This window comes from Thermobia domestica, chromosome 11 (assembly GCF_964235325.1).
Source record: "Thermobia domestica chromosome 11, izTheDome1.hap1.1, whole genome shotgun sequence".
NCBI classification, from domain to species: domain Eukaryota; kingdom Metazoa; phylum Arthropoda; class Insecta; order Zygentoma; family Lepismatidae; genus Thermobia; species Thermobia domestica.
The window spans coordinates 94568411-94620598 of NC_137464.1; the positions used below are offsets into that span (position 1 = coordinate 94568411).

A 52188-nucleotide genomic window follows, 5' to 3' on the forward strand; every position below is an offset into this window, starting at 1 on the left:
ATCATTTTAAGGGTTAAGAGGCAGGAGAGGATGCTTGTTCAAATGTAAGAGTCCAGATTGGCCTCGCACTGTGTAAAGTTTATTACGAATTTAGCTATCGTCTAGATGGTTCGTGCTGCTAGTGGTGGACACATCGAGCATTTGTAATAACATAGCAAAAATTTGAAGATTTTTGTATTTTGCGATTTATCCCATTTTTGTAGTGTTTTTATCAATACATATGGACTTTTAAAATCAGGTCATTCTTTTTGAAATACCCTGTAATGCTTTGAGTACTAGGGTTCCTCAAGTTGACCTTGAAGGGCGGTATCGATGTGATATTCTTTGTTTTATTAAAGTCCATTATTGATTGTAGTCTGTTTTGCCCTTACCTTTTTCCCGTTTACCGTATCTTAAATCATGACCCTCAAGAAACACAAAAGTCCTTTCACAGTCAATGTTCTTTTCATCTTTACAATTCCATCTAATATTGTTCTTTATATCCTTAGTATTCCAAATACTTCATGATTTGTGTCCGTCCGACCATGTTTTTTTTTTCTTTGTTCTTCTCCACGATCATGTTTCGAAAGTTTCCAGTCTATTTTTTCCATTATTTTGTGGTATTTTTACGTTCTGTCCCCTAGAGTACAATACTCCACAGAAAGTTAATTAAAAGATATTTTTTTTCTTACCAGTTTCTTCAAGGTTGTTTGCATAACGTTATTTAAAAATGTAAAAAGACTGACAATATTGCTTTCCGTTTGTGTTAGCGTTCGCTTGTTTCAAAAGCAAAAATTGATTACAAGTAAATGTTAAAATTAAGCATTACATTTAAACATGAACTATAAATAATGTATGGCGAAACTGTCAAGAGGCGATTATAAACATGAGAAGGACATAGAAATTGTTTGTTTGAACCACTATCAAACGTGCAATGCCAAAAGTAGTCTGTAAAACGAGCAGTTCTGATGTTGTACGTAGTAATGACATGATTTTCTCTTTGATTTTGTTTTGATCGAGTGATTGTCGCTTCGTAGTTGATACCCTCGTTACTACGAGAATGCATAGTGCGACTTATTATATTCAAAAAATATCGGATGCCAAATTCTTACTTGATTTGCCCTTAGAACTGAATTTTTAAGCCCCGATGCCTAGGCTAAAAGAAACATATGTATCTTCAGTTCCGTTCTTAAATTTCCACAAATTTAACATGCTTTAAATAGAAATTTAATTTACCGGTATGTAATTGCAAACAACAGACCAGATTTTCTTCAAATATAGTCAAATCCAACGAAGATTGCGGCACCAGTGGATGTCGAAATTATAGATTAAGGGGGAAATAATCATAAAGGGTAACAGAACATTTTTATTTATTTAGTACTTATTTGCTATTAGTTTAAATAAAATACCTTTACTAGTAACAGGGTAATTTAGTTTAGCCATAGCTAATAAGGAACCTCTGACATTATGTAGTTGGAATAAGTGTAATGGTGAAAGAGGAAACTTCTGTCATTAGCCTAAAATCCATGATAAGGCGCTCGTTCTTCGCTTCGGAAATTGATTTCCTGTGAGCATTTTGGCTGCAACTGACTTTACTTTACTGGTCTCAATATTACCATACAGAAGTTAGATAATCGATGTTGGTTATAATCACCGGGGTGACGTCAAGTGTTCCTCTACCTTTTCAGATCCAGTTTTACACCAGGTCTTGAATGAAAACACAAAGCCGGTGTTATTTTAACACGTACTTTTGAGTTAATTGAACACATGCTGTATTTCGTTTCTTTTTTAATATGAAGAATTATGAAAAAAAATAGAGAGATGCACAAAAGTGGAAAAGGAGAAGCTTAGCAGGATAATAAATGAAAGTAAATAACACATGCAGGATTACTCAGTAAAGGAAGTGCATAATTACAGAGCCCCATGAAATAATGTCCTTTTTTTTTTTTTTTTGGTTAGTAATAGGTTATGCTTTTATAGGTCTACTCTCTGACGTTAGGTTAGATATGTAACATTTTATACATAAAATAGGTTATTTTTTAAAAACGTGTTTATATCAATGTGACTAACTAAAAAGTTGTTAAGACATGTGGCATACAATTTGCAGAAATGACTATCTCATTTTATAGGCTTTCAACAAATGTACAAATGTTGTCTAGTTTCCAAACAGTTAAGACAAGAAAAAAATAACTTGAATTTCATAAGTAAATTCACTTGAGTATGAGAAATGGTGTCGGATTAGAGCGATAAATCGAAAATAGATTTACAAATTAGAGAATTTGTTCAAATTGCCTCTCTTGGCTGAGTATTCAAACACGCAATCTACGTCGTACTTCAGTCACAGTCACTCGCGTTCCGAGTGTTTCTTTTATGCGCTGGGCGACTGCTAAGATCATATCTTTGAACTATTATACGAATACTACCCGTGTGTGGTACGCGACATCATGTAACCCCAAAATGTAGGAGTCACATAAATAATCCATAAATCCGGGCTGCCTCGATTGACCCATGTGGGTGGATAATTCTTGTCTAGTCATTGTTGTACGCCTCGGTAAAAATGGACTAGCTTAGGGATAGCCAAAATTTTGCGGAATTCGGATTCCTGAAAGAGTCAGATATTTCACTTTCCGGATTTCGGAAAAATCTGGATTTTTCCGAATTCCGGAATGTTTCCGACATTGGAATTTTTCCAATTTTACTTTCTGGATTCCCGAAAGTAAAAATTCCGGAATTGGACATACCTAGCCTATACAGGAACCTACTGTATATCCTTCTGTACATTTAACACATAGTATAATAGATTAATTGTTTGGTTAACGTTTCTTTTCAATTCAAGTTACATTAGACATGAAATTACAGTTTAACGTAATACCTGAATGGTGTCAGTTTCAACAGAAAACCAATCAACATTTTTCTCAGCAGGTGCAAATTGCTAACTACTTAAGCTTCAGAAAATTAATTTTAGGATTTCAGAATTAGTGAACAGTTGCAGTTGTTCGGAAGGACTGCAACGAAAGGTCAAAGATAATTATTTCTGTTTTGCTAAAGTGATCTGTCACTGTAGCTTTAGAATACGTTTTACATTTCCTGTCTTTCAGTTTCTCGCAAGATAATTTACAGCATAAATTTCTTTTAGTGTCACGAAACACAGTATATATTGCATTTTTATCGAGTGTCTGCTGATTGGTTAATTGATTCTTGGAAGTCGTGTGACGTTTGTCTTTTTCCATTGTGGATGCACTAGAATAATCTTCTGAAGACAAAACTGGTTCAAGTCGTCTTGTTCTTAGCAACCTAGTAAGTATTTAAAAATAATAGAAGGAATAGATCTTCAGAAAACGGTGAGATTTCAATTTCATTTTTATTTATTTATTGTTTGTTTGTTTGTTCAGCAATAAGTTGCGAAATCACTTAGCGATATGAAGAATACAAATGCAATTGAGGAAAATAGCATACCAAACTTTATAAAGAATGCCAAAAAAAAGAAAGAAAGAAATAGGTTAAATTGTGACGTACAAACCTTGATACATGTGTGATCATATCCCATGCCGTAAGCGTCGGTGGACCACCGATGGGCAATTAGCGACATCTCGCCAAAAATTGGCGGCCCCGCAGCGACGATCCCTCGTGGCCTCACTTCCGTTTAGAAAATTATACCACCAGTGGCCCACCAGCGGCAGAGACTTAACGAAACGCCAATCCACCACAAAATTATTCTCCCAAAATATGTTAAATTGCCTATATGCGTAATTTGTTTACCTTAAGGTGAGTCTTAGAAAAAATTTTAAAAAAGTAACAAAAAGTATCGCGGAATGTTCGCAAATCACCAAACTTACGATTACTAGGCGCGTGTTCTCCCGACTTGGCCACTGTGACGATGAAGAAATTCGCTTGTAGAGCGATTGAGGTCTTTTTAATTTGGCTAATCAGAGTGCTCCTTTAACCATGTACTATATATTCGACGATAATCGTTTGGAATCAGATAAAAAGCGCTCGACATGTAATTTTATAACAAAATATCGCGCGTCTATTTACTTTATTTCATACTTCTTCCACATTCAATTTTAAATGATCGGCGACAATTGCCATCTAAATTCATACAAGTATACACACTAATCTCAAGATTTTTCACTTCACGGTGTAGAGGCAGGGGTTACTCTTAACCTCTGGAGCTTATTTTAGGAACAATTCATCAGGAAAAAATAATATATAATTAATAACCGCATGCACATGACTGGCGATAGTTCGTGTTGGTCCCTTCGCGATTCTCCGCGACAAATCGAAGGAGCACGAACCAAAATGAGGTCCTCGCTGCTACGTTGTGGTAACTTCAACACCCCAACTCTAAACATCTGTTTCGACTCAACGAAACCCTGCCGCTAGTGGCACACTAGTGGCAATCCTTCGACTCGTCGCTATATTGAAGATCGACATTTACCGGCAAGTGGGCTACTAGGCGTTGGCAACGTTTATGGCATGGGTAATAGCTTACTCCTAAAACGACAATTATTTATCCACTCTTGAATAACTTTATAACTACAGTAAATATGCTATAGCACTACAGTAATAATATAATATTTAAAATAGTATATTGTTTGAGTAAGTAAATCTGTTTTCATATATATTTCGAAGAAATCAGTCCCCTTCAAAAATTCAGGAGGAAGCAATTCCTTTGTATGGGAGGTCATACACGTGACCGTTTTGGTTTGTAAAAGTACTAAATCTTTTGATGGTCCTACCACACATATTGGAACACTATTACCATTTGAAAAATAGAAGTAGACTATAGTATTCTCTGCTATTGTAGCAGCGTAACTAGCATTTCTTTTTCTCTTTAACAGGATCATGACACACGTTCAGGATAAACTGTAATATTTTTTAAAAAAAAGACCTTTTGAGATGTCTTTCCAAACACAGCCTCTTTCTAAACCGAATCTAATTCTTAAATAAACTCTGTAAGACGGGTAAGACCTCTAAGCAAGCCAGGTTCGAATTTCGAAAACATTTGTGTTTCGTCGTTGCCTCCAAGCGCTGGCTCAAAGGCTCTTTAAAATTTGAAACGTTTACTTTCACTGACTTGTATTAAGTCTATAATCGGCTTCGGTCAGGCACGTAGCCAAGGGGTGGGTCCGGAGGGTCCGGACCCCCACTTCGAAACCAGAAATAAAAGAAATAAGGAAGGATGAAACAAAAGGAAACGAGAAAAAGAAGAATCAGCGTTAAAAATATAAAGCTACAGCAAGCGTTTGGTTACTCTTTCTTATGAAGAGCTCTGTGGAGGAAACGAGAGGATCAAGTTAATAATGTATATTATTGTAACGGAGCATTCCAAATTCCATCTAACTCCATGCTAATCCTATGGACTACTAATGACGATCGATAAACCGGAATCACTAATAATATGAGCCTGGTAACATAGATTCCAGTTACACTTGTTAAAGAAATTTTCAAATTCGCCGCAACACTAATCCGTTTTATAGGATATCTTTACTGGCGAAAGAGGTCTCGTTGCTATTCTTGACGGCATTAAATGAAGATAAAAAAAAAAGAAGAAGAAAGAAGACAAGAAGAACCAAATTCGAATGACCTCGGAGGATATATCTTTTCCAATACTCTTTTTTATATTCTTTTACTCGAGATTTCTTCACAGTTTGTTATTAAAATACTTACTAACATATCCTCGTTTTATTGTTCTAACAAACCAATATGGATATATTGCCAAAATTGATCGAGCCACTGATATGTGACCACAGTATTTCATGTCACGCTCCTCCCACCCCATTACGAAATCCTGGCTAAACGAGTTGAGTTGAGTTGAATTTCAGTTTAGCGTCCCTTTCAGCAACGAGGCTATGTGAGACGTGGACCTACTGATTCAAGTGGAATCCAAACCACATGAGCTCCCTCCGGGAATCGAACCCGGGTCTTCCGCGCCAAGGGTGCATTTGTATGCGCTAACCGCTTAGCCACGTAGGAGCGCTCCTGGCTAAACGAATCAATATATGTTGCCAGTAGAATAGTTTAGAATGATCAAGCCCCTGGAGTGATAATCACTGTATTTCGTCACAGCCCCCCCCCCCCCCACGTTTACGAAATCCTGGCTACGGTCATATTGTTATAAATTATCACTTTCTTTTTGAGAATTAAATGACAAAAAATAAGTTTTTAACAGCGACGTAATTTCAGATTTTTCTTGGAGGGAGGAGGCAGGCTCGTAGCCAGCCCAGAAATATAGAGGACCGTTAGAAGTTAGGGGGGCCCGATCCAATTATATCATAGTTCATTGCCATATTATAGTTCATTTACAAGCCAACCGTGAAAATTTTAGGTAGGGTAGTAAATATTTAGGGGGCCTGGCCACTTAGATCCCATGGATATGGGCCTGGGGGAGAGGTAGGGATCTTGCATGTAAGTAGCTGTTCATTGGTATATTATTATCTTGTTGATTAAAATATATATAAATCTCAAATTCAGGGGGAAAGTAATTACAGCCTTGAAGTCACAAATGTCTCCTGTTCTTGACTTCCGTTGGAAGCTCATGTGATTCAGATTCCAAGCTAAGATGTATTTAAAAAGGTCCACGTCTCATACAGCCTTAGTGCTGAAAGAGATATTAAATTTCAATCCGAGCAACCAACTACGGAAGCTTTTAAATAAACGCACAACAGATGTACAAGGAATAAGACTTTTTACAGCGTGGTCCGGAAGTGGGCCTACCCCTAATTGGTGTTTTCTGTCGGTTTTAGGTTTTACCCACCTTTGTTTGGTAACATTGCTTGGCATTTTCTGGTAACATTGCTTGGCATTGTCTGGTTGCATTACTTGGCATTGTCTGGCAAGATTGCTATCCATGTTCATTTGTTTTCTGCTGTTTCACGTGTGCAATTACCTGAATCAGACGTTTCCTGGTCTCTGGATTGGAAGAGGTTGTGCATCTTCACCAGCTCCCTTTGCCTGGCCTCCAAGAAGTCCCGATCTGACGACACCAGACAATGCTCTCTGGGGTTTCATAAAGCAACAAATAAGAAACACTCGATATCACACAACGCAGGAATTACAAGCAGCTGTGGAACACACCTTCACCCTCGTGACTCCGGAGTATCTCCGCAAAACATCTGCGAGAACTTGGCGCAGAATTCAGCTGTGTTACGACATGGATGGTGATCATACCGATGTTTATGACTCTTAAGACTTCAAGGTAACTGTGTACAGACATTCTATCATAACTAGCACTATACTGTTGAAACTAAAGGGGGGTACGCCCACTTCCGGACCACCCTATAGGGGAGATCGTTGTACCTTGAGCCACTTTTCAAAATAATTGAAATGACGTCGTTCCTAATATCATATATGCAAGTTTTTCGAGGTCAATTAAATCTCCAATCTTTCTTGAATCTATTTACCTTGGAAGTAATCGCAAATCACACCTTACAAAATTTTCATAGCAAAATATAAATTACTCTGCATAATGGATCATGGTACAATATGCTCATGTACCTTGGGACAGCCGTCCTGTACCTTGGGCCACACTAGAAAGAAGGTTAAATGAAGAGAAAATAATGCATTTAACACAATAAGTTACTTATTATATTTTTCAAACAAAGTTTTCTGTGAACTTAATTTACCTTAGTTTGATGTACAAAAGTCACAAACATAAGTTTTCCACTCTTGATCTGCTGCCCCAACACATAAATAGTGAGTCCACCGTCCACAATTAATGCACCTACACCACTTTTCTCCACTACAATCAGCCTCTTTCGAACTGCAACAATATAGGCATTCTTCCTCTGCACTATCTTCATCATCTGTAGGCACAAGAGAAAATGTAGATTCATCTTCACTCTCAGACGATGTTGATGATGACGATGATGATGATTGTGTCTCCATTGCTTTTCTTCTCTTCATCACTCCTTCCGCACTATGGTGTGTCTTATGACTAGAGCCCTTCTTGCTAAGTTTGTCAGACTTCGTTTTGAAAATATCCTCTAAATTTCTGGCCTCTTTGATAGAGTTTTGATTTTTTTCATATGTTGCACTTTTCTTCACACGTTTCTTCTCTTTTTGCTCGTTTATAGCGTTTCTCGGGCGTGTCGGTTGCTATCATAGTTTTTCTTCTCTTCCTTGTAACAATGGCGTTTCTTTCTGGAGCCTTTGAAAACGACTGGATTTCTTCTGGAGTGACAGTTTTCCTAAGTTCTTTTCTCTTGTTGGCCTCAGGTATGCCCGATTCAATATGGTAGTCTTGTGCATGTGATGTTCCAGCAGTTGATTCATCCAAATGTTTCAAATTGAAAGCTTTGTGCACAATTTTCTCATTCTCATTCTCCAGACCAACTGTAACCTCTTCTGATTGCTGCGTTTCTGTAACTTGATCTGTGACAAATGAACTCAGGAAATCGTCGTCACTGAAAACATCTGTGTCTAGTGGATATATCCCTGACTTACGAAAACCGGATAATATGTTGATTGGTGTAAATGCCCTAGGAAATGCTATTCCCAGCGCCTCTGCAACTATTTTATATATATATAATGTTTTCCCTTTATTGTTATACATTCACTCCTCAACATCCTGATTATAAAATGTCTTCAGTGGCCCATAAACAGAAAAATCTAAAGGTTGTAACTTATGAGAAGTGTGTGGTGGGAATGTTACAATCACTACACCAACAGCTGAAGACTTATCTAAACATTCTGGAGAAAGATGAGTTTCATGATTGTCTAAAATCAACAAAATCCTGTTTTCCTTTGAACAGTTGACGAAGGTAAGAAAATGATCAAAAAACTTCAGAAAGGTTTCTTCACTGGACCATCCTGATACACTGGCGGCTCCAATATTTCCTGGGGGATTGCCAAATATCATTTTGTCCTTGAAGTGTACCCGGGGGGAAATCAACATTTTGGAATTGAATTTCCAACTGCGTTGACGCCCGTGATCATAGTGACCAGGTTACCTCTTTCTCCTGATGTTGCACAACCGACCTGCTTGACACCTTTAGGGGCAACTATTTTGGACTGTCCTTGGATAGTGCTGAGCACAGTTTCATCCAAGTTCCAGATCTTCTCGGGAGGAATGGGACCAAATCTATTGTGAACGTCTTTGATGTTGGTAACAAAGCATTGAACATTATGGCGATTAAAGTTGGTAGCCCGACTTAGGCTAGTTGCTTCGGGTTTCCTTATCGAAAGTTTTGTTGGATGTCTTTTAAGAAACGCACGCATCCATTCTACTCCGGCTATATTATTTTCTTCCCATGCTGCTGGATACTTCTTCTCATTCGTTTTAGCAAAATTTATATGCAAGTACTCTAACACGTTTCTTAGTTAGCCCGTATTGCATTTTCGCAATAGTTTGAATATAATTTACAAGACTTTCTTCTTCGGCTTCTGTAAAAACTTTCTTCACTGCATAATTCACTTTATATTTGAATTCTTTCTCTTTAATGTTTTTAAATTTATGTAAATGTCGGGTAAGAGTAGAACGGCTTACATTAAACACTTTCGATGCTTCTCTATAGGATATCTTTTTATTTGGATCATTGGAATGAATAGCTTCGAGCGCATTTCGTAAGGCAGTTGGATCCACAGGATCTCTCTTCTTTCCAGATTTGCTACGGGGCATCTTTGTAGCAACAAGTCCTGAAATTAAAAAAGAAAGTATCTTGTAACCTCTTGTACCATGAACCACGATCAATTTGGTCCATGGTACACGACGTAGCTTTGGCCCAAGGTACATGAGTACCTACATTTCAACAAAGATGGCTACCTAAACGCTACAATACAGCTAAGACTCAGAACTTCACCAATATTTTACTTACCAATGGATGAGGCATCCGATGACAATATTCAAATTAATCCTAGTCTATTTATTTACAGTCGACACTCATTCAACTTAACACTGAAAATTTTATTTGACCGTAGAAAATTGTTTTTCTCTCCTCACATAAACAATACTTTCTGAAATACATCCAGAATTGCACATCGAAGAAGACTGTACTTCGGTGTTGGATCATCAGAAAGCAGCACCTTCCAAGATATTGGAAATGGCTCTAGGTACACTATGCTCTTGGTACAACGATCTCCCCTACTTTATTATGATCCAATTTTCTATATCAAATAATATAAAATTTAGTTTTAAATTTCCCTATACCCACCCGAGGTTTCCCCACCAGTACAAAAATGAAAGAGGACCACACTCCGTAACGTTTTCTGCAAACTTTGCGGATTGCAACGCGACGCAAATAATGCAACGCGTAATTATAATTGTTATGCCATGTACTGAATTCTAAATTCCGAATTCCTTTACAGAATGTAGCTCTGGGATTTATGAATACGATAATTCTCTGTGACACATAGTGCAAACAATTTGAACAATAATATCACAACACTCTGCAACGTGATAGTAAATTCATTACTGAAACCGTTATCACAAATCTAATATAAAATAATTACACAACACAAATATCTGATGTAAATGATTTATAATTAATACATAATTTTAAATTTCACGCGAATACAGTTTTCCGCCCGAGCATACTTGGCAGCACTAACTGCAGAAGGTCTACTGAAAGTAATAAGATTGAAACGTGCATGTTCTGGAGGTTACGGCTTCCTCCGTGCTATTGCTTGCTTGCCTTGAAATGCATAAGCTCCTGACCTGTCTCTGTTTCCCTCAAATAATTACGTTTTCAATGCTAACAGAAGAGAGCAACTCAGAGTAAAAAATGCCTAACAGTATTTGCAATACACTCGCTATTCGTGGAAACGTGTTGTAATCCATTTGCAGAAAAAAAATCACATTTTATTGAAATTATTTTAAAATTTATTCAACATTCACTAAATACTTTTTAAAAAATAGATTCATTAAATTACGTAATATGGGTGTGCATATGCAAATTTACTTATAGACAGAAGCCGCTGCTGCTATATGATATGATAGAATACCAACCTAATTTTTATGCGTGAAATTTGTATTCAGATGACTTCTCAATTTAAACACTAAATGCTTCTGTAAAATAGGATTCTTCCGTGGTGCTCCAAGAATAAGATTAAGGTAGGCGTTAATAATCACTAATGGTTGGTATAATTTCCGTTTAGTTTGATACAATATTCGTTTGGTAGTTCTAACGGTTCTTTTGGAAACAGTGTTTATACAAGTAAGTGTTAGAAGTAACGGTGAAAATAAACGTGATTTTTTTTTTTTTTTTAATCTTCAGCTTCAAATTGTGACGATAATTACATAAATTCTATTAGTCTTCGAGCTGGCCTCCAGTTCAATCTGACTACCCCAGTTTCAATTCGTAAAGAAAAATCATTCTCAAGTCCACTTTCATACGACCCTGGTCAACAACGCATTTCTGCCTGTTTGCTGGACGCGTACAAAGTTCGTAACGTTAGATCCGTGACCTTAGTACATCTCTGTGCTGTACTGCTGAGCTGAGTTTTCCCACCGGACGTCAAAGCTGATATGACATTCCCCACTAACCTAATAATACGAACGTAGCAGAGATGTCCACGATAACAAGATGGGCATTTACCAATTTTAGGCGCAACATGTTTTCTCCGAATTATGTTAGCTTTAATTTTTGATTAGATTATTCTTTTTAGTATATTTAAACAAATATTTGGCAGAATTAATTTAATTCATTTATACACTTGAGTACACTTGCATGTTTGTATGAAAGCGGTATTTATCCAATAATGTGCTTTAAAATTTATCATGATATCTAATCGTTTATATTGTATTTTCTAGATGAATGATTCGTTTTCAAATTTTAGAGAATCCACTCGCATACATCATTCTTATTTTCTTGGGAAGCGTCACATTATCATTGGAAGCAAGTAAGTTCATATAACTAGTACTGTGTGTTATGTAAGTTTAAAGTGTGTTTCTTAAATGTAGTTCGAACGTAAACGAATGAAAGAGCAATAAGAAATCAAAATTCTAGTTATACGTCCCATTATACCGTGTAGGCTAAACAAGACTGGTTACTAATGAAAGTGAATATCTGAAATAATTGGTGGCAGTGTTCGATTTGTAGGTGGGGATACCTGGGATTCCTCCCTCTGAAAAAATCATCCCGGCTTCTGGTTTAGCTAATGTCGTCCCAACCAGGGATAGTGGTTTCTCCCTCTCTGTACATAGTTCCTTTATCATGGAAAATATTTAAAATTACACTCTGAGAGTATTATGTTTTCTAAGTTCGGATGACGCTTCTTCTGTCTCATTTCCCTTTTCCTCGTTCCCGTACATGAGGCTGTATTTGTTTGTGCTAGCTACTCGCATAAAAATACCATTTTGGGGAGTTTTAATCGAATCTTGCAAGAAAACAAAACCAAAGATGCGTGTTGTTTCAAGGTCTGTAGTATATTTGCAAGGTCTCCTTCCTCTTTGTCAGCAAAGATGAAGGGGAAGATTTGATGTTTAGGCTTACCATTGAAACTCGGAGCTCCGGACATCAATATAACAATAATGCGTTTCTTCTTCCGCCGACAAGAAAAGAAATAATTGAGGTACTAGCAAAAGCACAAGTAGACAAGAGTTTTCCCTCTTTCCCTGTGCATCACATTACAGAAGGAAGAAATGTTTATTGCTCTTGCGGTCAACATATGTTTGAAATTTTGGATCTTACAGCCTCCCCAATCAAAGGCAAGAATGAATACAAGTCTGTGTTACGTCCGTGAACTTGGCCCCCCCACTTTGAGCACTAACGATAAAATTAGTGTCAATCGTTAGTGCATCGTTAGTGCTTCTTAGTGCACCAACCCCTAACGTTAGTGCTTAATTAGTGTAGGAGCTACAAGCAAAAAACCTTTGGGGGGGCCAAGTTCACGCTGCCCCCCACTTCAAGCACTAACGAAATAACTAGTGCCATTCGTTAGTGCATCGTTAGTGCTTCCTAGTGCACCAACCCGTGACGTTAGTGCTTCATTAGTGTAGGCTCTAGAGCCAAAACAATGGTACACGCTGGCCCCCCCACTTCAAGCAATAAGGAAAGGAATAGTGCCGTTCGTTAGTGCATCGTTAGTGCTTCAAGAAAATACTAAAGGTTTCGTTAGTGCTTCACTATTAGTATAGATATAGCCAATTATAAGTCACGAAACTCCCATAAGAAATGCATGGGGAATTTTTCATTGCGTCAAATTACCGCCAAATTCCAAAGCACTATTGACCTCTTCTAGTGCAATCGTTAGTGCATCGTTAGCGCTTCTTACTGCAAAAACCGCTAACGTTAGTGCTTCATTAGTGTAGGAGTTATAAAGAAAAAACATTTGGGGGGGCCAAGTTCACGCGGCCCCCCCACTTCAAGCATTAACGATAAAATTAGTACCATTCGTTAGTGCATCGTTAGTGCTTCTAGAAAACACTTATAGTTTCGTTAGTGCTTAAATATTAGTGTGGTTATGACTTATTACATGTCACGAAACTCCCATAAGAAATGCATGGGGAATTTTTCATTGCGTCGAATTACCGCCGAATACAAAAGCACTAATGAATTCTTGTAGTGCAATCCTTAGTGCATCGTTAGTGCTTCTTAGTGCACCAACCCTAACCTTCATTAGTACAGGAACTACAAGTAAAAAACACTTTGGGCTTAGCGTGAACTTGGCCCCCCCACTTTGAGAACTAACGAAAAGATTAGTGCCATTCGTTAGCATATCGTTAGTGCTTCAAGAAAATACTAATAGTTTCGTTAGTGCTTCATTATTAGTGTAGATATAGCCAATTGTAAGTCACGAAACTCCCATAAGAAATGCATGGGGAATTTTTCATTGCGTTAAATTACCGCCAAATTCAAAAGCACTAATGATCTCTTTTAGTGCAATCGTTAGTGAATCGTTAGTACTTCTTAGTGCACCAACCCTAACGTTAGTGCTTCAATAGTGTAGGAACTACAAGTGAAAAACCCTTTGGGCCTAGCGTGAACTTGCCCCCCCCACTTTGAGCACTAACGAAAAGATTAGTGCCATTCGTTAGTATATCGTTAGTGCTTCCAGAAAATACTAATAGTTTCGTTAGTGCTTCATTATTAGTGTAGATATAGCCAATTATAAGTCACGAAACTCCCATAAGAAATGCATGGGGAATTTTTCATTGCGTTAAATTACCGCCAAATTCAAAAGCACTAATGAATTCTTTTAGTGCAATCGTTAGTGCATCGTTAGTACTTCGTAGTGCACCAACCCTAACGTTAGTGCTTAATTAGTGTAGGAACTACCAGTGAAAAACCCTTTGGGCCTAGCGTGAACTTGGCCCCCCCCACTTTGAGCACTAACGAAAAGATTAGTGCCATTAGTTAGTATATCGTTAGTGCTTCCAGAAAATACTAATAGTTTCGTTAGTGCTTCATTATTAGTGTAGATATAGCCAATTGTAAGTCACGAAACTCCCATAAGAAATGCATGGGGAATTTTTCATTGCGTTAAATTACCGCCGAATACAAAAGCACTAATGATCTCTTTTAGTGTAATCCTTAGTGCATCGTTAGTGCTTCTTAGTGCACCGACCATAACATTAGTGCTTCATTAGTACAGGGACTACAAGTAAAAAACACTTTGGGCCTAGCGTGAACTTGGCCCCCCCACTTTGAGCACTAACGAAAATTTTAGTGCCATTCGTTATTATATCGTTAGTGCTTCCAGAAAATACTAATAGTTTCGTTAGTGCTTCATTATTAGTGTAGATATAGCCAATTGTAAGTCACGAAACTCCCATAAGAAATGCATGGGGAATTTTTCATTGCGTTAAATTACCGCCAAATTCAAAAGCACTAATGATCTCTTTTAGTGCAATCGTTAGTTCATCGTTAGTACTTCTTAGTGCACCAACCCTAACGTTAGTGCTTCATTAGTGTAGGAACTACAAGTGAAAAACCCCGTGAGCCTAGCGTGAACTTGGCCCCCAGCTTGAGCACTAACGAAAATATTAGTGCTATTCGTTATTACATTGTTATTGCTTATGGAAAATAATAATAGTTTCGTTAGTGCTTCACTATTAGTGTAGATATAGGCAATTATAAGTCACGAAACTCTCATAAGAAGAACATGGGGATTTTTTCATTAGGTCAAATTCTCACGAAATTCAAATGCAGTAGTTGTCTCTTCTAGTGGCATCGTTAGTGTTTCGTTATTGCTTGCTAGTGATCTCTGTGCACCATTAGTCAGTGTAACATTAGTGCACCAAGACCGAACATTAATGCTTCTCATCGTGAATGCTTTTATTGGCTAGCGTATAGTTAGCTCCCCTTAAGTTTTATTTTCTACCGTCCATACTGTTGATGCACTAATGTTTGGAGTTCTGCAATAAGAGGTACTAACAATACACTATACTATAACCATTACACTATATGTGGTTATTAGTGCTTTTAAATATGTGGGAAATTTACAAAATGAAAAATGCTGTGTCTAAATTTAGCCCCGCACGATTCTCAAGTGCTAGTAAAACTATTTACATGGTTAGTGCTAAGTAATTTCACATTAGTGCTCTAAACAGTAACGATAGCACTATCATACTTTAGTAGTTATTAATGAATTACTCGTTCAGGGCTAACTTTAGATTTTTCAACTTTTACACATTTTTTTAGTAATTGTGCCACAAAAGTGGGACTAACACCAGTGGGTAGTGCATTAATAGAGCCTTATTAAACACTGATTGCTGTCATAGTTTAGGAGTTATAAGTGAATAACACATTCCGGGCTAAATTTAAATTTATCGAAGTTTACAATAATTGTCTCACAAAGGTGGAATAATGGTCAAAGGTTAGTACAGCGTTAATACTCCAAAAATCTCTAAGGGGCCGCAGTGGCTCAGTGGTAGAGCGTTCACCTCTGGTGCTAGGGGTCCCGGGTTCGATCCCAGCCCCCGCCAAGTGAACTTTGTGGTGGACAAACACCGTGTGCGTGGGTTTTCTCGGGGTTCCCCGTTTCCTCCCACTTTCTTTATTCCACCATTTCATTCATTACTCATCTTCACCGTCTCCTTTAGCCTTACCGGCATAATCGTGGGACGTAAAACTTAAAGATTTCATTTTCCAAAAATCTCTAACGTTAGTGAAATTGTAGTTTGGGAATTATTAATGAATAACTCGGACGAGACTGAGTTTAAAAGTATCGAAAAATACTAATTTTCTCACAAAGGTAGGACAAACTTTAAAGGATAGCATCCTTAACGCTTCAAAGAATAATAAGTACTAACGTTAGTGCTATCATATTTTTGGACTTATTAATGAAAACTCAACCCGGTCTAACTTTAGGTTTTTCAACTTAAACTGTTTTACACTAATTGTAACAAAAAAGTAGGACAAACACAAGCGCTTATTGCATTGCTAGAGCTATAAAACATTAAGAATTCTCGTTAGTACTTTCATGAATAGTCCGGATAGGATTGAATTTAAATTTTCGAACTTCACACTAATTGTCCCACAAAGGTAAGATAACCGCCGATGGTTAGTGAATGTTAGTGCTTCATGAAACACTAATCACTTAACGGCAGTGCCGTCACAGTTTAGGAGTTTTACCAAATAACTCGAGCGGGGCTAACTTCAGGTTTTTCAATTTTTACACAATTATTGTAAAATTCGATAAATTTTAATTGAGTTCCGTCCGAGTGATTCACTGATAACTCCTAAACTGTGATGGCACTATCGTCAATGCTTAGTATTTTTGAAGCACTAAAAAAGCACGATCCTTTAGCGATTATCCTACCTTTGGATTGACAATTATTGTAAAATTCGACAAATTTGAATTTAGGCTCGTGCGTGTTATTCGTTAATAACACTTAAATTATGATAACACTAGCATTAGTGCTTATTCAGCGGAGGACTAAACGCTGGTTTGGTCCATTTTTGTCAGACAATTAGCGTAAAATTGTACAAAATTTAAAGATCTGAAGTAGCCCTCCACCCCCCGAGTTATTCATTTTTAACCCCTAAACTAAGATAACAGTAACATTAATGCTTAGTGTCTTTCGGAGCACTAACGATGTACTCATTTTTGACGTTTATTCAACCTTTGTAAGGAAATTATTGTAAAATTTGCTAAAATTAAATTTAGCACAGAGTGAGTTATTCACTTATAACTCTTAAACTATAATCGCGCTAACACTAATGCTTCGTGTTTCGAGAAGCAATAAGGATGCACTAACTTTTGACGTCTATCTCACCTTTGTAGGACAATAATTGTAGAATTAGAAAAATTTCAATTTAGTCTTGCAAATAATGTTTACTAATATAGAGTTGAATCAAAGCACTAACGTTAGAGTTTAGTGTACTAATGGGTACTAACGATGCACTAAACATGTCAAACGTTTCTTTAGTATTTGAGATGCGTGCGGGGCTAAATTTAGACACGTAGCATTTTCCACTCTCTAAAATTCTTCCACCAAATTTAAAAGCACTAATAACAATATATTAGTGTAATGACTACTATTAGAAAAAATACGTTCGGGAATTTAATACAATGAAAAATACCCCATGTATTTCTCATGGGAGCTTCGTGACTTATAATTGGCTATATCTACACTAATAGTGAAGCACTAACGAAACTATTAGTATTTTCTGGAAGCACTAACGATGCACTATCGAATGGTAATAATCTTTTCGTTAGTGCTCAAAGTGGGGGGGGGGGGCAAGTTCACGCTAGGCCCAAAGGGTTTTTCACTGGTAGTTCCTACACTAATGAAGCACTAACGTTAGCGATTTTTGCAGTAAGAAGCGCTAACGATGCACTAACGATTGCACTAGAAGAGGTCAATAGTGCTTTTGAATTTGGCGGTAATTTAACGCAATGAAAAATTCCCCATGCATTTCTTATGGGAGTTTCGTGACTTATAATTGGCTATATCTACACTAATAATGAAGCACTAACGAAACTATTAGTATTTTCTGGAAGCACTAACGATATAATAACGAATGGTACTAATCTTTTCGTTAGTGCTCAAAGTGGGGGGGCCAAGTTCACGCTAGGCCCAAAGGGTTTTTCACTTGTAGTTCCTGCACTAATGAAGCACTAACGTTAGGGTTAGTGCACTAAGAAGTACTAACGATGCACTAACGATTGCACTAAAAGAGATCATTAGTGCTTTTGAATTTGGCGGTAATTTAACGCAATGAAAAATTCCCCATGCATTTCTTATGGGAGTTTCGTGACTTACAATTGGCTATATCTACACTAATAATGAAGCACTAACGAAACTATTAGTATTTTCTGGAAGCACTAACGATATACTAACGAATGACACTAATCTTTTCGTTAGTGCTCGAAGTGGGGGGGCCAAGTTCACGCTCGGCCCAAAGTGGTTTTTACTTGTAGTTCCTGTACTAATGAAGCACTAATGTTAGGGTTGATGCACTAAGAAGCACTAACGATGCACTAAGGATTACACTAAAAGAGATCATTAGTGCTTTTGTATTCGGCGGTAATTCGACGCAATGCAAAATTCCCCATGCATTTCTTATGGGAGTTTCGTGACTTACAATTGGCTATATCTACACTAATAATGAAGCACTAACGAAACTATTAGTATTTTCTGGAAGCACTAACGATATACTAACGAATGACACTAATCTTTTCGTTAGTGCTCGAAGTGGGGGGGCCAAGTTCACGCTCGGCCCAAAGTGGTTTTTACTTGTAGTTCCTGTACTAATGAAGCACTAATGTTAGGGTTGATGCACTAAGAAGCACTAACGATGCACTAAGGATTGCACTACAAGAATTCATTAGTGCTTTTGTATTCGGCGGTAATTCGACGCAATGCAAAATTCCCCATGCATTTCTTATGGGAGTTTCGTGACATGTAATAAGTCATAACCTCACTAATATTTAAGCACTAACGAAACTATAAGTGTTTTCTAGAAGCACTAACGATGCACTAACGAATGGTACTAATTTTATCGTTAATGCTTGAAGTGGGGGGCAGCGTGAACTTGGCCCCCCCAAATGTTTTTTCTTTATAACTCCTACACTAATGAAGCACTAACGTTAGCGGTTTTTGCAGTAAGAAGCGCTAACGATGCACTAACGATTGCACTAGAAGAGGTCAATAGTGCTTTGGAATTTGGCGGTAATTTGACGCAATGAAAAATTCCCCATGCATTTCTTATGGGAGTTTCGTGACTTATAATTGGCTATATCTATACTAATAGTGAAGCACTAACGAAACTTTTAGTATTTTCTTGAAGCACTAACGATGCACTAACGAACGGCACTATTCCTTTCCTTATTGCTTAAAGTGGGGGGGCCAGCGTGTACCATTGTTTTGGCTCTAGAGCCTACACTAATGAAGCACTAACGTCACGGGTTGGTGCACTAGGAAGCACTAACGATGCACTAACGAATGGCACTAGTTATTTCGTTAGTGCTTGAAGTGGGGGGGCAGCGTGAACTTGGCCCCCCCAAAGGTTTTTTGCTTGTAGCTCCTACACTAATTAAGCACTAACGTTAGGGGTTGGTGCACTAAGAAGCACTAACGATGCACTAACGATTGACACTAATTTTATCGTTAGTGCTCAAAGTGGGGGGGCCAAGTTCACGGACCTGTCTGTGTTGTCATCTACAGTAGTCTTTTCTTAAATAGCTAATAAAGGAATAGAACTGGAAAATTTGATCTTAGGAGAAAACTGGAACAGCCCCGCAGCCAACGCCCCTAGCCCCCCGTGGATACGGGCCTGCACTGGAAACCTACACTATCACTAGAATAGAATGGTTGTTGAGAAGGAATAAAGGCAATGGGAAAAATTACAAGTATAGAGGAAATTCAAGTTACTATACATTCGCGCTAGTGGGGTCAATGCCATATTTGTCCCCGTGACAAATCCTTTTGCGACATCAAGTTTTATTGCTCGTTGGGCGTACGAAAACATAGATGCTTTCCTCTATCGGTCGTAGCCACATAGGGGCCAGTGTTAAATTGACAACAATACACCACTTCGGTTAATCTGGATTTTCAAACAATCGAAGAGTTATATAGGTTCCATTTGGCTTTAAAGAAATAGGCAGGGCTAGGACTTTAGAGAGGGTGGAACGTTTTGCACTTTTGTTGGAAATTCGATGACTGCTAGTGCAGAAAAAGTGCCATTAGTGGCACCGACCTTACTGATTTTTTTTGGACAGCCCCTTACCCTGCCCCAACGGATTTAAAGTTTTTTTAAGTGTTTGGTTAGCCAACACGCACAATCCCAATGACAGAAAAGCTACTTGTGGTCGTTTTTAGAGTTACCTGATGGCTATAATACAATTATTTTATTAAAAGAAACTTGTAGCAATGACAGTAAATAATTTTAAAATGTTTATGAGTCAAAGTACAGCCACATTAGCTCAGATGTTGGAATTAATGCCCAGATTTTGTTTGGAATGCCATGGTAACGATGATTATTATTGTTTTTGCCAATTCTTTTGGCAATTCTTCGCTTGTTATGTACACCGACAGCAACTTCCATCTATCGGCAGGCTACCCAACTTCGTGGTTGCTTACTTTGGCGACGCTCTTCGAGCGTCGTCGCAATGTCCGGCTCCGTCCAGAAGATTCGTGCACCTCTCGCTCGCCTCGTTGGCTCCATAACCTAAGACGACGTTTCTAGAATATTCTCGCTCGAAGTTCGGCGGTGGTATAAATATTGCGTACTTTGGCCAACCAATCCAATAGGCCAGTTTATTGCAGCTTAAGCTTCGCTACTGTTTCTGTTAAGACAAAGAGTTTGTGCATTGTACCTAAAGTTATAGTCTTCTTAGTGCGATACGATTCAGAGATATTTTGTATACTTTTGTTTCCAAGTTCGGAAGCAATGGAAAGCAAGATAAAGGAAAAGCCTCATAGCAGACCAACGCGGGAAAATGTGAAACGAGGCTTATTTGGCACTCCAAGTGAAATGAGTGAAATACAGTTACCCACGTACGCTGACGTTATGTGACATTATCATTGGTTTCGAAGTGGTTTAAGTGGTGACGAAAGCGTAACTAAATTACCAGTGACTGACATTTGTAAACTAGTTGGACAAAGAGATGTACATATTTGGCGCAAAGCAAACATTCCTGTGGTTTCAGAAAAGAGAGTTTTTGACATGCTGAAAACATTTTATAATAAGTGTCGCACCAAGGAAAAACATTTCAGTCGACAAGGACAAGAAGCAACACTTCGTGCAGGTTTTGTTGCACACGCGGGAAAGTCTCTTTTTGATATTGCGTCTTGCAAATGTAAAACCGCCGAAGATTGCAACTGTGAGAGGACACGCAAGATTCCAAAACGAGAATTCAAGTTTCTTTTGGACCAGAGAACATCACATAAAATAAGCATTGGTAACACTGACGTCCGAACAAGCAAATCTCTGTCAAAGATGTTTTCCCGTAAAGTGAGCAGATTTAAGGGGCAGACAACCAAGAAAGACGCTGGAAGTGTTGAAGCAAGTCCATAACTAGTGGGATTAGGCATAGGCACAGGTCAAAGATACTGGCGTCGTCAGGGGAATCCAGCGAAGCTGTTGAATCAGGAAGCACGTCGGAATCTGACTTCGAGGCGCAATCAAGAAGGAAACATAGCCTAAAACGAATCTGTCTTCAAAATACAGCGGACGCGGCGTTTAGAACTGGAGCTTCAGACAGACAGGTTGCTTTGATCGCTTCTGCCGTACTTCAGGAAGCGAGACTCATAACGTCAGAGGACAAAAATCTTGTTGTTGACAGATCTAAGGTACGAAAAGGAAAATATAAACTGGGTGAGGAGGTCCATAAAGAAAAGGCTCACATAGGCAGGGCGATTACAAGTATCTACTTCGACGGAAAAAATGATGCAACTCTTGTGCAAGGAAAAAATAACGGCAAACTACGAAGACGAGAGGTTACAGAAAAGCATATCACAGTTCTATCGGAGCCCGGTTCAGAATACTTGGGTCATGCCACACCTAAGTTAGACACTGGCAAGGATATTGCCGACTCTATATTGGAGCTTTTAGAGAAGAACCAGTAAGACGTGTCAAGTCTTGAGGCAGTCGGCAGCGATGGTGAAGCCACGAACACAGGATGGGATAATGCCGTGATAAGTCAGATACAAAGATCACAAGGAAAGGAACTGCAGCATCTCATTTGCCTTCTTCATACCAACGAGTTGCCATTGTAAAAACCCGCAAACTTAAATATATCTTCACTGAGTATGTTTTGTAACCTCTGTAGATATTAATGTAACCACCCTGTTTGTCAAAATAATAAATTATCATTTTTCAAAAAAAAAAAAAATTCTTGACCTCATCCACTGTAATGCTTGTATTTGTTTAGCCCTTAGGTATGTAAAAAACAAATTATAGGCTACATTATTCCTCCGATTTTTAATTTTAAGATTTTTCCAATGCCAAAATTCCCCTTAATTTCAGAATCAGCCTTATATGCCTCCAGCTATTCAGGAACTTAAGAAACTGTGAAAGTAATACCGATATCAACTGCAGAATGTGAACGTGGGTTTAGTGCTATGAATCAAACACTGAATGATCTGAGGAATCGTATGCAGATTGTAACACTTAGCAAGCTCCTTTTTGTATCTATAAACGGTCTACCTTTGCGTTTATTTAATGCCGAAAAATATGCAACAATGTGGATAAAATTGAAGCGTCACAGTGCTACAGACAATCCTACCGGGAAAGCAAGAAATGTCGAAGAATATCCACATGCATCTCGCCTTTTCAACTAAAACGTAAGTAACGTTTTTCTTTTAAAAAAGACAATTTTAGTTTGTTGTATGTACGTACTTTTTGTATTACTCTACCTTTACTACATTTTTTGTTATTGTTTTGTTTAGCTAGATTTTGAATTTGAACATAAAATATTACTCTTATTAGAGGAGGCTCCAGGAAATATTTTTGGCCATCTCACAACTTTGAAGCCCCACTGCCCCTAATGTATATGCAAATGCACTACACATTGTGATCCACCTATTCCCCCCACTGGGAAATTAATAAATCGATCCCTGATTGGTGGAATTATAAAATGTGGGAGGGAACGGAAGAATCCCGAGAAAACCCTCGAACACGGCGTTCCCTACACAAACTCACATGGCTTGAGATCGATCTAGAAACCCATCATACCAGTAGAACCGTAGTTACGGGGGGGGGGAAACCCTGATGCAAGAGAGCGCCGAACAGGCAAGCAGTAAGAAAAGGTGTTGCAAAAGAGTAAACGATGCGATGCCCCGTAAAAGTATTGGCGCCCTATTAAATCAATATTGTTGTCGCTTGCTTGCTTCGTTCACAACGTAAATATTTCAATAAGAGTTACAAGTTTTTAATTATTACTTAAAAGAAGTTATTATACAGGGTGACTGGAAATTAGATGCATTCCTTCCAAGAAGGGGATACTGTACAAGTACTTTGGAACATTTTCACTTATGAAGCAGGGGTCACAAATCGATAGTTTATTTGTAATTTGCACGTGTGATTTCTTTTTGACGGCTAACGAGAGGTGCGCGAGAAAGTTTTACCCTGACCCACTTCCACATATTGTAGAGCGATGAAATTTTACTTGTGTAATCCTGCATACATATGTAGGTCAGTTTTTAATGTACAGCTCGTAACTCTACACCGTTGTTGTGTTATAGGTACGAAACTGAATAAGGTGTAGTGGTCCAAAATCCATTACTACACCTCAGAAAGCAGCATGGCAACATCGCAGAAGTACTTGCTGCTAGGAAACGACTGCATGGTTGGGAAGAAGTGGAATGAAGATTGTACGTGGTCAGTAGAAAACGCAAACTATAACACACCGAGGATCCTGCATCTGTTTGGCCAACATTTGAGCAGGAACGGGTGTACTGTTTTCTAGGAGGTGGACAACTTTTGCCAGCATGTCACGCTCTGGAATTTCATAGAACCCCGCAATGCACGAAGCACTGAAGCATTACATATCCTGGTAATTGTGGTACTCTTTGCCTGGAAAGCAAGTAGTGATACTCCATGCTGATCTCCAATTAATGTGATCATCACTTTGGGCGCTCAGAGTTGAATACGGACTTCCTTTGGTGGTAGTAGGTGATGATAATAAAATTATATTAACGAAGAGAAGCTAATGAATTCTGTGTGCGTGATTCCCTGTTCTATTCCCGCCGAGAGCACTGAAATTTGCCGTAATTGACCAGGCATCATGAGACAATTTCAGAACTACCTGAATTATGACGTAGCGAACTCCGATCCAGAAAGCCAAAAAACCACGGCGTCTGGTAACTAATGACCATGCATCCATCTGTTGAACATGTGAAATGTGGTTTAGTAAGCTTTTTTCTTTTTCATTTTTTATGTAGATTTGAAATATGTAGAATATTGTTAATGTAGTGCATTTTTTAAAAATAAACAGTTACTTTTTTTAAAGTTAAATTAAATTTAAAAGTCTATTTGCTCTTCACAGATGAACTAACTCGTTTGTGGTGTTGGAAATGTTTCGATGAGCTTCATTATGTGGAAGATGGTCAGCCAATACTAAAGCAAGGTTGTGAAAATCTAAGTTCCGGAATGGTAATATTCTGTCCTGCAGACCAAATCTGTTTCAAAAGGTTAACATTAACTAAATTAGGAGGTGAGTTGTTACGGTACTCCCTAAAATAATTATATTAGTTATTATTATTATTATTAACATGTAACTCTTTTGAATGTCTTTTCTGTTCAGTGTATAACAACCTCCTAGCTATTATAGATGTAGCCAAGATGAATTTAACCCACTCCTGAACGTTCTTTGATCGCTCTTCGAATTTTGAGTTTGAGTTCACGAGTTGCGGAAAGCTAAGATTCATTTGTTTTACATTAAGATACATTTGAATATTTAATTTTGATCTTATTTTATGCCTGTAACTCAATTGAAGGTTATTTCAACAATACACTCCAAGGTTTTGTTATGTTATTCTTCGTAAACAAGGCCTAGCACTATGTTTTTGACATTTCTGGATTCGATTTCAGTTGGGTCAGAAAAAGAGTTGGATGAAAAGTTGAAAAATTGTTCAGACCTCGCTTCAAACTCTACATCTTGTATTCAATTCATAAGCTCAGAGGTCAGAAAGACATTCAACACAAAATACAAAATTTTATGTTTAATTATGAGTTTGAATTGTGAATAAGTTTAAAACAGCCAAGTCAATCAATTTCTATATTACGCCAAATTTCCTAGTGCTTTAGGTAGTCTTTCATGCCAAAATAAAGATCTAAATAAGATATATTAGTGCAACAAAAATCATAACTTTGAAAAATGATTTAGTTTATTGCCAAGATTAAGTAACTAATTATATCAATAGATACACAAATTCGAGTTGCAGAAAAGGAATTAGTGACCGCAAATAAACGGCTCAATGATTTGTGCAGAAAACATGGGAAAGGAATGTTTAAAAACAGGATAATACTGAAACACAGAAAGGTTTACAGAGAGCGGAATAACGACTAGTCCAGTCATTTTACAACTGAACCTAGAACAAATTGCAATAGAATTTCTCTTTACATTTTCTGGAAGAGAATTGAGTCCTAAACAATATATCAAAAGTTTTCGAAAATATATCGTGCCGTTTTCCGCCATTTTGAGTCTCCATATTGGATTTCTCTGTCAGCACTTTCCAGAGAAGTACCGGTAATAACTTCTCGATGAATTTACCTAGAACCTTCGTTCTTGTGCCAAATTGAAGGTAATTAATGTTAAATGTAACAGAGTTTGGTGTGCTTGCTATGTGCTGTAGCCATCTTTAAATATGGCGGCTATTATCCAGAAAAAATATTTTGTTCGTTTTTCTATACCTTCATGCCAAATAACTATGAAACCGTAGGAGAAACGGAAAAGTATGTCGATACAAACGTTATAGAGTGGAATCTGTTCTTTCTAAAGATGCTAATATCATTGATGTATCTTGTAAACTAAGGGAGCTACTTATTTTTAAGTATCGCAGGGTGTTATGTTTTGGAACATGCAATTAAGAAAACTAAGCAGAATACCTGTAACTTTCAATAGCAATAATTACTAATTAAAGTAGGTTAAATTACATCATTTGGCCGAAAATACTTCAGTACATCATAGAAACGCTAGAGGTCCGTGTTGCCGCTAGGCCATGAGCTTTGAAGGAGGGAGGGTAACACTTAAAGGGTGAAAATAAATACTTAAATAATCTTTTTAAATATCTAGAATATATAGCTTTTCCCCTCTAAGATCAGAAAGGCTGCGTAAATTAGTCTTGCCTGCATAAATAATAAATAAGTATTGCGATTTGTGCGCATGATTATGTTTAAAAAACATTTCATGATTATTTACATTTTAAAACTCTCTGTGGTCAACACAAGAAAGAGTGAAATGGGAGACGATTGTAGAATGCAACAATAATTCTTGCTTTTGATATCCATGCTTCTTCGCGGTCGTAGCGTCTGACTGCCTTCCAGTGTTGCCACACTTGGTACAATTGTACCAAATTCAGCCCTTTTTGTCATTAATCGGCCCGTTGGTACCACGCTGACATTTTCAGCCCCTTTTGTAATGGAGTTGGTACAATTCTACTTAATTCAGCACCATTTAACAAATATTTGTCACATTTTCGAAAGTGTCAGTAAGATTTTTCCTACATCTCACGTTACTCACACTGTGTTGGACTCTTAAAAAAAATGCTGTTGAACATTCATTCTGTGACGTTGCACCGCATAATGCTACGAACTTTGTGTGCAAAATTCGTAATTCGAACTATAACGGAAAACAAATGACGCTAGATAAGTGCATCCGCGCCGCGCATGAAGGAGACGAGAAAGAAACAGTGTGGTAGAATCTTTTAGCCTGAAACCTTAAAGAGAGAAGTACATTCTTTCATATACGGCCATAACATAGTTTTAGTTTATCGATCACTTTGAAATGGAGGCGCGTTTGGATTTCCTACAATACATACTGAAGAAGATAATTGTTTTCCCTTTTAAGTTGCGGCCTCTGTTATACTTTCTACGTCCGAGAAAAGTTTCATCTACTTCCACGGTTGTTCGAGGTCCTCCTATTTGTACGTTTTTAAAAAGAACACTTTCTTGATTTGCACTCTTGGAAGAGGGGAGAAGTGTTCTAGAACTTTACCTCTTTTAGTTTCGTGTTATAGAGCCACATATTACACTGGTATAAAATAATGAATTCAGCCCTTTTTCTTTCAATTTGGTACTATTTTTCAGCCCACTCCAGAGCTAGGACTGTGGTAACACTGCTGCCTTCTGTGCTCACAAAAACCTACCCAACTTCATACTTGCTGTCAATTGTTCTGTCGGTTTCAGTTTTCATTTCTTTGTACAGTTTGCAGTCTGCCACGAGGGTAAAACAATAAGAAATACAGTGTCCGGAATGGGACTGACGGTTTTTAAAAGTGTATAGTTTTAATATGGTCAGAGATACAGAAAAAAAACATGATTTTTAAATGAGAACTCAAGAAGTTTATTTGGTCTTACTTACAAGTCATTCGAATTCAGTTTAACTCCACGTGAGCTCCATTTGTAACTTTTGCAACATCTAACCTAAACTCAATCTCTCTCCACGTATTCTGTAACATCTGAAGTGTTACTGAAGCAATCGCATTCCTAATACGGTTCTTCAATTCATCAAAGTTACGCACCTTTTCACCAGAATACTCAAGGTCTTTCACATACCCCCACAGGAAGAAGCCCAGGTGGGTTATATCAGGAGTAGTGCTCTCAAACGGGTCGGGTCAGCTCTGGTCGGGTCGTCGGGTCGGGTTGTCGGGTCGAGTTATTCGGGTCGGGTTATTCCGGTCGAGTTGTCGGGTCGGGTCAATCGGGTCAGCTCGGGTCGGGTCAGTCGGGTCAGTTCACTTTGGTCAACTGAGTTTAGGTTGAGCTTAAACTCGGCTGGAGTCGAAAGCTGCTGTTTTCACTAGCAGCCTAATTAAAAATAGCAATTTTCATTTGATTTTATAGAAACCATAAATCTATTTTGAACATTGCAGCTAGCTTTTTTATGGTAAATGCTTATTTTTGTACTTGTGTGTACTTTAATTTTTTAAATGTGGAAGATTGATTTTACCAATCGACTGTAATATTAATATCTACGCCAATATGGATCTGGATTTAGAACAAAACTAGAAGTTGTTTAAGCAAGGCCAAAAGAAAGATTGGATATGGACGACCAAGCTCAAGCAGGGCCGCGGTGGCTCAGTGGTAGATAATTCATCTCTGGTGCATGGTGTCCATGGTTCGATCCCAGCTTGTGCTAAGTGGACTTTGTGGTGGAAAAACGCCGTGTAATGGGTTTTCTCGGGGTTCTCCTGTTTCCTCCCACTTTCTTCATTCCACCATTTCATTCATTTCTCATGGACACCATATCCCTTAGCTTCGGTGCAGAATCGAGGGACCTTAAACTGAATGTTTCATTTTATTTCACCAAGCCCAAGAACATCGATACAAGAACAAGATAAAGGTTGGATATGCAAGACGAAGTGCATAGTAATCTTTCTCTTGGCCTTGTTTTGGTGCTCACCAAGTAGCTATGAGCATATTTTCTTGCTTTCCGTATAGTATGAAAGACCATAATCAAAATCACACTTGGTCTTCATTTGTACCGATGAGGCGAGCATTCTTGACTCTTGTATAGCATGAAAGACCACCAATACTATGAAATGCAGGACCAAGACTTGACTGTGCAAGACAAAGAATAAGACGCAGTATTGATGACCAAGACCAAGGGTGCGAATTGTTTGAATTTCATTTGTTGGGCTGAAAGTGATAAAATAAAATTAGTACTTTATAATTAATTATCATACTGTATTTTTAAATTTTAAATTACAAAATTCATATTATGTACTGTATCTTCTTACTTGCAACTATATATATACTGTAAAATACGTTTTAATTACCGAGAAAGAAAAATCAAAGTGGCGCGGGTCCCGGAATCATAAGAACTTATTTTGGAATGAAAGTTGAAGGGTTGGAAAAAACACAGGTGTTTTCCCGTTTCCTCAACCATTATCATTGTAGTTAAACGATATCTTTTTGTCTCCGCCAAGAGACTCTTGCTACTGCCTTCCGAGTTGACCCTGCCGTCCGAGCAGGTGAGAACACTGACCTTGAAGAAAATTTTGTCATATAGAACTAAAGCAAGAAAAAAAATTCTCCCACGTCGGACATTGGTATCAGTTATAAAAAGAAATAACCAAACCTCAAAAGTGCCAAATATTCATTAAGATGCATATACAAATCCCCCGCTTGATCTAGCTAGTGGTTAACGTGTAAGACTTCGGTACACGTGGTCCGGTATTAATTCCCAATGGGAGTGCATTTTGGCGTTCACCCAGTGTCGTGACCATAGTGCTCTCAAACGGGTCGGATTGTCGGGTCAGTCTACTCGGGTCGGGTCAGCTCAGGTCAGGTTGTCGGGTCGGGTTATTCGGGTCGGGTCAATCGGGTCAGCTCGGGTCGGGTTGTCATGTCGGGTTATTCGGGTCGGGTCAGCTCGGGTCAGGTTGTCGGGTCAGGTCAATCGGGTCGGATCACAGGTCGGGTCGGGTCATCGGGTCGGTCTTCAACCCGACCGACCCGTTGAGAGTATTAATCAGGAGAGTGTGGAGACCACCTAATACGCCCATCACGGCCTATCCAACGGCCAGGAAATTCACTATCACGGTACTCCCTCATTTGTAGGCTCCAATATGGCGGGGCACCATCCAATTGAAATATCACTTGAGGTTGCAAATGTAACTAGGGAACAACAAAGTGTTGAAGCATGTCTAAGAACACATTTTCTGTTATGGTTTGCTCTATGAAAAAGAAGGGGGTCTATAACTGCATTATGTGTTTAAGCACACCAAACATTCAATTTGGGACTGTCTCTAGAATGTTCTATGTACGCATGCAGATTCTCACAAGTAACACTTCACATCGTTGCTGCCGGTCTGACGCTAAACTATACATTTTCGGAAAGCACTAGTCCTAAATAGGATAACTACACAGTGCGACGGTCAGACGTTGCCGCGTTCAGGACTTATGGAGCGTCAAACATTAACATGGGGTTTATGAGAGTAACCATAGCAGTCGTATTATTTCATGCTAATTCGTCTTGCATTTGAACTCTGTGCTAACATGTGTGTTGTAGCAGTCGTATTATTTCATGCTAATTCGTCTTGCATTTGTACTCTGTGCTAACATTTGTGTTGTTTTTGTGTTTTTTAGGTATGCGTTGTAAGATGGATCCGAAAGTGGTCGTTTGGGCTCTGGTGGCCGAGATCGGGACAAATGAGCGCAATCCAAATTTGGAAGAGCAAAGGATGGTGGCACACATCAAGTCTCTTTTGACCAGCGGGATGGAAGTCGTTGAAGAGATTCGTACGCTCGGCTTCGGTGACAGTGATGGTGACCAGGGGGACGGAGACATGGATTTTGGAGACGAGGAAGACCAAGAGCAGGAGGATGCAGAGATGCCTTCGTCATCGCAGCAGTCTCATACGTCTTCCGCATCTGGCTCATCAGCGTCAGAATACCTGCCCTCTCCTGTGAAGAAGCCGAAGTTCCAGGATCAGCCTCCAGAAGACTCCAAAATGACACCAGAGCAGTGGCGCGAGTACAAGGCAAAAGCCTATGCCTACTGGACGGTAAATCCAAAAACAGGTAGGCCTTGGAACACAAAGACCGGTCGTGCTACCCACTCGACTCTGCAGAATCAGTTCAGGTATATTCGGAACATTGGCGTGCTACGTCACTTTGGGGCAACACAAGGCAAAGATGACAAGAAGACGCTGATGGCAGAGATCAATGAGGCAGTTCGGGGCATGTTCGCGGAGAAACAGCACACTGCTATCATTCACGATCGAACGTTGCGAATTTGGGCTAGGCAAACAGCTAATGAACTGGACCCTAACAAGAGTCTCAAGTTCAAGGCATCACCGTCGTGGGTGTACAGATTCAAGAAGCGCAACAACATCGTGGACCGTGCAATCACCCACAGGGTCGGCAGGACCTGGCAACTGAAAGAGTTGGACTTGCAGCAGCAGGCTGATGCTTTCGTATTAGCGACTCGCGAGCTCATTGCAAGCGAAAGCATCCCACCAACGCAGGTTGCCAATGCAGATCAGAGTAGCTTCAAGAAGTTGTTGCAGAGTACTCGCACTCTCCGTACCAAAGGAACAACAGTCGTGCGAGCGGTTGTGGGATCCATGAGCGCAACAACCCACAGCTACATGATCATGCCCGTGATCACCATGGCCGGAGAGATTCTGCGGCCGATGTATGTACTGGTGTCGGAACCAAGTGGAAAGTTTCCGGGAAACAAGCCTGCAGATCCACCGAACATCAAATCATTTGCTGGCAAAACGTCCAACATGAACAGGGACGACCTTAAGGACTTCTACGAGCAAGTGTTCTGGCCAAGCATGCCTGATGATCGGAAGAAGATCGTTTTGCTATTGGACTCGTGGACTCTGAACAAGGACGACAATCTATCGAACGCACTGAAGCCTGCCGACGTTGCGTTGCACAAGAGACTGATTCCTGGTGGTTGCACTGGAAAGATTCAGCCTTTAGATGTGCATTTCTTCCGTCAGTACAAGTCCTTTGTACGCTTTGTGACCGACACACTGGCCATGGACAGTGTCATGGATATCTGGCATCGCGATCGATTCCTGGCACTACAGTCGTTTTCACTCTACCAGTTCAGCGCACCCCGATTCAAGAACCTGATCCGGTACGCTTTCCACAAGGCTGGCTATCTGGACGAGGAGCCGGGAATGTGGATCTCTCCGCACGAGTACTGCTTTGACTCCCTCGACGAAGGTGACGTGTGCTTCACGTGCGGCGAACTACCGTTCGTCAAGTGTGCACACTGTGAGCGCACTCTTTGCATCTCTCATGCTCTGTTCGACGATTTGCACATTGATTGTACCCTTTAACTTACGCAAACAAGTGCTCAATCAGACAACGTCGATTCAAACGTCACAAACCTTGTGTTCTTCTTCGTTTCCTGTAACTCTCATAAACCCCATGTTAATGTTTGACGCTCCATAAGTCCTGAACGCGGCAACGTCTGACCGTCGCACTGTGTAGTTATCCTATTTAGGACTAGTGCTTTCCGAAAATGTATAGTTTAGCGTCAGACCGGCAGCAACGATGTGAAGTGTTACTTGTCAGATCCCCATATCCTAACATTGTGTCTGTTAACACAGCCAGACAAGTGAAAAGTTGCCTCATCAGAGAAAACAACGTTCAATAGGAAATTATGATCATAATCAATCCTGTCCAGAATTTCAGTAGCAAATGCAGCTCTCTGTGGCTTATCGTTGGGCTTAATTTCTTGCAACAATTGCACCTTATACGCGCGCAAACATAATCGTTTGTGTACCACATCGTGCACTGTTGACTTTGGAATTGCCAATTGCCTGCTCGCTGCGCGAATTGACTTCATCGTGCTACGTGAGAAACACTCTCTTATTGCTTCCACATTTTCTTCTGACACACGCGATTTACCACCGCTGTGTTATTTTACTACTCTCCCCGTTGACAAAAATTGATCCTTCCACGCCTGGATACTGTTGCGTGATGGAGGATTCTTGTGGTAAACACGTCGAAAGTTTCGTCGAACTTCAACTACACTTTTTGTCTCTGCAAACCACCACACGCATTCGACTGACGACGCCATTTCCGTTTATCGGCGATACTAGTGCCGTCACCGGTAAAGTTGTTCAAGTGTGAAAATTTGCTGAAAAAACCTTTTTTAGTTTTCCTTCAATATGAATGGTTTTTTTTTTTTTTTTTTTTGCTGTATCTTACAATATTAACCCTTAAAGTATTTTTGTTACCATATGGCAACATTGGTTTCTTAGAAACTAAATATATAGTTCTTATGTTTCATGCCCGTTATGTCGCGTTGTAGACACTTGTCTACACCCTTTTAACCCAACTGTCAAGCGCTGCTACCGTAGGTCAGAATTTGTAGCTTCCACAGTGACTGAACTGTAGCTTTTAGCAGTTCGGAGGGAAGAGGACAAAAGAGGTAATATAATTAATTAATTATTATTATTATTTACTATGAACTGATTAACTTTTTGAGTGGAGTGGTCAAAATGATAACAAGAATGAAGAAGCAACACTTATAACATATCAGGAATGATTAATAGATTGTTGATAGCGATTTGAATATGAGTGTTTCCATATGGTCACATTGTGAAATACCGATTGATGTGATGTAGGAAAGAGTATACTGTTATTGTTTCTTGACACATACACATACATATACATACATACATACATATTATATATATATATACAAGTAAAATCTAAAATTCCACATGTTCAGTTGTTTTCTTCGGATTATCTTGTACATAACATAGTGCACCAGTCACACCTATATTCTGTTCAACAGTCTCTTTGATCAACTGCACTTTAAACGAGATGAAAGATTTTATAGCTATTATGCTATACCCGATAGCAGAAGTTTCTTTGATTTTCTGCGATGAGGTTTTGTAAGTCAAAACTTTTCTGCAGGAATTCCAAAATGAATGATGATGATACTGCCTTATTTTTATTACAGCGTTACATGGCAATTATTCTGCAGAGATGCGGGAGATTTGCTGCGATCACGTCTTAGATCGCGGCATTTTCTGCTATTGGGATGCTATATATGGGAAATATGAGTACTTCATCTTACAAAGATTACTGGGCTAATGACACTTGGGTTCCGAAAGTAGCCGATGTTATACCACTAAATAGGTTCATAAGGATAAGACGTATTGTTGTGAAATCGGTTCATAATAAGTGCGTAACAATAGCAGGAACATCCTGCGATGTAGAACCTGTGACAAGCACCAAAAGGTGGGACAGTAAAAAAAAAAAAAAAGAAAAAACTGATATGCCTTGACCAGCTATCGTCAAAGAATACAATAGCCATAGAGGTGGTGTAGGTGTATCAGATATGATTGTGGAACAACATAAGACCCCGTCAAACTCTAAACGGTGGTACTTCCCCATATTTTCATACCTCCTTGACTTGTCCGTATCCAATGCATGGGTGTTGTATAGAAAGGACAATAACGCGGGTTTGGACACCAAAGAAATGACTCTCAAAGAATTCCGAAAATAGATCATAAGTTTTATGTAATGCAGGAAGATCAAAATATGGTAGACCATCACAAGATAATGAAGCACAGCCTACTCGAAAGATAAGAGCTCTAGTGGTTCCAAGACCAAATGATGATCAGATAGGACATTGGCCATCATACTGATCAAAAGGACATTGCAGATTATGCCCTAAAGGAATGAGTAGAATGAAATGTACAGTACAAAGTGTGATCTTGTGTTGTGTTTCACAAAATGGCAGAAGAAAGCAGATTATTTTATCTGTCTCCATGTAAGACAAACGTGCGAATGATTGAATGAATGTAAACTAATTTCCTGTAATCTAAAAATATAATGCAAGTTTACCTTTGGACAATATATCGGCTGATATAATAATAGTATTGTATATTTGGTTTCTGCAACAATGCATATAGAAATATATTTTCTCAATTGTTTGTATCAATCATAACTAATAGTGCCAATAAACGCCATAAAATAAACAATATTACCTAGGTTTCCATATATCTGAATGTATTCATACATATGACCTTTAAGTTACAATGTAGCCATATATGGACACAATTTCTAAAAATAAAACATCGACAACAATGAGCAAAATTTTCATTATTTCCAGCTCAGTAGACTCTAATTAGCGTAATATACCAGTGAAAAAAATTTCATCCAACTTTTAGAGGGTCTGTGACTTTAAGGGTTAAAACTATACATTTTAAAAATCTGTCAGTCCCATTCCGGACATCATGTATTAGCTATACGCTGTACATGTTCTTTTCGGTAGATTCTGCTATTAATATAAACTCTGAGGGCCTTCTCAGAGTCACTTTTATTGTTGTACAGTAGAGCGTCGATTATCCGAAGTAATTGGGGGACATGGGTGTTCGGAAAACTGGTTTGTTCGGATAATCGAACTGTACATGTTTATTTGCCAAAAAGAAGTACCGTACAGTTAATTTATTCATAAAAACAGGCATCTCTTTAAGTATTACAAAGTAACGTACAAAGGCAACTTTAGTAGGAATATATAGTATGTGGTACAGTTTATTAAACAAAAATATGTACATAGGGTACAGTGGAGTAATTCGAATAGGCGGGGAATTTGAATAATGTTAAGCATTTTGCCAGCTGGAGTGGAAACGCGGCTCGCCATGTTAGTGAACCTGCGATGGATTTGTAGATGGTGGTTTGCAGAAGTCGCTCTCAGAAATACAAACTATTCCTGCGATTCTGAAGGCTTGCACGATTTTTTGCTTGCTGCAAGGTAAGTACGAATATGTGTATTTTTAGGTCGTTATAATTTTCAACGTTGTTTCCTTAAGCTTTCCTTATTATTGACTGGATAAAATGAAACCGCTCTGGATTATAATCGTATCAGTAGCATGTGGGGCATTGATATACTGTACGCTGGCGTCAACTAATGAGCAATTTTCATACCACGTTCTGAATGGAATATTCGTCGACTGCGGGGCAATTTGGATAATTCAAAACGGGGCAATTTGAATACCAGTGAAATTAGAACTGTAAGCCTACTATTTTATATTTGTTTGTGAAAAGCGAGAGCTTCTGGTGTTAAGAAGGAAACTGCGAATTCTTACTTTGACTTACTGGGAAAATTAATGAACGAGTATGATCTCCACAAACCATCCTAACCGTATTTATAATATGGACGAAAGTAGACTTCCTCTAAATAACAGACCTCTAAAAGTTTTGCAGAAAAGGGTAGAAAAGAGGTGATAAGTGTAACATCTGTTGAGCGCGGGGAAAATGTAACGGTGATAGCATGCTGCAATGTCAGAGGGTCTTTTATACCTCCTGTAGTAATATTCAAAGGCGTACGCCAAAGTCCGGACTTTAAAACCCAAAATCTCACTCACAACTTTTTGTCCTTAGAGTTCTGCCAAAGTCATGTCAACGAAATGCTTTACCTACCTCCACACACTATTACAACCACTCGATCGCTCTGTTTTTAAGGCCCTTAAAGCCAATTACCACCAAGAAGCAACTATCTGGATTCATCAAACCTCGAGCTCAGTGATTAGTAAACCTCAGTTCTGCATTTTGTTCACTGAAGACTGGAAGCGGACAGCTTCTGTTGCACTGACAGTTAATGGGTTTCCATGTACCGGTACATACCCCTTTAGTCCACAAGCTATTGAAGAATTTCGATTCGCCCCTTCGGAAACGTATGGCCTTGCTACACATTTTGAGGAGCAGTCTTCTCGGGAAGATCTTAACAACGAGCCTTCTTCTTCCGGTCATGGCTGTTAAAACTTTGTCCCAACGAAGCCTATAGATGAACCCATACAAAAAGTGATTCCCAGCCCAGAAAAAGTTTGCGTACAGAAGAGACGTCGTGTCACAGGAAAATCATGCCACTCAAGAAAATATTTGGGCAATGAGAATAAAACAACTCCGAAGAAAGACGCTAACATCAGGTGCAACAAAATCCAAGGACACTACAAGAAAGAAGAGTGCTAATGCAGAATCTGCCAAGAAAATACAAATGAAAACTCGAAAGAAGCTGATTTTCTCTACCCCTTCAAGTGACGAGGATGTAGGTATAAGTCTAAAGATGGCTGCATGCAATGAAAGTCAAACATGCAATTGCTGTTTTTGCCTTCTTAATTACTATTCAGAACGTTCTGCTAGAAAGGGAGACTGGATTCGTTGCCAGTGTTGTAAGACATGGTTCTACGAAGTTTGTGTCGGTGCAGAAGGTTGAAAACAGTTTATCTGTTGTCGTTGTCGTTAAATACGAACGATGGAAGATGAATTAACCTATTACGGCTCTTTGCCTTAGACAGTGTTCCTAACATTTTTTTTTAAGTATAGGCCTACATTCAAAAAGATAGCTAAAGGTGACGTATATTTACAATTTATGGACTTCTTTTCATTGAAAATTAGCATATTTCAACTACCGTAAAATATGTAATCTAACTATTAAATAGTTTATACATTATTTCTATAAGACTTGTTTATTTTGTTGGTTATTCATATTACCTCACTCGTTATTCAAATTGCCCCTCAGATATACGTTTTTCGAAATTTCGGCGGGGAAATTGAATACCCAAATTTCACAATGATGTATCTTAGATACTACCTTAAGAAAAAATGTTAAGTAAGAGTAAGGTTCAAAATTTTTGTACACAATTTTGTATTTGAATACCAATTACAGTTTCTGAGATATATGAGAAAATGTCTGAAATCATTCAAATTACCCCGCTGTACCCTATTACATACGCATTTTGCATGAACAATACACACAGTACACAAAATTAACGTTTAAAAAAATCTTTTAAGCGAGCGAGTACACAATTCGGTTAAGCGGTCGTTCGGTTGACCGACGTTCGGATAATCGATGCTCTACTGTATTAAGAACTTGACTAACACGTGATGCTAACTTCCGTATTTACCTAGGTAGTAACATGTAAGGGAAGTTATCAACGATTTATATCGAAAAAGGCCAATCTCGACTTTTTCGCAGGGTTTTCTAAACACTTTAGGAGAAATCAAGTTAAGGGAGTAATATTCTCTTTTATATTGATTTCTCTTATTGTATGTGGACAACCCTACGGAAAACTCGTGGTTGGCTTTTTTCCATATAAGTCGTTGTTAACTTCACTCACGTGTTACTAAGTATGGAAGTTAGCATCACGAGTTGGTGAAGCTTTTACTATAATGCTGGCAATGACTGCATAAGATCTTGAAAGTTTAGATTCGCTTTAGTTGATGCAACTAGTCTTCTTTCTCACTTCAACCATAGATTGGTGGCCAACATGGAAATTTAAAAACTTTTTCTCTCCCTTGGGAGAGCTGTTTTATACTTTGATAAGGTCTCTTCTTCGTAACTGCATCTAAATATTTTATCCTTCGGCTTCCTCTTCCTGGTTTTCCTTCTGCCTTTCCACATATCAACACGGTAATCCAATCGAAGTGCAGAATAAGATGCCCAAGCAAGGTTTTTTTTCTTTTTCCTATTATCTCCATCATCTATTATTATTATTATTATTATTATTATTATTATTATTATTATTATTATTATTATTATTATTATTATTATTAAATATTCTGCCTTTCAGCAGGTCCTGGGACTAATAAATTTTTTTTTTTCAATTTTAGATTAGGGCCTGGAAATATTTCTTCTACTTTTTTCAATCTTCATCTTCCTCTCTTAACTCCCATTTCTCCTATCTTTCAAATCATCGATCAGCTGTTCTTATTCTTCCTATTCCTCGCTTCCCTTCCATCTTTCCTTCTATGGCAGTGTGAAGAAGACAATTTCTTCGCAAGATGTGTCCAATCCAATTTTCCTTTCTACGAAAGTGGTGGCTAGAAATGTCCTCTTCCCTCCTATCCGTTTAAAAACATATTCGTTTGTTGATCTCTCTGTCCATTTTACCATTTTATCTTCTCCATTTTCCTCCAACACCACATTTCAGAGCTCTCAAAATATTTCTTCTCTAACTTCCGTAATGTCCAAGTCTCTGAACCATACAGTCCAATGCTCCATACATAGCACTTGACCAACTTCTTCTTACGTCCAATATTGAGCCTGCTAGTTAAGAGTGATCTTTTCTTGTTGAATGCTTCTTTAGCTATGGCAATTTTTGACCTGATCTCTTTGGTGCAGTAAGCGTCTCTCGTCAAAATACTTCCCAGATACTTGAAATTATCGACCTTTTCAAGTTATCTTTGTTCAACTCTGATCCGTAAGGGCGTGTTTCCAAGGAATATTTTCATGATTTTCGGCTTTTCGATTTTAATTTCCATTACATACAGTTTTCCAGTGTCAAATATTTTGTCAATTATCTCCTGTAGTCCTCTTTCGGTTTTAGGTATTATAACCCTATCAGAGATGGAGTGGGTCAGTGGGTCAAGTGGGTCAAGTTTTTTGAGTGGGTCAGTGGGTCGTGGGTCAACAGCATGTGACCCTCGGTGACCCACCACCCATCGTGACCCACTGCGACCCACCGACTCAGTATGATCTACCGACCCTCTCTGCTCAGTGCATTGTAGACAGTATCTTCTGAAGACTGGTAAATTTGTCTTCGTTTTACTTTCAAGACCTTCATTTCCCTTCCTTTTCCACTTGTTTCTGTCTACTTACCTGAGGTGAGTATATCTAACCAAGTGAAAAAATAACTTCAGGACTTTTGGATATTGATATTTTTAATTGTAATAATAGCAATAGGACTTCTACTACTACTTGGCTTTCGAGATCTGTGAGTTTTTAGAGGAGCTAACTACTGGAAAAAATACATTTTTGAATCACTGTAATATATAAATTATTATATAAAAAATTGAATGTAATTATGTGTGCCTGATCATCACGGTCAAATTGCAAAGTCAAATGAAATTACTTTTGGTATATAGTTAGGCCTTAATCCAAACTGGGATGTTATATTGCTTTTATTATAATGCATAATATCCTAAGGAGATAGAGAGGATCCGAATTTTTGCGAAAAAAAAATTGAGTATCTCGCAAACCGTTAAACTTACCGAGCTGAAATTCAGTGTTTTTAACTCTTTATTGAAAATAAACAGAATGTGTCCTAGCATTTTTTAAAATTCTCCTTTATGTGTGTGTGGGGGAGGGGGCACTTTCTATATATGGGAAATTGGTAGTGAGTTGGTTTGTAAAAACGATCGAAAACGATCGATGTTATTTTTTAAAAAATCTGAAACAAAAAATACAGTGCTTGGCTTCATATATCCATTGCTTTCTTGCTGAAGCTTACAGTATGTTTATTATATGGAGCGCTTACAGCACAGGGCAATCAACCCAAAAACTTGTGACTAAAATAAGCATAAAATTTGTACTGTAAGCTTAATTACACGGAAATTTTAAGTTTAGATTGTATGCATAATTATATGGAAAATTTTTACACTTTTTTCCCTTTACGTTGGTCTACTAACCTTGATTTGGAACTTTCAAATTTCATCCATTTTTCCACTGAAAAGTATTGATAATTCAACAAGAAAATAATTATACTATGATAATTTAATTGAAATTCATCGTAATTTGGCACATGGCAAACAGCAGTGTGGTAATTGAAGGGAAGAAGGAGGGAAATTCCCATTCACCTCTGAACACTCCAGGAAGCTCGTTTCCTTTCGCTTTCTAGACGGGGGAGGGAACTTGGTAATGGCATCAAACCTTCATGTGTAATTACAAAAATTAAATTTATAAACAAATAAGAAATCATCAGTTTATCAGGCTTTAATTGATAATTTATTCACAAGATTCCCTATCGAAGGTGTATTAGATGAAGTTTCTGTTCTCCATGAGTCGACATTGCCAACTGGCATGGTCGATATGGAAAAGATGTTGTATGGTGATAGTGAGATGATACTTCTTGCTGAGTATTTCAAAGCTGGCCAAGAAAAATCGTTATCAGACTTAAGTCTAACAAGCAGATTGTCGATGAGGAGTTGCAGAAATCGGGTAGAAGTATTATCAATTTCCACGACAGAGTGCGAACGGGGATTTTCCCTTATGAATTTACAGATGACTGATATTAGAAATAGACTAAGTGCTCAAACATTGTCTAACTTGTTGTTCATCAATGTTAATGGCCCACCGCTAGACAAGCTCAAAGTACACTAGCTAGTCATTTCTTGGCTGAAGGATGGACACCATTCCGTTGCGGATGATTTACCAAGAAAAAATTCTGGAGGCCAACAGGAAATAAACCCGATTTCAGATTTGTTTTAAGGTGGAAAATTACGAGTCATAGAAAATGTATATTTGTATTAGTAATGGCTTATTTGTGTTATTCAACTTTGTACCTAAATTATGGGTAACTGATAAGTGTCTTCTTTGCTTTAGGTAAACTACTTTGAATAAATATTCATAATAATTGGAATTATGCATATTTGTAACTTAAATTTAACGTGGTGTTTTAGTGATTACACAAATTACAATTATGAGCATACTTTATGGAAATGCTCTCACATAGGGTACTCGAGCACCTTTATAAACTATGAAAAACTGATTTTTCAAGTTTTTTGTGAGAAAAATACTGTGAACTGAGAAACCATAACCTTTTCCATATTGTACAGGGGTATTTTCCTGCGAATAGAAGTTTCTTTTGGAATGCGTTCAGAAATTAACACTTGCAAGAATACTCTCTTAGTACAAGTATATTTTAGGCACACACTAATTTCCCCCCACCTCGAACTGTTTGAATTTCCTCACTGACAAACACTTTACCATTTTATATCATAAAGGTCAGATCCACCGTTATTGTAACAGAGTGGTGCTTGAGCGATTGACTAGAAATTCAAACTCCGATTAGTGACAATTTCAGAGTCTTGTTTTATTTCAAGTGTAAACTCTTTAGTCAGTATAGAAGAGGCCGTGGATCGTGTTCAGAGTTGATGACGATGGATTTTGGTTAGTCAGAATAGGTCAAGTGGATGAAAGTGGTTCATGGTGGGTGGTGGGTCACCGTGGGTGGTGGGTCACGGTGGGTGGTGGGTCACAGTGGGTCACCGTGGGTGGTGGGTCATGGTGGGTTACAGTGGGTCATGGTGGGTGGTGGGTCAGAGTGGGTCACGGTGGGTAGTGGGTCATGGTGGGTCGTGGGTCACAGTGGGTCACGGTGGGTGGTGGGTCAGTGGGTCGTGGGTCACGGTGGGTCGTGGGTCAGTGGGTCGTGGGTCACGGTGGGTGGTGGGTCAGTGGGTCGTGGGTCAAGTTTTCATTGACCCACCCCAACTCTGAACCGTATCATCTGCGTAAATGATCTTGTTAAAGATCTGCCCTCCAATCTTCAAATCTCCAATTCCCATTAAGGCTCCCTTCATTAAACATTCACCGTAAATGTTGAATAATTGGGGCGACAAACCACTTCGTAGTCTGACTCTTCTTGCAATCTCCCCACTATTGGTTTCTCCTTCATTGAATGGCAACTTCATTCGTTGTTCTATTTAAAGGTTTTGAATGAGTCGTCTATCTCTCCAATTGACTTGGGGTCCCTGGTTCAGTCTCAGCTCGCGCCGTGTGGACTTTATGGTGGACAAACACAGTGCTTGTGGGTTTTCTCGGGGTTCTCCCGTTTCCTCCCACTTTCTTCATTCCACCATTTCATTTATTTCTCATTATCACCGTCTCTTTGAGACTAACCGGCATAATCGTGGGACGTAAAACTTAAAAATTTCATTTCATTTTTTTCCGATTTCTTTAAGAATTTTCAGAAGTTTTGTCCAATTAACTCTGTCCAAAGCTTTTCGCCAGTCGTTGAAGCACAAACACAACTCTTTTTTTACATCAAGAATGCTTTCTGATATAACTCTCATCAATCCAATAGCATCTTTGGTGTCTTTTCCTTTCCAGAATCCAAATTGATTTTCTTCTAACCTCTCATCTACCATACTTTTCAGAAGCCTGTTCAATATGCATGCAATGATATTTCCAGTGTGTGAAATCAGGCTAATGTTTCTGTGATCGCTGCACTTCTTTGCTTGCTTTTTCTTGGGCAATGCAATCATTGTAACATCAAGAAAATCCTTTGGCTATTTTCCACTCAGGTCGATCTTGTTAATAAGTCAAAGTCAGTACTTTCATTGCGTTGTATCCTAATCCCTTGAGCAAATCTACTGGTATGTCATCGTCTCCAGTGGCCTTTCTCCTTCGCATGTCTTTGATGATCTGTCGTCCTTCATTAGCTTCGTTAGTACGTCTTCATTTCTTTTCTCTGCGGACCATGATATGCGCAGCATTCTGCGCCAACACCACATTTCAAATGTTTCCAGCTTGGATATTTTGAGAAAAATATATTGTGTGTTCTGTCTTTCACTGTGTTCTCCTTTTAAATGATTTTAGTTTTTTTTTTTTAATAAAAAGAAAAATACTTTCTCTTACATGTACGTAGAAAGCAGATTTCCTACGTGACGTAAATCACGTGCAATTTAAGTAGAAAAAGCAACGGGTGCCAATGTGTGACATCTTGATTAAGATAAATATATATAATTAATGATATTATGATCAATTTCTTATTTCAATCATTATTTTCTCACTTCAATATTTCGTTTAGGGTGTGTATGAGAAATATCTGAAACTGGTCCAATCTAGGTAACTCTCCCCGACACTGAATTTCTTCTGAATTTTGACTCTGAAGTTGCACTTTGTGTCTTTTTCACGATTGTTCATGTCTTTCTTAACAAATATTTTAATATTTGTTCTTTCAGAGTCCATTGTCCAGAGAGGTTGTATGGACCGCCTTATGGAGAACGAAGGATGTCTACATGGCCAAGTGAAAGCAGTAGGACCCTCACAAACATGTTTCTGCCATTCACAGCTTTGCAATGACAGTCCACGAGAGTCAAAATGGACATTTCCTCTATTAATTCTCAATGTAATGTTATCTTGGTTTCTGTTCCGACCAGCATAAAGACTGAAGCTAGTCTAGAATGGAAGTTTGTATACTAAACGACAATTTTCGATGAAAGATTTGTCTAATTAGAAACAATATGTGTTAACTGCATACGAGAACATAGTCAATATACTTTTACAAAACCTACTTTGAAAATATTGTGCTCGTCAAAAGACAAAATTGAAGGTGTTGCTTGTTAAATATGACTCCTTGCTAAATGACATGATTGTATAGTTATATACAGTAGATTTCAGCGCTAAGAAAGCTATGACAGTTATTTTATTTTGCTGAATTTGTATCAAATTCATACAATTATTCACTAAGATGTAACTGCAAATTAATATTCGCTATTGCACTAGAGAAATAATTGCACTTTTATACGGGATAAGTTGTAATCTTTATACAACGTACAGCCTAAGAATTGTTACCCTTTGCCACCAAACAACGCGGGGTGCTACTTGAAGGGCTTTAATACGAGAACTAGCTTCAAATTGCGTATTATTCACTGATTTTAGAATAGTACCTTAATGTTTGAGATAGGAATAATCGATTTTCAGTTAAACAGAAAAAAAAAATCAATCTGACATAATTGCCACTTTAAATAGGTCTACTTAGAATTCAGAACACTTCGCACACCCAGTGCAAGACTGTTACAAGTCAAAAATGCACATTTATGGGAACATGACTTTTAAAGTTTGTTATTCTATCAAAATCACTCCCTGGAATACTGTTATTTTTTTAGTTACGTTTCTGTGAAAATTCCAGCAGATAGAGCTCGCTTCTCTCTCTCTCTTTCTCTCTCTCTCTCTTTCTCTCTCTCTCTCTCTCCCCTCTTTTGAGCGATGATAACTCAAAATTTCCACTTCGAGTTGTAAACTCTTCCACCGGGTGTGCGACTTCCAGAAAAATAGCTACAACATTTACTGGGATAAAAAATGTGATGTTGCAAACTCACAACAAAGCTCTCCAATTCTCTGGGACCGTTCCAAATGTTAAAATACTGCAATATGGGATGATACTATACGCCACTGTTATACTCTTAACAAACTGAGTAATTGTAGAATCCATCAGTAATATTTTTTTTCGGTGGGATAATCACTGGTAATCCATTCCCTTTTAATAAAATTAAGATGCATTTACTTCTTCTGTGTATGGATAGGAAATCTGTAGATTCAAGATTACTGCAAATAAACTATATATGCTTCCAATCATGCCTATTTTCTCAGATCTGGTATCTACTTTTCCAACAAAGGAATGCCATCTCCAAATGAACTACTAAAAAGGTAACCAAGAAAGTTATGTCGCTTAATGAGAGGCTCTGTGTTCAATTGGCCCTCACACAGAGTTGAATGCGAATGGAGATAAAGCGAAGATCAATTGTTGGTGTGGGTATATCCAACATACTACCTGGTTGTGGCTGTTCAGTTACACCGTGAATTTGCGTAAGGACAGAGTGAATATGGGACCTCCACAGAGGTCATAAGCGCCATGTATACTGTACGAGTTCAAACTGGGGTCAAACGCCGCTGCAGCGGGGTGGAAGATATGCCAGGCCTTTGGTGAGAGTGTCGTGACTACGCGGAGAGTGCAGCGGTGGTTTAACAAGTTTAAGGACGATGACGAAACACTCGAAGACGCACCACATGCCAGAAGACCAACACATGTACAAAATGAAGATCTTCAGGCAGCAATTAAGGCGAACTGTGGCCAGACATGAGAGGAACTGGGATTACAATTCAGTGTGAGAGGAGAAACCATTCGGCAGCACCTCCATCAACTTGGGAAGCACTACAAGTTGGGTCGATGGGTCCCACATGATTTGACTTTGGGTCAGAAGCCAACGTGAGCAGACACCTATGTTTCTTTGCTGTCTCGTATCAGAAAGGAGCCATTCCTGGACAGGGTGTTGACATGTGATGAGAAGTGAGTCCTGTTCGAAGCTGCACGGCGCCGTCGTCATTGGTTAGCATCCCATGAACCGGTTTCAAAACATCCGAAATCAGCACTTCACTAGAAGAAGGTCCGAATAGAAGGCTATTTACAAACCTTTTCCTTTAGCCACAGCGACACATGTATTAAAAAGTTCGCATCATAGTTCATATCGACTATAAATGAAATATTTTTGTTAAATATAGAGTGTATGTCTTTCTTGGTTACATTTCCATTTAGAATGCTTAACTCAATATAGTTATTCAATGTTTTAATATGTTCTGTATTAAGTAGAAATCATTTTAAAAGAGTGCATGCTTGTGAACAATTATGCATATTATTTTATTTTCTTCAGCTTTTATTGTAAACATTGGCGCCTCAATGAAATCGGGAATTCTTGGTATTGTAATTTATATTTATTTATAATAGGCCACGTGACATTTTTAATTTTTGTGTATAGAGATGCAAGGGCTCGGAGAAAAACGGCTTTTTGAAAAAAAACTCGGTTTTTTCTGCTTCGCTTTTTTGCTTGGGAAATTTTGAGCTTCTTTCAAAATTCTGCTTTAAATTGATAAAGCAGACTGTTTCCCTTCTCTATAACACAAAAAGTCATTTAGTTAGTGGTTGATGCCGATAATAATATAAAACCTCGAAAATAAACCATGAATTTCGAAAAGATATTTCAAACAATTTTTCTTCAACATATTTACATTGTGAATTCAAAATGATTAACCAATGTATATAATAAGATTTTTTTAACCGCCTACATACAAAAGTAAGCAGGGTTGGCAAGAACCATGGTTGGTTTTGAAAATGCCAAAAACCCGTTTTTTGGGGGAAGTTTAAACCAGTTTTTTTTTTAAATTTAAACCAGGTTTTTTGATTTAGATATTTTGCTTTAAGTATTTATATTAAATATTCACAGAAATAAGTTTGTTTCGCCGTTATTATGCAACAGCGGGGTTATGCTGGAAGAGATCTCATAAGCTTAAAGTAGTCCGGTCAGTAAATTTCTTACATTGAGAAACTCCCGCCCTAGCCATCGGGAAAATCCCGTCATTACTTTAAATGTAAAACAATAACGGGAAAATCCTGTTATTGCTTTGCATGTAAAATTTACAGGTTAACGTATCATAATCAGTACGCTAAAACTGAGGTATTAAATTACAAATTTAGTATGTAGATATCATTGAAAGTCCAATTCAAGCTAATGTTGGAAGCTGCGTAGGCAATCGATAAATTTTGCCAATGTCTATCAATATATTTCAGCAACCTTGACTTCTTTATAAAACAACAGGCATTCAGGCAAGCAGAAATATACAATTTGGTTTCGTTTCGTATGTTTAGGCTTACCATCCTTACGTAATACCGAGGTTATCAAGGAGAAGACTTTCGCTTAAAGTGACATCCGAACAGCTACTTGGTTTACGCATGAAAGAAGGGTTGCGGTTCGACCGAGAATTGAACATGGGACACCTTGATTAAAAGGTGAAAAGGAAATAAAACTGATGCAGATGGTTTGATATGTGGAAACGTCACCATGAAGTTCACACGATTCGCATTTTTCGTTCTTTTTATTTTTTTGGTTTAAACCAGTTATTAAAAAAAAACAGCTGGTGTAAACCAGCCAACCTTTAAAGCTCTTCTTTAAAAAAAACACACACACACACATACAAATAACTAGCAAAATTGTATGTATTTGGTCTAGGAATTAATTCGTGCGGTTGATACGCACACATTGAAGCTGTAGAACAAACACAAAATACATAAATATCTTAAGAAAAATATTGTCCATCGCTAGCCACCACTTTCGCCCATCTGTCAGGCAATGTACGGATTCCGTGGCGAAAGAAGTCCTCATCCTTGGAAGCGATCCAGTCAGAGACCCATGTTTCGATATCTTCTGAAGAAGTAAACCGCTGTCCAATCAAATCGTTGTTCATGCAATCGAACAAGTAGTAGTCCGAAGGAGCAACGTATGGTGAATACGGCGGGTGGGGTAAAACTTCCCATCCGACACTTTCTAAATAGGTTTTGACCGGTTTTGCGACATGTGGGCGAGCGTTATCATGTTGAACAATAAGTTTATCATGTCTGTTCTCCCATTCTGGTCGTGTTCTGGCCAGAGCTTGCTTCAAACGCATTAATTGTCGTCGATAACGTTCTCCATTCATAGTTTCACCCGGTTGCAGCAGCTCATAGTACACCACACCTTTCATATCCCACCATATGCACAGCATAACCTTTGCACAGTGAATATCTCGTTTTGGTTGTGATGGACCTGGTTCACCTGGTTTCACCCAGGCCTTTTTTCGTTTAGGGTTCAAGTAATGGATCCACTTCTCATCACCCGTAATAATTCGATGCAGAAACCCCTTTCTGCTCTGTCGTTGAAGCAGCAATTCGCAAATGGTTTTTCGTCTTTCAACGTCTCTGTCTTTCAATTCATGTGGAACCCAATGTGACATCTTTTGAATCATTCCCATGGCTTTCAAGCGTTTGAAGACTGTTGTTTGATCAACGCCTAATGCTGCTGCAAGTTGTTCTTGCGTTTGACACGAATCCTGCTCGAGCAATGCTGTCAATTCTTCGTCTTGAAATTTTTTTGGCTGTCCAGCTCGCTCTTGGTCTGCCAAGCCGCAATCACCACTTCTAAACCGTGCAAACCACTTCTGACACGTTCGCTCAGCTAGAGCATGGTCACCATACACTTCCACCAAAATACGATGACTTTCAGTCGCACTTTTCTGCATGTTAAAGTAATGCAGCAGGACCAGTACCGGCGGAAGGGCCGGGCGAGCCGGGCGACCGCCCGGGGCGCCAAATTTTAGGGGAGTTTGGGGGGCGCCAAAATCCTTGCTAAATTTATATTATTGTATATGGTGAACTAAAAATTAACTTTTTCATAAATTGTAGGGGAACGTGGGGCATAATGGGGAAGCTAAGATATTTGCTTTTCTAAATTGGTAGCCAATATCTCAATTGCAGTAATTTTTTTGTGGTAGACACATTGAACATTTCTTGTAATATTTCAACCAGCAAATCATTTCAAAAATATTGTTTTCGACCTTTTTGCTTAGCTTATTCCAAAAATGGCTCTTATCCCCATTATGCCCCCTACGTGGGGCATAATGGAACATTGGATTTCAGTCAACCCCATTATGCCCCTACCCCATACTGCCCCGTACAGTATTACATCTATAATATCCAGCTCTAATATAGACTTATCATTATAAAACAACAATATATGATTACTATTATACAATACAACTTGAATTTTATGAAATATTTATTAGACTCAATAATCACATATAACAAAAGATGAGTACTCTTTTTTAAAAAAAAAAATGCTGATAATTACTTCAGAAAGCATAAGGTAATTCTGAATTAGGCACTATTAAGAAAAAGAAAAAAATGTGATCATTAGGAATTGTACTACAAAGTTTATGCAGATTACATCGAATTATTGTTACTTAAATCTTAATATTTCCTGACATCAAATCAACATAAACAGATTTTGAAGTTGAGTATGAAAAACTTAAACAAAACTGCGTATTCGAACCTTATATATAAATTCAGACGAGGAAATAAAAGATAGATAACCCCATCGCGCGAGCGCCTAATGTAGATTCTGGTTTAAGAAGTGTTATTTCAGGGTGACGCTTAATAAATCCTCTTAACCAGTCAATTCCAACCTTTTTTCTTCTTTATTGAAAGGGAATTGTTGAATTTTGTTTCTTTTTGCCAATTAAAACGCTAATTCTCTCAGTTCATTGCCAGTTAGACCAAAAAGTCGCCTTTCCATTTTCACTAAATAATCTACTAACTCGTACTCCTGTTCATAGGTAAACACAGGCTTGAAATATCCCACTTGTTTCTGGAAAGATCCAAGGTTTTCTCGTTCCTTGCTACAAAGCCGCTCCAGCATAGTCTGGGAAACGTTGAACTGTCGGGGAACTTTATAATATCCCATTTCACCACGTATTACACTCTCGATGGCCTCCTTCATCTTTTCTTCCTCCCAAGTTTCCATCGTTCATTTCCTTTTATATGTGTGATGACAGCAAACAAGACCTTATGCAATCCCAGTATTAACAAGAAATGTTTCAAGCTTGGTAGTGAACTACACAATCCATACTCTTACGGGGCATAATGGGGTAATGGGGCAAAATGGGGTGGTTACAATACCGTTTTGCCCCACCCCGTTTTGCCCCAGATGAGCTGTAGTGTTAAATCAACGAGTATCTCTGTTATAACCTACAATCCGTAAACCTCAAAAATACACAACAAACACAGAAGAAATATTCTTTCAACATATCAATAGTTTAAAAGTGTGCAATAAATAACTTGCCTTATCTTGACAAAAGAAAAATCCCAATGGTTATATGTCACAGCACGAAAACAAAGAACTGACACATAGCACTGTTCCTTTTCGACTGATAAGAACGCTACTCAAGCGTGACAGCCCTTCGTCCTTGAGAAACTTGTTTAGATACTTATCGCTAGATTACAGTAAATTACAGTTCGAAAAATACCGATACCCCGTTATGCCCTCCTACCCCGTTATGCCCCACGTTCCCCTATAACAACATTAGTTACTATCTCATGCCATAGGTCTCACTCTTTATAACAACCCCGGTTTCTTCTTGAATCTCCTATAAAGGAAATCCCTTCATCCCTTCACCTTATTTGTCTATAAAAAATCTCCGCTAGGCTATTTTTGAGAGTTGGGAGTTTTGAGCAACAATAACACGCTCTGACACTTACAACCGCCGCGGTGCCGACAATTGCACTCCTTGCGACAAAGCTATGTCGGCCGCTCTAACAATACGCACAAACAATATTGAGTTATCGGCAACCAAAAAGAAATTAGTCCTGTTTGTACTGTCAAATGTCTCGTGAAAGAAAATTATAAATCAGAAGTCATGTACATGTAGTGCAGGCTTCATGGTGTGCGTGTTCTTCTTTTGTCTCCTGAATTTCGACTCTTAGTAGAAAAATCGTTGCGTTAATGTGTTCTTTAACAACATGTCGGAAAAAAAGAAGCCTTCTGGAAATGTATACAGAAAAAGAAGACCACAATTAGCGGCTGAAAATGAGAAACAGGCAGCAGCATTAAAGAAATTCTTTCGTACTCCTGAAACAGACAATAATGGAAATGAAAACGTAGAACCAGAGAATGAGAAAACCAGCAAGAAATCAACAAATATTCCAGAAGATAACAACACAGTACAGGTAAGTAGGCCTACATTACGTAACGTATTTTCGTTTTATTACGTTTAATAGAGAAGAGGTGTTTACACACGTAGCGTCTTAGCAGGCTGGGGTGGGTAGGGTGGCGGCCTCTCAGATAGGCGCGAACTTCAGGCTCAAAGAAAGTTCTTTCCCCATTGATATAAGTAGCAATAAGTACATTCTATACCAACACTGATGCTTGATACATGTACCAAAGCGATAAGACTTTTACTCGTTAAATGTGTATAAACCAACTTTAGCTGTATTTCAAGCATTCATCTATTAATTAAGTAAAGGGCCTCCATAGGCTAGACTTTAAAGCATTGGACTCATGTCTACGTGCTCCTGGGTTTAATCCCCGGACTTTCCGCTTTTCAACGGCAGGAAAACTGGGGAGTCACATAAATAAAGATATGACGGTCACTTGGTCTGCAAAGCTCCTAATACGCCTGTTGGCGGGTAGTGAGTGACACGACCGGCTGACCCGCGTTCTGTTACCCAGGTGGATGAATTTTTACCACTCGCTATCAGATGGCGTTGGAGCAGGTCCAGGATATATTGGTCTGCCGTGCCAGTGATTATTATTATTACTATTATTATTATTATTATTATTATTATTATTATTATTATTATTATTATTATTAGTAGTAGTAGTAGTAGTAGTAGTAGTAGTAGTAGTAGTAGTAGTATTGTAGTAGTATTGAAGTAGTAGTAGTATCGTCTACTAACTAGAATTCTGAAGAGTTAAAATGTATGATTGTTACCGTTAACAGATCCTCTTGGAGTTTCGCTATCACAAATTTTGCAATAGACCCATTATTTCATAAATATATCGTAAATAAGTAACATGTACCAGTGTAAGACTATATAGATTATGTTTCTATCCAATACGATTAACGTGACTTAAAAAAAAAGTGTTAGGGCTTCGGCAGCTAACTTGAATGCATTCGCATCTATTTTATGAGTGCGCTGATTCTTGATGATTTTCACAACACAAAGTTGTTAATGAATACGGAGAGAATTTAATTTTTATGTACAGTTAGCAAAAGAAAAAATGAAGCCATTCTTACCTAGATCCTATAAGAATCGACCCATTTTTTGTTTTCCTAACTGTACATTTTCACAATGAACACGGAATATGTAGATTCAATATTTATACGCAGTTATTTTATCATTTATGCATTTTCTTCACCTTTAGAATACAAATTAAATATTTTTTTTCTTTTAAGAAAAGAAACTTTATTTGTAACGTATTAGTTCTTTTCCTTTCCACAGGTGGATCGATCGATTACGAGCATTTCGCAGGAGGAAGAAGAACAATTGAAATTTGGAACAATTGATATACGAAACGAAAATGGATCAGCATATATATATATATATGTATATATATATATATATATATATATATATATATATATATATATATATATATATATATATATATAGTTAGCTAGTGGGATTAAATTAACTATGTTTCACTTACTTTCCATGAAGCATATGCAATATTATTGATTTTCTTTGGTTTAATTTGACGGGTGTTGTAGATGAATGGGTCATTTCGACCTGAACTCGGGATATAAATCGAATTATTATTTTTGTAACAAATAAGCAAGCAGTAGAACTGATTAGAGACTTTTCAC

At 38.3% G+C, this 52188-nt stretch overlaps 1 protein-coding gene across 2 annotated transcripts; it reads left to right on the forward strand.

The window, feature by feature from the left end:
- Positions 1 to 3243: 3243 nt before the first annotated feature.
- LOC145663631 (uncharacterized) lies at positions 3244 to 44586 on the forward strand. 2 transcript variants are annotated; one of them, XM_081729731.1, is made up of 4 exons: positions 3244 to 3276; positions 11729 to 11817; positions 24355 to 24522; positions 43200 to 44586. In XM_081729731.1, exons 2-4 carry the CDS (start codon positions 11733 to 11735, stop codon positions 43400 to 43402), a joined length of 456 nt encoding a protein of 151 aa, XP_081585857.1. In that variant the 5' UTR covers positions 3244 to 3276; positions 11729 to 11732; the 3' UTR covers positions 43403 to 44586. The 2 variants fall into 2 exon arrangements, with proteins under 2 accessions (XP_081585857.1, XP_081585858.1); XM_081729732.1 differs by lacking the exon at positions 43200 to 44586 and adding an exon at positions 33469 to 33763.
- Positions 44587 to 52188: the final 7602 nt, after the last annotated feature.

Coding starts and splice junctions, on each gene's coding strand:
- LOC145663631 (XM_081729731.1), top strand. CDS start 11,733: ATGATTCGTTTTCAAATTTTAGAGAATCCACTCGCATACATCATTCTT. Junction 11,818..24,354: donor CACATTATCATTGGAAGCAA/GTAAGTTCATAT, acceptor TGCTCTTCACAG/ATGAACTAACTCGTTTGTGG. Junction 24,523..43,199: donor AACATTAACTAAATTAGGAG/GTGAGTTGTTAC, acceptor TTGTTCTTTCAG/AGTCCATTGTCCAGAGAGGT.